At 37.9% G+C, this 65,866-nt stretch overlaps 3 protein-coding genes, 1 long non-coding RNA gene and 1 pseudogene across 4 annotated transcripts; 2 read left to right on the top strand and 3 right to left on the bottom strand.

The window, feature by feature from the left end:
• The first annotated feature begins 3,838 nt into the window (after window positions 1–3,838).
• Window positions 3,839–4,496, top strand: LOC130735201 (uncharacterized; annotated as a pseudogene).
• Window positions 4,497–5,212: 716 nt separating this feature from the next.
• Window positions 5,213–7,559, bottom strand: LOC130734634 (eukaryotic translation initiation factor 5A-5). The gene is made up of 5 exons (XM_057587144.1): window positions 7,337–7,559; window positions 6,837–6,959; window positions 6,649–6,705; window positions 5,715–5,789; window positions 5,213–5,495 (listed from the first exon to the last, which is right to left on the bottom strand). Exons 1-5 carry the CDS (start codon window positions 7,457–7,459, stop codon window positions 5,394–5,396), a joined length of 480 nt encoding a protein of 159 aa, XP_057443127.1. The 5' UTR covers window positions 7,460–7,559; the 3' UTR covers window positions 5,213–5,393.
• A 14,390-nt stretch (window positions 7,560–21,949) lies between these two features.
• On the bottom strand, window positions 21,950–23,712 carry LOC130731835 (uncharacterized). Its single transcript, XR_009016838.1, has 2 exons — window positions 23,636–23,712; window positions 21,950–22,200 (listed from the first exon to the last, which is right to left on the bottom strand). It is a non-coding gene; the product is annotated as an uncharacterized LOC130731835 (long non-coding RNA).
• Window positions 23,713–28,451: 4,739 nt separating this feature from the next.
• On the top strand, window positions 28,452–32,572 carry LOC130734633 (probable LRR receptor-like serine/threonine-protein kinase At1g74360). Its single transcript, XM_057587143.1, has 2 exons — window positions 28,452–28,733; window positions 29,057–32,572. Exons 1-2 carry the CDS (start codon window positions 28,454–28,456, stop codon window positions 32,248–32,250), a joined length of 3,474 nt encoding a protein of 1,157 aa, XP_057443126.1. The 5' UTR covers window positions 28,452–28,453; the 3' UTR covers window positions 32,251–32,572.
• Window positions 32,573–57,701: 25,129 nt separating this feature from the next.
• On the bottom strand, window positions 57,702–63,706 carry LOC130731834 (ninja-family protein AFP3-like). Its single transcript, XM_057584043.1, has 4 exons — window positions 63,672–63,706; window positions 63,389–63,457; window positions 63,055–63,307; window positions 57,702–58,125 (listed from the first exon to the last, which is right to left on the bottom strand). The coding sequence occupies exons 2-4, from the start codon at window positions 63,392–63,394 to the stop codon at window positions 57,734–57,736; spliced, it is 651 nt and encodes a 216-aa protein (XP_057440026.1). The 5' UTR covers window positions 63,395–63,457; window positions 63,672–63,706; the 3' UTR covers window positions 57,702–57,733.
• Between the last annotated feature and the right edge of the window lie 2,160 nt (window positions 63,707–65,866).

Raw genomic sequence — 65,866 nt, 5'->3', positions numbered from 1 at the left:
GCTTCTAGACCACCACCGTCACAAGGTAACATCCATCGCCGTTGCCCCTAGGTGAAATTGACCTCTACCACCACTGCTATTTGGCCCCTCCACAATCATGTCGGCGCCACCACTCACTATACCGTGAATTTACAAAACTGACAAATGCGGTGACTATTATGACTTTACAAAGTTGAGAATAGTTTTTTTTAAAACTGAAAACCACAAAAAACTAAAACTAGATTTATTAAACTAGAAACTAGTTTTTATTTTTAAAATTTTTAAAACGTAAAACTAAAAATCACCCCGAACGGGGGCCTAAGTAAGTTAGAAAAGAGTTTCCTTGGTTGATGATCGGGGATTAGTCTAGTATGACTATAGAACGGAAGATAATTCTTCCACATCATGTCAAGGATGAGATTATTCGGTCCATTAATCTCTAGTAGGTCGTATATGCAATTCCTAAACCAAAAGATAATATTTTATAGCAAAAATTTGACCCATCAATCATAAATGTCAACTTTTGTTCGTCCATGGGATGGGCCAGGGTTATACCCGTAATAAGCAACCATGAAACTTAAACTATAAAATGAGAAGCTTCATCAATCAACTAGTCAATATTTTGTAAAGGATATAAGTATTCTGTACAACATTTGTTCAGGTTTTTCCTTTTAACTTCATTTGTTCATATCAGTGAAATGTGCATATTCAAAATTTTCCATTTGACTTAGTCACCATGATCACGTTGGATATCCATGTTGGATAGTAAAGCTCCCCGGTGAATTTTACTTGCAAAAGATTTGAAGTTTCCTCCTATATGGCCTTTCTTTTCTCCCCTCCCGTCTTCCTCTCCCGTTGGGCGACCAGGTTAGGTTTTTGGGTCCATTACTATTATATGACATATAAAACTTGGATATATTCATAGTGTGTGGGTCATGAATAGGACGAAAGGTAATCCATCCACCCATCTAGGAGTTCTAACTTTAACCTCCTCGTTTGATAAACCAATAAGGGTTCCCCCAAATGGTCATAATCAGTTATCCTTGAGTCCTAACTTCTCAAATGCATCATAGTAAATGACATCCACTGAACTTCATAGGTCAATGAAGACATTTATGACTTGATAGTCAGGACTTCATGGCTTGACTGCCACAGGATCCTCCTTGTGAGGTAGGATGCCATCAATATCATCATCTAAAATAGATATCTTTGGACGACTAATTATATATATCGACTCACTGAATTCACTTGGTTGAAAGATATCGCATTAATGCTTTCGTGCTTAGCATAACACCTCCTCCAATAAATCCTCTGACTATGCAGTTGAGACATCCCTTGGGATAACCTAAGTTTAACTAGTTCGGTACATAGTTTTTTCCTTTCTCGCTCATCATCTCTCATATGTCGTTGTTCATGCCGATGATATCTCTATCTTATGCACACAAACTCCGACTTCTTAGCATCTACTTCTTTAGATAGTGTCCTTTAATTAAGTACTCAATTGGTATCTTCAACTTCCAACACTCATCAGTATGGTGTCCTGAAACACTATGAAACTCACACCATTTCGATTGATCAGTGTGTTCGAGATTATTCTTTAGTCGGAGGGGCGAACTTTAATAAATTAGAATTATAAATTTCTCTTAAATTTGATTGTTGATAAATCAGAGGGACTCAACTCAATCTCAAATTGTTCTTGAAAGCTCCCCACATAGATGGTCGTATTTGATTTTTCGCATGCATAGTAATATTAGTAAACCTAAATTAGTAATTTTGTATGGTTTCTCCTGGTTCTTGCCGAATATTGAAAAGGTTGGTGGAGGTAATTTGGACTGTCTTTTATGTTGAAAATTGTGTTAGAAATCTTTTTGAGAATTTTGAAAATTTTGCAATGTAATGCAATGCTGATTGTTTGAAGTTGAAGGGAAAAATTTGCACTTAAGCTGATGGGTCGTCCCATATGTATTGACAGGTGTGTAGCGTTGGTGTAAAGTTCTCCGAACCAATGCTCACGTAGCATCGGCCAACTTAATCGATACTATAGCAGTATTTTTTTAGCACATTAATATCTACCATGACGTCTGTTAGAACAGCAACGCGAATACAAAACAAATTAGAGAGAAACACACAAAAGCTTTGGCCACGCAGTTTGACCAAATTGCCTACGTCTGCGACTATAGAGCAACTATAGTTCCATTTATTAATTAGTTATGAATACAATAATTATGGTTTTAGTGTTACAAGCATATATAGAGATACTTGTGATCCTGATTACAATAATACATCTGAACCGTATCACGGGGGAAAGCCCCTCGCAGTCTCGCACCCTCCACACCCTAATCGCCCCCCCCCCCCCCCCCCAATAACAGTTGGGCCAAAACGCACCGGTAAGGGTTGCATGGGCCGCTACGCTAACCACGACCCTTTGTCTAGGACACTGCCTATGAGTCATACTCAACAACGTCAATACTAAGCTGACCCCAAATAGCATTTGTCGTAGGTTTTTTTCTCAGTGGTGTCGGCCAGCATCGACTTTTGGCTGACACTAATGGATTCTTGTAGTGTAGGTAGCTAAACTGTTTTTTGAATGACTATGAATACGTACCTATTATCTCAAATGAGCATGATTTTTGCTTATCTTGTGGATAAAAAATAAAGCATTAAGAGAACTTCGATTATAGATCTACTTATATATCTATCTATTTACAACTCAGGTTAATTGAAGTGCAATAATATAATTCGATCCACAGATGATCTCTCTCACACACACAAGACAAAGGAAAGCTAAGAAAAGCTCCAAGCTAGAGGCTGGAATTTTCTTGTTTATTTTGTTGCTGATGAGTTTGCTACCGCTTTACACGGAGCTCGCCGGGCATTATCCCTGCCATGCATGTTCATTGATTCTGCTACGCCATGCTTTTTCAATTACTTTCAACTTTCAAGTTTGGTATATAGCAATTCGTGTACTTTATTGCTCTACTGAATGATCTATTGTTTTTCTTTTCAAAATTTTATTTTGAAAGAACAAAGTAATGCCACGTATGTTATAAAGTTATCAAAATGGGAGTTATTAAATGTATTTCTATAGACTTCAGATATTGGACAAAGTTTTGGTGTGGGAATAAAGACAAAACCTATAGTAGCTATATAGCTAGTATGCGTCGTGGGTCTATGGTTCAATATATAGTGTGATATTGCAGCTCGAGAACAATGAGGAGAAACAATAGAGGAAGCGTGTCCTAATCAAGATTAATGAATAATCGAATTTATTAAAGTGACCCCTTGTTGAACAAATGTGAGTGGAAAACTTTGGAAATGAACTCTTTGTGATTAATTTTTAAATTATTTTATTTGATTCTTGGTAGAGAATGCATCTTCCTCTTCTCAAAACACCGAAACGACAACAACAAAAACCTATGAACACTAAAATGTAATTGAAAGGTATAATGATAGTAAATGAATCAAATGAAGAACAAAAGAAGGTGGGTGTGGTAGGTCAAAGCTTGGTCACATAATGTCATGACTATCCAACTAGTGGCCTAGCCTCACTTAACAAAAGTGGGATCGATGTCATGATTGGCTTCATATCTATGCATGGTGTAGTTGGTGCAAGCATTGACAAAGCCTCAATGGAGTTGGGGAGAGCTATATATACATATGAATGGTGAAACTCGAAACAGGAATCACACTAGAGACAGAGAGGCCATGTTAAAAATATAGCATATATATTTGCTATTGTTATGCAAGGTTGTCGAACTTACCTCATGAGGTTGGTTATTCAACCTAATCCTAGTAGAGAAATATGATTATTTATGAAAAAGAAATTCAAATTTTAAGAAATTTCTAACTCGGTTATTTTATTCTTGGTGCTCGAGGTGGTGCTTCTGAGCATGAGGCCACTAGAGCAATGATTATTGATTAACGAGTTCATGGCTGCGTGGGATGGATTAAGGTCAAAAGAAAACCAAAGAATACTCATCCTTGGTGCAACAAACCGGCTATTTGACCTTGATGATGCTGTTATTCGCCGCTTACCAAGAAGGATATATTTGGATTTACCAGACGCAGAAAATCAAATGAAGATTTTAAGAATAATTCTTAAACATGAAAATTTGGATCCTGATTTTCAGTTTGACAAACTTGCTAACTTGACTGATGGATACTCTGGCAGCGATTTGAAGAACCTCTTTTGACCAAAAAAAAAAAAAAAGAACCTCTGTATTGCTGCAGCATATCGACCTGTTCAAGACCTTTTAGAGGAAGAAAAGACGGGAGGCAATATAGGTAAAAGTTTTGCATTAAGGCCTCTTACCTTGGATGATTTTCTTCAATCGAAATCCAAGGTGGGTCCATCAGTTGCCTATGATGCACTTAGCCTGAATGAGTTAAGAAAGTGGAACGAAATGTACGGTGAAGGTGGTACTACTAGGACAAAATCATCAATTGGATTTGGGAGCTAGCTGATTTTGATGCTTCTTTCTACCACTAACTTAACTAGCAAAGGAAGGTGAAGGAAGGTGGTATTAGGACAAAATCATCAATTGGATTTGGGAGCTTGCTTATTTTGATACTTCTTTCTACCACTAACTTATCTAGCAAAGGAAATGAAGTGTTTTTTGAGTTGTTTGGATTGAGAGAAAAAGAAGAGAGAATGAAAGGAAAAGTGATAGTAAACTATGTGACAGATAATTTATATATTATCCTTCACATGTAAATCTGTATATATAATTCATGTCTCAAAAAAAAATATTATTGGTTCATCTATGATAGGGTTAAACAACCCCATGAAATAAGTTAGAACCCTTTATTTTGTGTTAGTGTTTTATATAAACTATGTCATGTTGTTATGTATAGGTCAATGAAACTTAATTATGCCAATGTGTTAGTTGGTCTCGTGACAAGCCGAAGATGCTAGCATGTAAATGGCAAGGGACCCGAAGCCCGTGAAGAACCACCTAGGATTTTTTCGAATTAAGGTATACACAGTCACTAACGATTGACAGTAATGTTGATTCTTCTTAGTTAAGCAAGTGTTTACTTGGGTTTCTTGGTAAACAAATATCCCACGAGCAATCTGGGGACTGGAGGTCCTCTAGAACTCTTTTAGTGAAAATGTTTTAAGGATCAAAGTTAATTTAAAAGAATTAAGATTTAAACTGAATGTGATATAAGAAAACAGCAACAATTTTACAACTTTTTGTGTTTGGAAAATAATCCTTGGCAATAAATAGGATTTTCCATCTGAAAACAGGGTTGTTGTATTTTATAAGAAAATCTGGGGAGAACATGGAAAGCAAAAAATGTCAGAGTTTCTGTCACATCCATAAACATTGTTGGCAAGACTAGTCTGACTAGAGTCCAGTTTAACAAGATACAAAAATATCATTTTCTTAAATAAGAGACAGCAAACTGCCTTACTTTGGCCCAATATCCTTCAGGGCACAAATCTGCTCCTCACCCATTGCAGACATAACGCTCAAAACAAGGTCCTTACCCTCAGCAAACCCATCCTTTATCTGCATTGGACATTATAAATGGGAGACAACCAGTTAGAGGAATAAAAACAATCAATAAACAGATGAATATAATAGAGGAATTACAGGGATATCTCACTATCTCAATTCAAAAGAATCAAGGGATACAATACAAGGAATTATCGGAAATATTTTCTAAAATGCATGTAAGCTTTAGCAGACTCTGAATCCATCAAGACAAAACAGTAGATTTACACAAACCTGAGAAAGTAGAGCCTCATCAGTAGGGAGCTTGAGGTCATCCTTGGTGTTCCCATTTTCAGTAAGCAGGCTCAGCTATAAAATGACATCATTCAAGTAAAGATTTAGACAACAGTAACAACAGTGGGTGAATCAAAGGAATGTCAACTAAAAACGATTTACAGTAAAGGGAAAAAAAAAGAATTTGACTAATACACTGAGGAGTAATTTAGATGGCAGAACCATTGATCAAGAAATCAGTCATTGGGATCATGTATTTTTACACATGTATAACATATTATGATGTTCGTAAAATCTGAACAATTAATTTCTCAATTAACCATTAGTTTCTAATAGCTAAGTACCTGGTTGGATGCAAACTAAATAGCACTTATCGGAGCTTATTTAGGTTGCGTTCGGTAAAACAGCTTATTTAAGCGCTTATCTCACATGTACTTATTCATAAGCTAATTTGAAAACTATTTGAAATAAGCTGAAAATAAGTTATAGATACGCATAAGCAAGTTTTTCATAAGCTAATATGAACAACTTAAGAAAATAAGCTCAAAATAACTTATAGGTAGGCCATGAGCTATTTACATAGGAAAATGCTAAATGTCCAGATACCGAAACGCAATAGTACAGGTGGCCTCCCCTGATTAGTTTTAATTTTACTTTTGTACAAATAATCTACCTATGATTTCTGACAATGAAATACTTTGATTGGCTACGTCAAAAACAATTTCGTACTATATAGCAATGCTGATTTACATAAGCTCCCCCAAGCACTTGCATATGCACTAATGCTATAAGATAAAGCTCAAATAAGCTCTTTCAAATAGGGCTCAAGTACATTTTCTAGTACTTAAGCTCCAACAAGCCTATACCCAAATGATCTCTAAGTCCAACTAGAAAAAGAAAAGCAAAACAAAAAAAAGTACAAATAGCAACTCACAAATCCATCCTCAGCAATATCAATCAACTGGTAGTCAGTACGATTCACATGAGGAACCTGAAAAAATTAAAAAAAAAATACAAAAAGAGATTATGTATCTAGCAAAAGTTCCATTAAACTGTCATCATCATCTGCGAAAGAATTCACGAGAACAAAAAAAAAACACGAAACATGAGAAGGTGTCATACATCACAATTGTGGGAAGAGGGAACAATATCCTCAAGCTTTTTGGCAGTGAAAATATCAATTGCAACAAAGTGGCACTTAGCATGACCATGCTTACCAGTCTTGGAGGTTGAAACCTCAACAACCTATCCATCCACAAACAAACAAACAACAAATCCATCATCAGTATACATACAGAAAATCAAACCCATGCCCAAAACACCACACATACCAATCAAATATCAATTGAATGCAAAAATCAAAACACCCATCATTATTAACAACAACAACAATACATGAGAGTTAAAATTAAACCACTTTGGAACCCAGATTTCAATTTTCAACAGAAATTAAAACCTATTTACAATAGATCTCAAAGGGCAAATCATCAAAAAAAAAAAACATCCCAAAACCTAAAAATTATAATGAATTGAAACAAAAATGAATGAAAATCAAAATGAAATTGATGAAACGATGAAGAAAACAATGAATCGCAATAATGAGATTGAAATCTGAATTTCACCTTGCAGGGACGACCCTTGATGACGATGTAACCGCTTTTGCGGATGGTGCCGGCTTGCTGAGGATAGGTCTTGGAGGCTCCGGCGTCGGCCTTTGACTCGAAGTGGTGCTCCTCGTCCGACATGACTCGACTCGACTCGACTCAGGTAAACTCACCGATTCGACTCAGAGATTGCGAAACGAGATGAAGAGGAGATTGGGGGCGGAGAAAACCAAGTCCAAATCGATTTATATACATCAAATCGAATATTTTTTTTTTATATTTTCCTTACATTTTTGAATCAAGTCTAATCTTAATTTTCTTTTTCTGTTTGTTTTTATTTTATTTTTTATATTCCTCTAAGCAAACTACTAGGGGGCGTTTGTTACATGGGTATATAAAGCATTCCCGGGAATGATGGGTGTGGGAATGAAGATTCCTTTGTTTGGTAGAAGATTAGGAAAAAAGATACCCAGGCATGAGATATTCTCGGGGAAAAGATTTTAGTTCATTTCAGCAACTCTGCATTCCTGGCTTCAAGGGTGGGTATGCAAGATTCCTGGGAAAGTTGCTAAAGTGGGTGAGTAAATTTAGGATTGAAATTTCATATTTACCCTTCTATTAACCCACGTTCCGTCAACCCACGTTCCCTCAATTTTTGCTGGTTCTTGTTGCAGAATGGGTCGCACACTTTGGCACCATTTATACTTCCAATTTACATTTTCTTCTCTGCGTGTGGCAGCTTGTTACACAACCAGTTTATTATATTTTCTAGCACTGTGGTGATACTAATTTTTTTACTGGTTTTTTAGTTACGTGCAAAGTCATGAATAACCAATGTTTTTTTACTACGAAACCAATGTATGAATAATGTTTGTATAAATGATATCTATAAAAATACATTTATTTCATAATATAAGCATAATAATCACGTTATTTTTATTTTTATTCAATTTTTAATAAGTCCATTTAAAATATGTATATAATTTACAGTAAGGATAACTTGGTAATTTCATTACCTATTCCTGGGAATATGCATTTCTAACCAAACGTGTTTTATAATTATGCCCAGGAATATAAAAAGAGATTCCCGGGAATTAAATTTGTTAACCAAACACATTTTTTAATGATTCCCAGGCATAACATTCCTATCTTAATATTCCTGGGAATCCTCTTACCCGGGTATCATTTTTCATAACTTGTAACAAACGCCCCCCTAGGGTTTTGGTTCCCATTCTTGCTGTGCATATCTCTAGAGAATCAAGTTGTGGGCCCACTCTCTCATTCTACGGTTCCAGCTTTCCATTCGATTCTTTTCACTAAGAAAGATATTCACAATCGGTAGTCGTGAGACTAATTTCTCACTTCATACAGGAGATTCGTTCAAAAGTGTTTTCTATTTCAAGAGTAGAGTGAGGATTCGAACTATCAACTACTTGTTTAGGGGATGGGTAACTCACATGGTTGAACTAATAGTAATTGTAGGTGAAGCGTCAGAATTCAAATTCCAAGCAAGGATAATTTGTATTAATTTTTTTTGTGGTTACAAATTTGTATTAATTACTAACAACTAACATTTATTCTTTAGTTAGTTTTCTTTGTCTTTGTTAAATTTCCGGTGTATCAAAAAAAAAAATTTATCTATAGTTAAAAAAAAACATTTAGCTCAGATTAAAAAAAACATTTAGCTGTAAAAAAAACTACTTGTTTAAGGAAAAAAGGGTTGAATCGCTGGGCCATAAATTGAATTAATTTCTTTATTTTTGAACAAAGAGAAAAGAATATGCATCTTCTTGTCATGAGTAGTACCAATCAAATCTTTTATGTCCTCGTCAACTATATAGTCTCATACCTATACATTCTCGGAATACCTCTTGTTCGCGTGTGATATCGGTTCATTCATGTGTCGCTCCGCTTAGAAGCCTCCCAGGAGCCGCTCCTTGTCTGTGCCTCACAACACCTGCAACCACTCTCTTCCCTCGTCGACCCCAGATGTCACATCGTACCTATAGGTGAACATAATCTTCAATAGCCACATTATTCTTCCATATACGAGCAATCTCGTGGCAACAAGGAATACCCCATAAGTCCCATCTTCTGTATGCACATGTTTTTTCTTCCAAATTGACAACATATTTATCAGACCCCTTTGACACATCAAACAAAGAATACTTCGCATATCCTCGCCACATAGGTATCCACCCATCTTACTACTTCTTTATGGCTTTAACCTTCTGCTGGATCATAGGGAAAATTACACCTATATACCTTAACATTAGGTTTCTTTGCTTCACAATCCTTCTAGTGATATAAAACTTGAGTTATTCAATTAGTTAATAATAAGCTTATTTCTGTATTCAAGAATTTCCCTGTTGAATGCTTCACACATATTGTTGACCTGCAGGTTACACAAGGGGTAGGTATTAAATACTGCCCAACTCCACATCTTTGCTGGTATCACCATATTATCTCTCCATGCTTCTTCATTTAATATCTTCATGTTTACCATTGCCTTCTCAAATTTTGGCATTGTACTTGCTCGAGTTGCAACCCATAGTTCCTCTTTCATGTCCTCACCAAGGTACTTTTTTCTCTAATTCCAATATAAATGCTTGACACATAGCCTATGATCCACATTTACATCTACTTCCTGCAATGTGGGGACCAAACCTTGGAATCAACTTCAAGTGAAATATTTAAGTACAAATAACACAACTTAAAGTAAGTATAGTAAGTAAATAATCTCAAGTATTTTCCGTTGATCTGAAATTGATGACCATTAATTAGGTTGAACACTGTTCAAGTCAACCATCAGTAGTTCAACAAACTAAGCCCATGATTCATTACTTTCTGCCTCCATAATTGAAAATGCTGAAGTTGGTTAGAGTAGCACAAGAAAAAGGGGGTTTGAATTGTGTCATCTAAAACTTGGGTTTCCAAACGATAGAATGAAATGTTCTCTTGGTCGATACCGTTTGGTGTTGTGGAAGTAAAGGAGTAGGAAAGTAGACGATGCACACCAACAAATTTTATACTGGTTCACCCCAGAACGATAGGGCTACAACCAGTCCCACACAGCACCGGGATTTCACTATGCAAGTATCAAGGAATTCTCCTTACAAGTATTACCCAGGACTTCTCCCAATGAGTATTCGACAGGACTCCTCCAAGTATTATTTCACTGCCTCTTCAGGCATTGAGTATTATCCAGGACTCCTCCAAGTATACTTTCATTGCCTCTTCAGGAGCTGAGTCTTAGACAAGACTCCTCCAAGTATTCTTTCACAGCCTCTTCAGGCATTGAGTATTAGACAAGACTCCTCCAACTAAGTATTCGAAGGACTCCTCCTTTACAAGTATTAAACATGACTTCTCCCAAACGATCTTTTCAAAACCATTTCATCTACAAATAATATATTCTAATAAGAGTGATGGTAGACACATTTAAGTTCATGAATCATAATTATGTAAAAGAATCTTTAGGAGATTTTCAACTATGAACTTATGCTTTATGTTCGATTACATGATAGAGATGTAAAAGAATTTAACTCTAATGAATATCTACTCTACATGTTGAAGCAGACAATGATGAATGATATGATTATGAAGTACATCATCGATGTCTGAGGTTGAGCACTGTGACTTCTTTTCACGCTTAAGTGATTTGAGCATAAAGCTCAATCCATGTGAGCATAAGCGCTACCTCCTCCAGTCTTCACTTCTTCCCTTTATACTTCTGAATCTTCTATGAGTAAAAAGTAGTCGTTGCGGCCCGTTTGAGCGTGGAGTTCACAAAGCTTCTAGCCGTTAGATCAAACATCACAAATGTAATATCGTCAGAGCGTGGACCCTATGCCGTAAAGATGTAATCTGTCATGTAGTAGGTAGCAAAGGTATGTGTTTCTATCCGTTGGTGTAGAGATATGAAAAATGATAGTGAAACCACATATCTTTTCTTCACCATAGCATTGTGTCAGATATTTGATTTTCAACTTGAATCTTCTGCACAAAGCTTTCTTAGGCTTTATCTTCATGGGAAAGTTTTACTTGATTTGACTTTGTAGTTCGCTGGAGTGAGACTTAGACTTCTTAGACGATCTTTTGCTTCTTTCGTCTTCAGACAATCATTCTTCTGTTCTTTAGACGATGAGTGTGATTCTTCTTTGGCTCAGACGTTCTAGCACATTAACTCATGTATTCCTTTCTGATGCAGAAATCTTCAAATGATAATGGACGTTGAATGTCTCTGAAGTTCTGCTTACCATACTTTCCTCAGCCTATGCCCTTTCTTTAGCCAATCTTCCTTTAAAAGATTTATCAGCTTGGCGCATGCTTCATTTCTTTCGTCCGTTGGTCATTCAATATAGGATGCTTTTAGCTTTGACCAAATTCTTCATTCTTCTTCAGAAATGGATTGTCTAGAATGCATGAGTTGAATAAATGAGAGTAGGCGTAGACAATAAGCTTTGCTCCATTTCTTCATCCTTTTGATGAGAGAGAAAGAGAAAACTTTGATGTAGACATGTTTCTCTAGTTTCCTTGGTCAGCGTGCTTTGTAGAGTATCACGTGATATCCTCCCACTTGGCTTTCTCCTCAATAGTGTCAGAGATATTTCCATTTGAATATGTCACTCTTTTCTTTAGACACTATTTTCTTTAATCAGTCTTGAGATAGACGTTGCGCTCTAGACGTTCCATGCAGTCTTCTAAGATGATCCAATGCCTTGGCTTGTTCTTGCATAGTTTGTTCTTGAAGTTCTTGATCTTCTTCTTCTGTAGATGTGCTTTGAAGCTTTGGTTGAACTTGCATAGTTTCTCCTCAAGCTTGATTGCTCTTGTAGATATATGCTTGAAGCTTGAGCTTTTCCTTGTGAAGATGATCTATGTTGTTCCTATTTTTTTTGTTTTCTACATTTTAGCTAAGATGTTTTATCTGTCAAGATGGGGGACATGATGCTGGAGCATCTGGTGCAACATTTTCCCCTGCGTAGCTTTTGTGTGTTGTGTGTGTTTTCTAGAAACTTTGGATTGATTGACGTGATCAACAAGCTAGGGTTGTTGAAGAAGCTTTTGCGTGTATATCTGAAAATATATCAAGTGTAATCAAATCTGCTGAACAAGATTTGATTTGGTTTAAATTGTAGAAGATTATATCCTTGTTCCAGATTTGTTTTATGGACTCAGTATTCATTCAAGCCCATTAAAGATCAAGGCCTGCAGAAGAACAACTATTTAAGGAGTGTTAACCCTAGCTGCTGGGTGTGCGTTGGGCATCATATAATTGTGATTTTAGGGTTGTGCTTTGTGAGTCCTTATTGTTATTTGTACACCACTCTACTACCTCCATTGAAAATAATTAGGAATGGAGTTGGTTTGTTTAGTTGAGTTGTAATTTTTTTATCTTTATCTTGTTGTTTATTGTTTCAATCACTATGGCGGTGAATTTGAGAGACAGTGAGAGATGTCTCATACTTAGGGGGAGGGACTAAGTATACGTCACTAGGTAGTATTAGGTAGGAACGCTTTGAACAAGGGGCTTGTTCATCTAATATCGGGTGTACCAATATTACTAATAGTGGATTTTCTTTCTCGGGTGAAAACCCCCCAAAATGTAGGTGATGTTGCACCGAACTGGGTTACCAATTCTCTGTGTTCTTTGTTATTGTTTTTCTGTTTTTACTGTGTTGCTATTGCTGCTGTAATTTATCATGTGCCATATGTTGTACGCGTTGTGCTGGACATTGTGTTCGACATTTATCCTGAGCGTGAACCAGAATTTCAATCTAGACGATTTGCCTTTTCATGTCTCTTGATCCCTTCTTCTCCTTCTTCATCAACTTGCTTTCTTCAGATAGACGATCTAGCGAATATGGCTTTCCTTTGCTAGCGTTGTTTCGTTGAAGCTTTGATCATTCTTCTCCTTCTTCATGATGTGCATTGAAGCTTTGATCTTTTCATCTAATTCTTCTGGCTAAGCTGTTCAACATTCCTTCTTTGCCTTGCAGCTTTGAACTTTGACCAATTTGTTCTTTGTTGATGCTCAGATGATCTGTGGATATGACTTCCTTTGTCTGCGTCGTCTGCTTTGTCCTTGCTTGTACTTTGACTGGGTTGAACGTTAATTTGTCTTTTCCTCTTCATGTTGACTTTTCTCCTTGTTGGTGAGATGTCTTCTTGTCATCTTTAAGCGACAGTTCTTCAAATGATCTTTCCTGAAGGGTATGAGAGTAATTTCCTGAAATGCAATTCATATAATACGTTTAGTCAGTTCATTTGCACTCTTGAACGTTTCGCTCTTGAAAAATTGTTTTCAATCAAAATAAGATAGACGATGCATTCAGTGTTTTGAACTTAACAAATGTTATAGGGCGTATTTGATTATTGTCGTCCTTCATAACTGTTGACAATAACTGATCACCAAACAACCCCTTCAAGTAACAACCATCCAAAACCTATCAGAGGTTTACAACTTGTTGCAAAAGCTTTTTTGCATGCAACAAAGCATATGTAAATTCTCTCAAAGACCGAACCTCCAACTCCCACAATACTCTTGATAAAACAGTACTTCCTGGATTACTTCTTAAAGAATCTTGAACATTACTCCTAAGATGCCTATATTGCTAAGAAACAACACCTTGAATCATCTCAAGTGCATCTGACTATAACCCTATTTGAGTCATTTTTATCAAGATAAACATTCTTTTTGTTCTGTAAAGCATAGTCCTTCACTGAAGAACAATAGTCTTCACCTTGTGGAGTCTATAAGTTTGAAGAATCTCTGTCTTCATTTTCAAAGTCTTCACCTTGTGTTTATTTAAGGCAACCACAAAAGTCACAACTTGACTATCACCAGCAGAAGAAAATTTTGGTAGAACATATGCTCAATGTAACACCCCGATTTCGGTGGCGTCACTTTAGTAACCAAAATAAACTTAATGCGGAAAAACGTGAATATTTTTTTTTTCCGATAATAACTAAGACAAGACTGAATTAAATAAAACCCAACAATAACAATAATCAGAACTAATATACAATATATAAACAGCCCCCGCTGTAGTAGTAACCTCGTCACGAGTAAACCTCCAGTGACGGAAAGAAAAGTGTAACGCCCGAAGGCAAACGGTACAATCCACAAGAAAGGTCAAGTGTCCGCAACACCATCCCTCAAAACTGAGAATAAGCTGGCCCATCGGCCTGAAGCAAGACCTCCTAAATCCAACCAACTCTCTGTGATTCTCGTAAAGAACCACACAAAAAGCTATAGGTGGGAAACTACCCTGTCCCCAAAGAAACAAATGATGTTCAGAGCTAAGACTCTACTCCTACCCTAATCCCATCTCGAGGAGCTCACACCAGCACTAAAACCTACATGCTAGCATGATCGTCGCCCGAATCTGAATCCAGAACGATCTAGTCTATGTACACCATCCGTCCTCCTCTCGCTACCGCGATAGGCTCCAGTTCCCGCATCTCAACCCTAGTTCCTCCCGAAGGATGAACCATCATGAATCAGCCCGCCAAAGACATCTGACAAAGGGCGTTTGTTCGCCAAAGCACACACAGAAGACGCGAGGGTCAACTCCAAAGAATTATGTAAATAATAGCACCAATAAATATAAATAAGATAATAGCCACTTAGGCTTATAACTAGGGATAACATCCTAGGGTTGCATATTTCCACAAAGAATATAACGACTGTAAATCACAGTTAACATGCATCAAGTAGAACTAACAAGTATCAAACACACTCATCAACTATGTCAGTATGCATGTTGCATGAAATGATATGCAGGTTAACCCAGTCAACCAATATGCAATCCGGAACGGATGGACATCAACGGATCAGCCCTTCACCAGCCACCGTGGTGCCATTTCGGCCCGCGTGCCTCTTACACCACACAAAGGTAGTCAGATCAGCCGTAACCCGTAGGTCTGCCATTTCGGTCTGCTACAAGAGACGTTTACAAACGCTCTTTCACGGAAATCCGGGTCTTATGACCATTTTGGAATCCGACGAGGTCCAGAGTACGTCCTGTGTTAATACCCCATTAATGTTGCATGAATGCAGGATGATTAGTCAACCAACGTCTCTGATCTCACTCGACACGTCGCCACGTGTTCTAGGTAAATTAAAGTTTCTAAAAGCTTACCCTAAGGTAAAGTCGATTCTGCGACAAAATACAATAATCATAAAATGAGTGCAACCACTCACGATGACTCTTCGGGTCATCAATACTCTCACGAAGTCTCACGCTTCAGTGAAGTTTCATGCTCTCACAAGGTCTCACGCCTCAGTGGAGTTCCATGCTTTCCACAAGGTCTCACGCCTCAGTGGAGTATCCCGCATTCACAAGGTCTCACGCCTCAGTGAAGCTTCATGCTGTTCACGAGGTCTCACGCCTCAGTGAAGGTCCATGCTTTCCACAAGGTCTCACGCCTCAGTGGAGTATCACGCATTCACAAGGTCTCACGCCTCAGTGAAGCTTCTCGGCTCATCCCTTGGATGGCTAACAAACTGCTCAACGAGCGAAGGAGTACCAACATACTCAGAACTTACCAAACTCCTCAACACTTGGATCCGATGACACTCCTCGTTTTTCCAAAACTATGATTTGACTTCCAATGCCTTCCTTCGAGGTTGTTATCATTACTTAAAGATTTTGAGGTTATTTAAGGTCTTATGAATTTTCTTTATAAAATAGATTCCATTTTGTCTTATCGCAAGTCTTATACATTTGCAGGGTCTCCCAATCCCAAGTCGCTTCCAGAGGATGTCTCGATCCACTAAACAAAATTAAGGCCCGAACCTCGTTCGTCCTATCAAACTTTCTCAAAACTCTCAAAATAAAATCGGCATGACCTGCCCGCTATTCTCACCATTCAGAATCTCAGATTCCAGTACAGAGCATATTTAAATCATCACAATCAACAACATGTCATATATCAATAAATCGCATCATAAGCACTTAGCACTTAGCATATAAAGCATGCACCACACATCCTAGATTACCCACATAGCACATAGCATGTAAGACAATCTCAAAAACATTCAGTAGATGAATCATCTACATTGTCAGCCGAAGCCTCAGAAAACATTTTCCAATCACACACAATTCCAGTGCATAAACAGTAAACAATGTCGAAACATCGACCCTAAGCATTAACTAGAGATTCAGTGAGAAGCCCTCACCTGCAGATTCTCCAGGATTATCTTCTAACTCTTCCTCACAAGCAAAGCATTGCTCCTCAGGAAATTCCTCAAAAGTTCCTTTAAAGCAAAGTCACAGAAATACTATCAGAATCTATCGAGAACTAAGCTATCGATACTTACTAAGGTTACACGAAGTAATCTATACTCTAAGGTACGATAATCTAGCGCGAAAGACAAGTTTTCGGAAAAGGAAATTTTCCTCCTCCCCCTTAATAGGTCTCGGCCACTTTAGGTAATTATGGGGCTCGATTTTTCTTCGATCAAACTTGGTTCCTATGCTTTCATAAGCCGTAACTAAGGGTATTCTGAACTCGGAAAAATTATCGGATCGAAAACTGTCGCAGGGGTATTTTGGTCATGATTTTTAACTTAGAAATTTCAAAACTGAAATCCCAAAAACCAAATTTTGCAGGGACGTTACTAACGACGTTTATGACAACTAATCCTACTAACACTAAGCTAAGGCGATAGTTTTTAGCCTAAAGGTTGAAGCTTTACCTCAAAAACTCCAAAAATGGGTATTTAAGGCTAAAATTGATTCCGGCGGAATTCCGGCGACATAACGGAAAATCTAATCAGGCAGAAGTGATCTTGGGCACATATAGAAGAGGTTTAGAATCAGAAATGAAAGATTCAGGATAGTTTTGCAAAAACCCATAAACTATCCACTCAGAAAACTCTACAGAAAAGCTATGGAAAAAGCGATCGGAGGTAAGGATTAGCGACTATACCTCGAAGCCTTGAAGCAGCAACTGATTGATCGACGATCAAGCAAGAAATGAAGAAAATCTCTCCTCCTCCTCTCCTATGCAAACTCGCGGCCTTGAATGGGTTGAAAATGGTGGAGTTTTGTGATTTCTTCTCACTTGCTTGCTATATATAGAAGATGGAAATTCGCGGCGAAATGAAAGTTTCGCGAATCTGATTTTTCCGGCGTCATTCTTCATGAATTCTAAGATATGTTTTGGCGAAAGAATTCCAAAACTAAAATGAGGTCTCCTTATATTTTTGGCAACAAATGCATAGTCGGTGTAAAACTATTTTACCCGATAAGTTGCTTTTTGCATCGAATGTCGGAATAGAAAACTTCCTTCTGAAGAAAGATGGAAATCATCAAGAGAAATGGGTGTACGCGTGTAGAATATTCTTTTGAAGCTCTGAATAGATAAAGTCTTCATTGTCGAGAAATTCTAGGGTTTTGAAATACCAGGGATTCGTTTTCGGCAAACTTCCGATGATTGGAATCGGACGTTCGTAGATCCTAGAGTTTCGCCTCGAAATGATTGTGATATACGGAAAAAAGAGAAGTTCTAACATTTCTCTGAAGATTTTTGGAATTAACTTCCGTCGTGCCTAAAAGTGAAAATTAGCTATATACTAGGGTTTCTGACCTAGGTTTAAGCGTAAAACGTTCGTGCTATAACTTTTATCGATCATAATGAAATCCTTGAACTTTTCCTGAACTTTCTCCTTCATAAATATATTTCATTTGGTAAACTCTAGTTCAGGTTTCCTTTCACAATACATCAACCCTAATCGTAAATGGAAATCTCTTCCACTGATCCTAAGCTTAAAATCTTGGGTCTTACACAATCCCACCTCTCATCATAGTCATCATCATCTAGGCTAACATCATCAAAATCATCTTCATGAGTTTCACCCTCATAGTGTCCACTAAGCTATCATAATCTGAGACACTAACATCATCAACCAATTGCTCCTTTTGAAGGCCACCAACCCCAACCTCCTTTGCTTGTACCTAATCCACAGGTTCCTGAATGTCCTTTTCTTGTACTTGATCCACAGGTTGCTTGGCTGGATCAGGCTCTCTTGATACACTGGCAATCTTATTCTTAGACTCAGTTGTCATTGGTAAACTCACAATCTCAGCCTCTGTATGTGGTCCATCAATAATTACAAAAATATCTCGCTACCCCCTGTCATTTGCTTCCTCAACCTGAAACCCCTCTTGAAAAACTTTGGCTTCGGTCCAATGCTCAAAAAAGAAGTCCACTTCATCATGACACTTAACATAACTCAGAAAAACATGAATGTCTTCATCATCCCTAGTTTGCGGCCATTGAACAAACCTATAGCAAGGGCTCTATACCACAATCATTTGGACAACCAAATGATTTTACTAACTTGCCCAAATCAATTGAATTTATCTCATATGCATCCCACCTTTCCATAGTTTCACACACACACACCATCAACATATTCAAATTTAGGTTCGTACACAAAATACCTTTTATGCCAAAGATGGGTTGTGAGTAAATTCACACAAGTAAGCCTAGAAACAAATAATGCAACTTTTCAACAAACCAATTAAATATAAAATGAACTCCCTACCCAAAAAAACACCCAGTATTCTAAAAAAGCACGTAGTATTCCAAAATGACCCAAATAAATGGAAATGAAAGTTAGGGTCAGCAATACGTAATTTGATGGAAGCTTCTCTCCTCCGAACAATACGTATGGGTCAGCAAGAGTGTGACCACATGTGCTTCGGTTAGGGACCACATGCTCTTTTCCCTTGCTATCTGTCGGATTCCTTCCTCTTAGTCGTCCTCTACGTCCACGCATTGGAGCACCTGCCATTGATGGGGATCTCGATCACGAATCATTCAATGGAAACATGATGAATAGATTGATTGGGTGAGACAATTCTTCGAGGGTTGTTCTCGCACAAGAGGAAAACGATGGTGTTCCTATGTTAAGGTAGATTTCAGAAGTGTGAGGATTGGGGTAAACTAGGGTCCAAATGGGTTTTTCAATTTCATTGTTTATTTAATTTATGTTTTCATTGATTTTATTTTTTATGTGTAAGAAAAATGGGTGCAAATAGCAATTTCAAGTCAAAGGGAAAGGGGTGCTAATAACAACGCCACAAAAGCAATCTTTGTCAATTGTTGGATGAGAGGCTAACGACTAAGCCCAATTTTCATAAATTGAAAGATGAGGGGCATATTCACCCATTTAAAACATAGGGGAGCCTAATCGCACATTCATAATAGATTAAGGCCACAAGTGTAACACTCCATTTTCTGTTATTAGGTTATTTATTATTTTATTTTAATTAGTATTATGGTATATGGTAATTAAGTGATTTTATTAGATAATTAAGTGATTATGTGATATAGATATATAAGGTTTTAGGGTTTAGTGTGAGTAATTGAGAGTGGGGCCCATTGTATGGCTATTTAAGGGTTAGGAGTGAAATAGAAAGAAAGAAAAGAAAAAAAAAATAAGGATTAGAAGAGAAGCAGAACAAGAAACACGTGAAAGCAGAGAAGGAGAGGAGAAAAGAGGAGAAAACTTAGAACTGATCTACAAGAGGTAAGGGTTTGAATTCATGTTTTATGGATTGGTATGATAGTGGATAATGATAGAAAGCATGATTTAGGAACCCTAGGTTGCAAAAATTCCCAAATTGAAATAGTTAGGGTTTGGCTTTTAGATGATTTTGGGGGTAGATGATAGGCTTGCATGATGCGCAGAAATTTACGTTCTCTTGTACCCTTTTTCGTGCTATGTTAATGGCCGAATTTGAAGAAGTAGTCTTCATAAAAGTTGTAGGTTTTTCTGTTACGAAAATTTTGCCACTGGTTTCACGTCATTCCAACGTCTGTAGCTCGAGTTATGTGTATTTTAGTGAGTATAGGTTAAGCTGTCCAGTTTCTTACGAACTGCGGTTAGTGTACGATTTTTCCTGATTTTTGTACTTCGAATTGTGACTTGAAAATTTATAGAGGTTTACAAAACGTGTATACGGAACCATGATAAAAATATTAGATTTTTCTGAGTATATTTGATAATTTACATCTGTTTAATAGTTCATTAGATGTGTGGTGCGCGCACATGGCGAGTTGCGCAGGAAGATGTCGCAAGATGTCGCGGCATGGCGAGTTGCGTAGGGAGATGTCGTGAGATGTCGTGACATGGCGAGTTATTCAGCGACATGGCGAGTTGCGTAGGGAGATGTCGTGAGATGTCGCGACATGGCGAGTTGTGCAGTGAGATGTCGCGAGATGGCGAGCATGAGCATGTCGCGAGTTTTTGGGAAAATTTAGAGAGAAATCCAGTCTTTAGGAAATAGTTGCAGAACCCGTTATATATGAATTATATTTAATTTACATCTATTTTTAATAATCATTATATGATGTTGTTTCTGAATTGATGTTATGTTTGAGATGCTAAGTTGTTGTGATTGCAAGTTGTATAATTGATAACATGTAATATGTGTTTTGTGCAACTGGTGATGAATATGCTAAAATAATTAGGACTTGGAGATGGTCTGAATATGCATATGTTAGTTGAGTTTTGCACAATACACTGCATAGTTGTCAAGAGGCAATGTTTGCTAGTTCTCGTGGAGGCTAGTGACTTGTCCCAAAACTGGAGTGGTTTTGAAGCCTAGAGCGAGGACTTTATTGGTGGTTATCTGTCTGGAGTGGACGCGGTGATACCGCTAAGGATAACAACTTTGGTACCAAAGGCATTTGCACGAGTCTCACTTGAGTCATATGTGTTATGGTGATATTTTTGGAGAGATTTGATGTGGTGGTAATTAGAGACTATTATATATGTTCTAATTGAGCTATAATTTATGGAGTATTTGCCATAACTGTGAACTTGATTAATTATGTTAAAATTACATAATTTATTATTTGTTAGTGAATGTGAGTAATTTATGTGGAGCATAGATAAGCTTTTACATTATTTATTATTATACTTATCCATATGATATGAGTTCTCACCCTTCTGTTGGAATGATGTTCTATGTGACATCGCTCAGGTACCGAAGATAGTGGAGCTTCTCGCGAGGGTTAGTTGGAGGAGCTAGTCTTTCATTTACGGTTTAGTTAGGGGAGTCATGCTCTGTTATGTAACACCGGGAAACGTTTAGTTTTGTACCTTGATGTTAAGAGTTACCTATGAACTCTCTTTATGTTAAATTTTGGAGTTGAAATAAATCCGCTGTGCTATGCATATGATGTTGCGACATTAAAGTTGGAAAATTTATATATTTATTATGAGCATGACAGGTGTTTTGATTTATGTTTCTGGAGAATAAGTGTGACACCCTCTGTGTTATGCATTTTACTCTGATTTATGATATATTATTATGCGGGGTTTAGAGGGTGTTACATTAGCCTAATGTAACACCCCCTTTTTCCCATTGTTTTATTTAAAAACGTTTATCAGAGTTTAAAAACATATCAAGGGAGTATTACACTTCTTCACGAAAACTCATTAAAATTAACACTGATTGTGTTTGAAAATTTATAAGTTCATATGCTTTTCAAAGAATGAATTATTCCTGCCAATGAAATTTCTAAACCAGTCAGATAATCCTAAGATGCATAAAATCACTTATTTAAATAGGTTTATCTTCCATGATATTCCAATAAAATTCATCATACTCAGAACTGAATTTCATAAGCACTTCGGCCGTCAACAGTACGACATCGCCATCATTTAGAAAATTATTCAACAACTTCCATAAGAAGAGATTATAAAATCCTCTCAACATAAATGTAAAAGTAACGTAAAATATCTAACCAGTGTTACATTACAGAGCAAGACACTTATTTTATAATAATAATAATAATAACATAAGCTAAGACTCTCCGAAGCTACTCCTCATGAGCCACATCTCTACCTCCTGTACCTGAGCGATGTCGCATAGAACATCATTCCAACAGAAGGGTAAGAACTTACATTGTATAAAATATAACATAACAAAGAGCAAGTAAACAATTCAGATCCTGCTTTATAAACTCTTCACCTTTACTTTAAAATCTGAGTGATTATAATATTTTCTCTCAAGACAGTTTCACAATTCTTATTAATGTTTCGAAAAATTATAAGCTTAAAGAAGAATAATAATTCGACTTTACCACAACAGCAAAACAATTCACCAACAAATCACCAAACACATAAAACCACTGAAAACGTGAAACTTAGTGTGTGAGACTCTAATGTATGCATGTGGTACCAATTGTTAACCTTAGCGGTATCACCGCGTCCACTCCAGACAGTTAACCACCAATGAAGTCCACTCCAGACTTCCAGAACCACGCCAGTTCTGGGACAAACCTCAGTTTTCCGATGAAAACCGACACGTTGCCTCTTGACTAAATGAAGTGTATTTCGTGCAAAAACTCATAAATTAAAACATGCAATTTTGAGACCACTCCAGCCCCAAATATATAACATATTTTCTCACCAAATTCCATAACGGAAATCACACCAAAATTGCACAAAATAACACTTCAATACAATTATCAAATCATTCACTATTCCACTGACAAAATAGCAACACAAAATCATCAAATGTCTCATATCAATTACTAGAATCAGTTTCAGAATCAATCTCAGAAATAAGCAGAAACATAGCAAACTTGCATATAATCCTGGTACTAAATGAGCAGTCCAAAAATTATGAAAATTTTACCAAACATAGCCTTATACGTTAGCTTTCATATAAAATTGGTTTCACCCTTGGAATTCTGTAGAGAGAGTTATGGTCTCTACAGCACAGGCTGTTAGGGTTTCTGCGAGCAGAAACAAAGTGAACTTGCAGATAATTCTGGTATTGAACCAGCAATCTAAAAATTATGATAATATTACCCAATATAGCCCTATGAGTTAGCTTTCATACAAAATTGGTTTCACTCAATTCGGAATTCTGTAGAGAGAGTTATGCTCTCTATAACACAGGCTGCTAGGGTGTCTGCGGGCAGAAACAGAATAAACTTGCAAATGATTCTGGTATTGAACCAGCAATCGAAAAATTATGAAAATATTACCCAACATAGCCCTATGAGTTAGCTTTCATACAAAATTGGTTTCACTCAATTTGGAATTCTGTAGAGAGAGTTATGCTCTCTACAACACAGACTGTTAGGGTATCTGCGGGCAAAACATAACAGAACCCAATTTTCCCCGGAACCTCAATTTCGCTCAAAATCAATTTTTCTCACCACATGTTAACACTCAACACAGTCTCTCAGTTCTGAATTTTCAAAAAAGATGAGGGTTCCTTCATGTTAAACTCAATCTCTGTTATTCTACAATTATACAAGATAAATTCAAACCCTTACCTCTTGAAGATCAAATTCTAGGTTTTTTCTTCTCTTTTCTCCCCTTCTCTCTTTCACGCTTCTTTTCTTCTCCTCTGCTAACTACTCCAATTCTCAAATTCTGATTTTTCTCTTTCTAATTCACTCATATCCCTTAAATAGTCATACTAATGGGCCCCACTCTCAATTACTCACACAAAAACCTAACAAACTTATTTATCTAAATCTTATTCTATATCACATGAGATTTTAAATTATAATCACATAATTCATCAAATTACCATATAGCATAATAATAATTAAGATAAAATAATAAATAACCTAATAACGAAAAGTGGGGTGTTACAACAAGTGCAATCAAGCCTCAAATAAATAATCATATTATTCTAAACTAGTGTTTCTTTATCCGTGCGTTGCACGGGGAATATGTGTATTGTACGTATTTGATACATCAATTAATACCTTGATTATTAAAAATATATGAAACAACATATGAAATAGAAGCGTCTGAAATCGTAAGCAAAGTGGACAAAAAGACTTCTCTTCTGAGCCTGATTGAGATCAACAGAAACTCGTTTGATCTCGAGAAATGAATTTGGACTACACCTTAATCTAAATTCATTCCTCGGTTTCTGTGTTTTCTTTCCTCCCACTTTCCCCTCTCCAACCGAACAAACCATCAGTGTACTCATCGTTGCTGAGGGCACCAACTTCACAAATAAAGTCTATTGATGGACTATCGGGTTGTATATTTTCCATGTTCTGGTTTTCCCTATGCTCTCTGTTGCGCTTCAAAATCGGCTTACTATTCGCTCGAGCTTGTGCAAATTTTCTTTGTTTATCTGATGGTTGGCTCGACATATTTTTCAAGGGATTTTGGACATTTTCGTCTTCTATTACAAACGACCTAACATAAATATTAATTGAAGATTTGACTGAAGATATTTTCTGTTTCATAATGGATTTTCTTTTCAGCCGTGCTTCGGTCGAGCTATTTGGAGTACTATGATCCGAAGTGAGGTTAGATGGAGGACTTGTAAATAACTGGGAACCAACGGGACTATTTGGGAAGGTTGGTTGACTAATCTTAAATCTGGAAAATCCTAGATTGAGCACGACATCTTTTATTTTTATATTGTAGATCATGAGAAAAAATAAAATGAGAAATCAAGGGATTCCTGTAAATATGTAGTAAATTAGGCTTGAGACTTTTCTTAATTTGAAGAGATGATGAAGAAAACGATTTCAAGATTTAAAAATATCAAATTAGCCAAGATTGTCTCTGGCTCTGCAATAAAAGTCGGGTCAATTTAGTAAGGAGTAATCTCGGTAAATCTTAGATAATTAGGGATAATCTTTTAAAATTTTAATGTTAAAAGTTTCTCAAATTTAAAAATTTTAAATTTGTCAAGATTGTCTCTGCAATAAAAGTCAGGTCAATTTAGTAAGGAGTAATCTAGGTAAATCTAAGATAATTAGGGATAATCTTTAAAAATTTTAATGTTAAAAGTTTCTCTAATTTAAAATTTTCAAATTAGCCAAGATTGCCTCTGCAATAAAAGTCTGAAAATTTTAGTAAAGAGTAATCTAGGTAAATCTTAGATAATTAGGGCAAAGTTTTTCCACAGGATTCGATGCTATTCTTAAATAAATAGAAAATCTTGTTGCTTACAACTTTATAGAAGAACATGTAAACTTATAAACATCTAACCAAAATTTACATTCACATAATTCACATAACAGAAGTTTAATGAACCCATTGCAAATAATACTTGATAAACATCCATTGTTAATTGTCTCACTACATTTTTAATTAAAATTTGCATGACAGAATTAGAAATATAAATCATGATTTATCTAATAATATACCCAATAATAACAATGAAACCAATTGTCAAAAGAAAAAACAATGAAATCAAGAGTTTGTTAGCATCAAACCCTTTACTCCTTGAGAAACAAAAATATATCTTGCACACAAATAGGACTACCATTCTAGTCTATTAACTAAATATGAATACAAAAATGGACCTAAGCAAAAGTAGAACGGAATAGTTGTTTTCATCAAGCCCTTTACACCTTGAGAAACAAACATATATCTAGCACACAAATAAGACGGATCCATTCTAGTATATTAACTAATTAACCTTGTCTTGACACATGGAAATTAATTAAAAAACCGAAAATTCAATAAAAATACCATAAAATTTAATTAATACTCTAAAAATAAATAATCAGATAAATTAAGATAAAAATCATGAAATAAACAACCTAAATCCTAATCAAATCTAAAATTTTAAAAGGTACTAAATAAATATAGATAAAATCTATCAAAATCTAGCAAATCACAATAAAAACTCATAAAATTCTGAATTAATTAAAAATCCGAAAATTCAATAAAAATACCATAAAAATTAATTAATACTATAAAAATAAATCAAAAATAAATTAAGATAAAATCAAGAAATAAACAACCTAAATCCTAATCAAATCTAAAATTTTACCCTCTAACAAATTGACACGTGGAATAATTTTTATGAGAATTAATCTGGTGCTGACACGTCACTAACAATTAATCTGGTGCTGACACGTCACTATGAAATTTCTTCTTTTCTAATATATATTGATATTGATATTGATTGATTGATTAATTATTATAATAAAAATATAATATTATAATAGAAATAATAATATAAAATATATTTTTTATATTTTTTAAATATGCTGATTGGATAGATTCAAGAACGTTTTTTGAATCATAATATTTTTGGTTAAATGATTTTAAGAAAATCTTGATTTTTTTTATCCAAATATATGAACGTAGTGGTAAGCTAGACCATAAAAAACTTTTGTGAGTGGTGTGACCTATCCTCACCTCTATTCAACATGTTTTTTGTCTCACATTTAGCGCACTAAGTGATTGAAGTTGATTAATGAGTTTATTTTATTTAGGAGAGTTGAATTTCAAATTCTTAACTAAATAGACGAAGTTTTATTAAAAAGAAGATGAAGTTTCAATTCACTACACCATATCAAGTAAATTGGTTAACTAATGATCGGTTTAGTAGTTAATAAATGTAATTGATGATTGCATATCTAGATTCTACCAAGAAAATAAAATTGAAGAAAATTGAATCCCTAAATATATATTCTCCCTTAAATTGGTCAATAAATGTAGATTGAATAAATAATAAGTTGCGTGAGGCGAACATCAATGATGTATGTGTCATGAACAGTGGAACCTTAATTTAGGATTGAGATCTACATTTCGTTTTTGTTTTGAGGTTGGTCTATACTTTTAACTTATAAGGCAAGTGAACAAATACAACTATACAACAGAAAGAACCTTCGATTGGACCAATATAATTCTGTAGCTTTAAAGAAATAAATGACAATGCGATTTTTTTTTTGTTACAATCTGAAAATCATGACCATGTGAATTTGAATGAATTTGATAAATGGGGAGAAGAATAAAAATTAAAATGCTTATGTGGATGATTGAGATACTTTGACAAGTATAACTTTAAAATATATACTCACTTTTCTCAAGGTTTCTCAAAATAATACTCCATTTTACTTTTTTAAACTTTTACAACAGTATCAAAATCACCACAAAATCTAAATAATAGGACAAAATTAGTGAAAGATTTTATAGAGCATCGTTTTTCGCCACAAAAGTTGTCAACTATTTTAACGACAAATTATAATTTCATCTCTAAAATTCGTTGATAATTTAAAATAATTGTTGAACTTTGCACGCATCGGTGACAAATATTTTAGATGATAAAAGATTTTGTCGCTAAAATAATAAAATGGACAAATTAATGACGAGTTTTGCAACGAATTTTTTTTTTCACTAATTTTGTTTCTATTATTTATTATTCAAGTACATTGTGACGAATTCTGCTATTCCGTTACAAAATTTATTACGGCTGAGATTAGTGTGTATTTTAGAAAATAATGAGGTAAATGTCATTTTGACAAACCTTAAGAGATGAATGTATTTTAGTAGGGATGACAACATAACCCAAACCCGTGGGGCCTGCCCGAACCCGACCCGATTTTACGGGCAAAATCCAATATGATTAAGTTTGGGTTTGATATTAGTGAAACCCGCACCCGAACCTGAACAATATATATAAAATTACAAAATTACTCTTATATATACCATGTTAACAACTTGATTTGATAACAATTTGATTATATTTGAATAATAAGATACTATATTTGTTTTCAAAGAAGATATAAAAGGTTTTTTCATAACAAAATCATATAAGATACGATTTATTTTGTAAAAACTCTATGCATCAAGTTAGGTTAGGACATGAGTTTGAGGCTATAACGGGTTTGGGTTTGGGTTTGCTATGAGAGTTTGTTTGGAAAAGGTAAAACCCGAGCCCGAGCCCGAGCCCGACCCATTACCATCCCTATATTTTAGTATTTTACTCTAAAATTTACCTTTGTCACTATATTTAATATCCCTCCCAAAAAAATACATGTATCCATGTCCATATTCTTCTTAGAGTGCAAGGGTCAAACCCGTGCAAGCCAATTTTCATCGAACCGGTCAGCAATGGCGGCTGGACCGGCCCCTTGCCTCATCAAATTCAAAAGTGTCCTATGACTATTGAGCTTCTTTGTCCCGTGTGACTCTGAAATATTCAACAACAAAAAAACAAAGGAAGCTCCTCAAGTAGAGAAACCAACAAATAATCATGAAACAACAACAACAACATCATCTATCACACTTTTTTAACAAATAAGTTAACAACACAAACAACAATTGTTCATTCATTAAAATAATTTTCTCATTCTCAGCATGATATCACAAACAAAATTAAAATGATAAAAAAAAAACAAGATCAAAGACACGACCATTCTTGTTCAAAGTTCAATTTTTCTTGTCCCCCACCACAACCTGATGACAGGCCACTCCAACAAAACAAACACCTCAATGTCTTCAACTTGAATTTCCTCATAGTTTCTATTCTACCACTTTATAGATTCACTCAAGCACAAGATCAGTTTTATTTGCTCATAGAAGAAAACACCAATCACACAAGAGAACGATCATTGATGTCAGAGCACTTCCTGTTACTCTGTTTTTTCATTCTTTTCTCAGGTACCACCATCTAAAAAATCTCTCCTTTTTGGTTATTCATAATACCCAGATGCTTAAATAACAATTGTTTCATTCATGATGAGTGAATCTTATATTTTTCTGCCTATTTTACCTGGTGGGGTGTTGTTAGATTCTCTCAACAGCTTTTGAATAATTATATTTATGTATCAAAAAACAGCTTTTGAATAATTATATATATATATATATATATATATTTGTGTGTGTGTGTAATTAGTTTTAGTTTTTCAAGGTTGATGCTGTGATGTAAATTGTTGTCTTTTCAATTTTCACATTTACTGAGCAAAATTCTTGTTGTTTTATAGGTAAACTGGTTGCTGGTGATTATTCATTGGACACAGACAAACAAGTTCTGCTGAGTCTGAAATCCTACTTGGAAAATCAAACAGTTGCAAACAAAGGAGGGTACATAAACTGGAACAAGAACAGTTCAAATCCTTGTGAGTGGTCAGGAATCTCTTGCAGCCTCTTCAATGGTACAACTTGGAGGGTTGTGAGAGTGGAAATCTCAGCTAGTGAGATAGCAGGTACGATATTCCAGAACTTCTCTCACCTCACTGAGCTTACACACCTTGATCTCTCTTGGAATTCACTCTCTGGGGTCATTCCTGAGGATTTGAACCGGTGCCAGAAGCTTGTGTTTCTCAATCTATCGCGTAATATCCTCGAGGGGGAGCTGAATTTGAGTGGCTTGAAGCGCTTGCAAACACTGGATTTGTCTGTGAATAGAATTCATGGTTGGATTGGGTTGAGTTTCCCTGACATGTGTGATAGTTTGGTCACTTTGAATGTTTCACAGAATCACTTCACAGGAAGGATTGATGAATGCTTTGAAGAGTGCTTGAAATTGCAGTACTTGGATTTGAGCAGCAATAATCTGAGTGGGGGTTTGTGGAGTGGAATTTCAAGGCTGAAGGAGTTTTCAGTTTCAGAGAACAATCTCAGAGGGGTTGTTGCTGTTCCTTCTTTTCCAGGGAATTGTAGCCTTGTAAAATTGGATCTTTCAGTTAATGGGTTTGTTGGTGAAGCCCCAAAGGAGGTTGCTAACTGCAAGAATTTAGAGATTCTCAATCTTTCTAACAACATTTTTACCGGAGATGTTCCCGAAGAAATCGGTTCCATTTCGGGTCTTCTTTCGTTGTTCTTGCAGAATAACAGTTTCTCAAGAGAAATTCCGGAGACCCTTTTGAGCTTGACCAATTTATTTATCTTGGATTTAAGCAGGAACAAGTTTGGTGGTGAGATACAAGAGATTTTTGGGAAATTCAAGCAAGTGAAGTTTCTTCTGCTGCACTCAAATTCTTACACTGGAGGATTGAACACATCAGGGATTTTCTCATTGACAAACCTTAGCCGCTTAGACCTAAGCTTCAACAACTTTTCAGGTCCATTACCAGCTGAAATCTCTCAAATGTCAAGTCTCACGTTCTTAACTTTAACCTACAATCAGTTCAGTGGACCTATTCCTTCTGAATTGGGAAAATTGACTCACTTGCTAGCACTTGATCTTGCCAACAACAGTTTCAGTGGACCAATCCCACCAAGCCTTGGAAACTTGAGCTCTCTCTTGTGGCTAATGCTTGCAAACAATTCACTAACAGGAGAAATCCCACCAGAGTTGGGAAACTGCTCAAGCATGCTATGGTTGAACCTGGCAAACAACAAACTCTCAGGAAAATTTCCTTCTGAATTAACCAAAATTGGAAGAAATTCTCTTGCCACATTCGAATCTAATCGTAGACGTATCGGTCGAGTTTCGGGTAATAGTGAATGTTTATCAATGAGGAGATGGATACCTGCTGATTACCCTCCATTCAGCTTTGTGTATTCAATCCTTACAAGGAGGAATTGTAGAGCCATTTGGGACAGATTGCTCAAAGGTTATGGTGTTTTCCCTGTGTGCACATCTGAATACTCTTCTAGATCATCTCATATATCTGGTTATGTTCAGCTAAGGGGGAACCAGCTGAGTGGTGAAATTCCACCAGAAATTGGGACCATGATGAACTTCAGTATATTGGATTTGGGGGATAACATGTTCTCTGGGAAGTTTCCTCAAGAGATGGTGAGTTTGCCACTTGTTGTATTGAACATGACCAGAAACAATTTTTCTGGTGAAATTCCAATGAAAATTGGCAACATGAAGTGCTTGCAGAATTTGGATCTGTCTTGGAACAATTTCTCAGGGACATTTCCTTCAAGTTTGGTTAACTTGGATGAGCTTAGCAGGTTCAACATCTCATACAATCCCTTCATATCTGGTGTGGTTCCACCATCTGGACACTTGCTTACATTTGATTCATATTTGGGTAACCCCCTCTTAAACCTCCCAACTTTCATTGATAACACCCCAGATGAAAGAAATAGGACTTTTCACAAACACCTGAAAAATAAATCCACAACAGGTCCTTTCTGTGTGGCTCTGACACTTTCTATCCTGTTCTTTGGACTTCTTCTCACAACAGTTTGTTTCTTATTAAAAAGAAAATCTGCCGAACCCGGATTCGACAAAAGCCAGGGTCATGAGGATTCAAGTAGCACAGGAGGAACAGGATCATCGCCATGGATGTCTGATACTGTTAAGATATTCCACTTAAACAACACAATTTTCACACATGCGGACATCTTGGAAGCAACAGGAAACTTCACAGAGAAGAGGATCATAGGAAAAGGTGGGTTTGGAACAGTGTACAGAGGGATTTTCCCTGATGGGAGAGAAGTGGCTGTGAAGAAGCTCCAAAGAGAAGGAATAGAAGGTGAGAAAGAATTCAGAGCTGAAATGCAGGTTCTCAGTGGTCATGGATTTTCATGGCCCCATCCAAACCTTGTCACACTCCATGGTTGGTGTCTCTATGGTTCACAGAAGATACTGGTCTATGAGTACATAGGAGGTGGAAGCTTGGAGGATGTTGTGACTGACACAGCTAAGTTTACATGGAGGAGGAGAATAGAAGTGGCAATTGATGTGGCTAGAGCACTAGTGTACTTACACCATGAGTGCTACCCTTCTATTGTGCACAGAGATGTGAAGGCTAGTAATGTTTTATTAGAGAAAGATGGTAAAGCCAAAGTCACAGATTTTGGACTTGCTAGAGTTGTTGATGCTGGAGATAGTCATGTGAGCACTATGGTGGCTGGCACAGTGGGGTATGTTGCACCAGAATATGGACAGACATGGCAAGCTACTACAAAAGGGGATGTTTACAGTTTTGGGGTGTTGGCTATGGAGCTTGCAACAGGGAGAAGAGCAGTGGATGGAGGAGAAGAATGTTTGGTGGAACGGGTTCGGCGTGTTACAGGTTCTGGAAGACATGGGTTGAACTTGAGTCCCTCTAGGCTAGTTGGGGGAGCAAAGGAGATGGGGAAGCTGCTACAAGTTGGGTTGAAGTGCACACATGACACACCACAGGCTAGGTCTAACATGAAGGAGGTTCTAGCTATGCTGATTAAGATATACAACAACCACAATGGAGACTCAAATTATGAGCACCTAGTTTAGTCTTGTGACTAAACAAGGTGCTCATTTAGCATGCAAGCAAACCAAAGAGTACTTATTGGAGCTAATTTAGTGTATTTTATAGTAGATAAGCTCTAATAAGCTCCAATAAGCCCGTATTCAAACGGGCTCTAGGAAACTAAACACCAGTTGTATTTTGTTTTTTAAATGTGCACAGTGTAGATTGCAATACAGTATAGATAGAGAATACATATCATACACAGTTGATTCTTCCATTGTGTAAAGAAAGTTCATCATTCTTGTCATTGTAACTTCAGTGTAACACCTTCAATTTGATTAATGATTAGCTTCTCTGTTCACTTTATCCTGATGGCAGGTTAATGAATTTTCTTTCATCAATGAGTCCAGAAGAAATATATCTTATTCTTTAAACAATGAGAACTAAAATTGTGAATGACACCCTGAACTCAGAGACAGCAGGTAGTGAATCCTATTAAAGAATTCAGGTTTATTGACCTAAGGTTAACCTTCATAATCACATTAAATTATCATCTTAGAATAAAGATTTTAACAAATACAATCGTACTTATATTAGGGATACATTTGGAGAAAACTAACATGAAATGTACATTGAATAAAGCAATGTACATTGTTATTAATATATTCAAAGTCAACTGAGTTGTATTATTTAAATAAATGAGAAAATTTGAGTTAATGACTTTGTAGCCAATGCCAATCTGAACTCTATGAAATGGTTGGTGCTGTGATCCCAATAAATCTGTTCTCACCTCTTGATTAGCAGACCATGGTCAATCTTTTCTGGTCATATGTATATTGATATTTTATTTCTAGAATTAAAAAAAAAAATCACCATATCCAGATAAAAATGGCAATAAAATTTAAGGGAAGCATGGAGCAGAGTCAAGGTGAAACTCAATGCAAAAAAGGTGTGGTGCTTGACCTCATTACTGAATATATTACTATTCTTGGGATGTGCTTTTACTTGAGCTAGATTTGCTATATAAATCTAAGGCTGGTTGCACATAGCCTACAACAACCTATACAATTCCTTCCTCATCACTCAATCTCTACATATAGACATAACAGAAATCTAAAGCTAAAAGCTCACACCAAGGCATCTACCAGATAAAACAGAAATCACTTTCTTTAGCCGATTACCACTACCACATTTCCAACAGTTCTACTTTACCAGATTCCTCATCATCCCCTTATTTCTCTTCCAAATACCCTATATCCTTCTTTCTAATCAATAATCACCTACGCTCTGACAAAAACAATTATTCATTGTTCTTCTGTTCTGCAACAGGCCCGAAGTGATCACTGTGAGGCTTTTATTACTAATTTCTTCTTTTCATGGTTGGCATCTTATTCAAATGGCTGTAAACAACACTTTGCATGGTGATTTTAAGGAAGATGTTAGCGTGGTAATTCCACCAGGTCTTCCTTCACCTAGGCCCATCAAAATCTTTAAAATCCAAAAAAACTCCGCTATGGACACAAATAAGCCAGCAGAAAGTGGTCTGAGATATTATCCACCGTGTTGCTTGATTGCAGATTCTTAAGGCTTAATCTGGTAAGGCTAAATATCGTACTGGACAAACCAAAGGATTCACGACCGAGTGAATACTGTGCAACAATACAAAATGATTGATCGTTTAATTATATAAGCAATACTCATTTTTCTCATTGAATATTCTTCTAAGACTTTGACTCTCTGAGTTTGTGTCTGACGTTGACTTGAGCGTTGAATACCTTTTGAAGGTACATCCCCGCTGTACTCCGCCATGATACTCCTAACTCCACCATGCACTCAACCTTCATCCACCACCAATGTCGGAGGCACTTTGAACTCTATTTCCTGAAGATAACAACACCCTTACCAAAAGGGAGTTATGTAGTTTTAGCAGTAGCGCTCATTTTAGCTTATGTACACACATCTTCACTTTATATAAATCGTGAAACTCTTGTATTTTCATTAAGTTGAATCATATCATGTTTGATTTATCGCTTCCACTGGACCACTCTCATTTGTTAGTTAGTTTTCTACTCGGAGAAAAAAAAAGGTGTGGAATTGTGTTTTCAGCCCAGGATCAACTAATACTAAGTTTTGATATGCATTATCACACTCATACAAAAGGTACTAATTCCTTAGCCACATCTATCATGCAAATGAATGAAAAATGCATACTTTATCCACAAATGAAGTTCCTTTTAAATTATTCTTATACAAATTTTCAAGAAGTTAACTTTTTTGGAAATGAATTATTTTAGGCTTAAATATGTTTTTTATTCCCTACAATATAGGTGTCCTTTTATTTTTATTTTAGACGCTACATTTCAAAACGTGACAATTGACTTTCTAAAATAGTGACTTCAAACCTTGCCATCAGTCTCCATTTCAAAGAAGGTGACGTAGAGACAGAGCTCCACATAAGTGTTTGACAATCATCAAGAGGTGATGTATCAGCTGTGGGATTTTCTTTTTTTAGTCAAACATAAAAAAAAGTAATTAATGGAGACCACTTTTTGGTTTCTAGCGGCCTAACACCTCCACTAACTAGGCGAAAACAGATTACCAATCTGATAGATAGTGGTGGTTTAAAACCGTTAGAATTTGCAAACTACACAAATTACTAATTTAAGCACTTTCTGACCAAATCAAGATAGCAAAAGTGAGTAATAAAAGAAGATTAGATGGACACAAAGCAAAACTTTAATAAACTTTCATAGAGGATATAAATCCAGAAAATCACATGAATAAATTTCATTATTTGCTTTTTCAACTACACACATGAACAAAATTCATAGGCATTTTTCTTCAAAACTCTGAGAGACATACCCGTAATTTTTTTTTCCCAAATATCAAATTATCTAATTACATGGTAAGCTTAACACATAAGGAGAGAATTAAAGTAGTGAGAGTAAAAATGGAGGCTCGTGTATAATGACCAGGGATGTCAATAGTGCGCTATATCGTTATAGCAATGCGTAGCTACCCTTGGTCGCTCCTAGTTGTTGCATAGCGGAGCAGTTAAGTGTTGCGGCCGCCAAAGCAGAGGAAATAGCAGCCATAGTGACGTAGTTTGACCGCTATTTGGTGGAATGGATAAAAACTCAAAACAACCCACAAACAAGTTCATGTTAGGGCATTTTGGAGGAGGTATTTTAGGGTTTTTTCTTTGGAAACATACTAAAATTGGTCTAGTTTGAGGAGGATGAGGAGGAAGTGATATAGAGCTTTCATGCTTTCAGGCAATTTAGTTTAGGGAATAGAGACCTAAACCTCTTGGCTACCATGACTTTTGTTGGTGCTTGTAAGTTTTGTTCAAGACACCTATGACCTTTTACTGTCAATTATGATGATTGCCATGAATTTTGAGTATTTTTTATCCTTTATATGATGTAGTTATATTATATAAACTATACGAAAAATTCAGCATAACAGCCAGCCTGTTATGCGATGTAGTGCAATAGCATTTTTGTGGCCGGTCGCTACGAGCCGCAATCCGAGATTCACAACATTGGTATAATCAAAACTGCATTCAACTTTTTAACCGGATAGAGTTCTAACTCCATACAAAAGTATCACCAGATACATCTAATAAGTGGAAGATGAATTTGGGACGTGAAAAGTTAAACCGATACTACCATGTAAGAAAAGGTGATTGCTACCATACCACAAGATTTTTTTGGACCAATAGGATATAAGAGGTGTAGTTTAATTTTTGATTTTTAGGTTTATTGATTTTTACTATAAAAGTAATTTGTTTTTATTGGGTTAACCATGGGTTAACCAACCCTAGTCAAAATTCATTAATTGATTGAATTCCCAAGACTTTGAAAATCACTCTTTTCCATTCTTCTTCTACACTCTTCTAAAACTGCCGTTACATTCTTCTTCCTTCCTCTGCATCTGCAATTCCGTCACCATCTACCGTTTTTGTTCCGGTCAATCTTTTCCTCCGGCGGTGCCTTTGCAAGTTGCAACACTATAAGTCGTGTCTCCGTGCAATCTCGTCCTCCTTTTCCGTTCTCGAAAGCTTCTGTTTTTGATGGCTATTTTGATGTTTCGTCTTCCGTTCGTGATTGAAAGCCTGTGTTTCGTCTTTGTAATAATCCCGAAGCAATATGGTATTAGCAATAACAAGCATTGAGAGCCCATCAACATTTTAACTCAAGGATATTATGTTCTTATTGTAGATTTGTAATGTTTTGAATGACATAAATAAATGTCAACAATACAAGTTTTTAGAAGTGAATAAATGATTTTTTTTTCCGCACATCTCCTACATGTTTGTAAGCTTAAGTAAAATATTCAGTGCTTAGGCATATCACTAAATAGAACATCTAAGTAAATAATTCTCCAACCATCTTTGTAACAGCTGATAATTAATATCTATATTTCGATCATATATATTACACTACTAAAAAACACGATTTAGCGAGGGACAAAAATCCCTCACTGATAGCGACGGAATGTGACGAAATAATGAAGGATTCATGTTTTTGGAATTAAAAATACTGTTTCAAAATTTAGCGACGGAATTTGCGACAGCTTTGTAACCTCGTTGTTGTTCCGTCACTAATTCCCTCGCTAATGTTATTTTAATAATTTATCTTGGAATTTAGCGACGGATAATGACCGTCGCTGACGTCCTCCCATCGCAAAATCCCTCGCTAAATCTAGTAAGATGTTAGCGACGCGTGAAGATCTGTTTGTGTGGCCGCACCTTCCCTCCTCTCATTGAGCGGAACCCTAACAACAACCTCCCGAAACCCAAACTCTCAAGGCACTTCTTCTTCGATTCACGCCACTCTACTCCCTTTAGCAGGTACTTCTTCTTCTTCCCTTCACAATTCACATCGCTCTCCCATTACTTTTATAATTAGTTTGGAAATATTATATAATTTTATTTGTGTATCTCAATTTAGTTAAAGGCAAAATAAAAAAAAGAACCCTCCAACAGACGCCAATTCATGTATGAAACCTCCTACAATCTGAACTCTTTGTTAAGTTCAAACGTGTTACAACGTGTTTCAATCTTATTTTGATCCTAACAATTTTTATAAATACTTCTCTATACTAAAATCTAATTCCAGATGTTAATGACATTTTTCAGGAAATATATATTATAAGGTCACATGCTTCAACGAATATGTCTAAGCCTTATAAGGAAAAAGAAGTTTACGCAAGATATGACCGCATCGTCCAGTAAACGAGGAAGACACTTATTCTGGATCGTTTCATGCCACGTCATACCTCAGAATTTCAGAAGAAGCCTTTGAGCGGGAAAGTCAAAATTATATCTCAACTATTTGTCCCATGCTTTAGTCAGAAGGAAACTAATCCGGTCACGTGCAAACTGATTTACCTTTGAAGAGAGAAGTCTCGGTGACCAATGAAAAGGAAAAAGGACAACACGTCAACATCACATTTCCAAATGTCTCTCTTCTGCAAAGTAGCCCAAAGCTATCGCCACCTACTAGCTGACAAAGTACACCTTTTTGGCTAAAGGATAGCTTTGTACAGCAGCATGCATTTAATGAAGCTACCAACCGGAGATTTGAATCAACGGTTAGATGACACTCACAACGGCTACAAACAACGGCCAGATTTTGTGTCTCAACGGCTACACAACTAGCAAGATCATATATAAAGGACATATATGAAGATTGAAAAAAGGAGAGAAGAGAAAAATTTATTGCAAGCAAAGAAAGAACTCAGAGCAGTTACTCCAAACATTCTTCAAAGCATTAAAAGCTCACAGCAGATTTCCTAAGAGTCAAATCCGATCTCATACCTTTGCTAAATCAAGAGAGAATACCAAACCTTAAAAGAGTCAAACCTCTTCATTTATTTCTCTCTTAGATTACGAACTCTTGTGTGTTCCAACGTCCTTTCAGAACCCAAAACACTTGAGAGTTCCAGTGCCATAAATTGTCTACACTAACTCTTTTGAGAAGAGATTTCTTGTAGAGCCAAACAATCTTGTAGATTGTAGGAGGAGTCCTGTACAATACTTGGAGAAGTCCGTGATAATACTGGGAGGAGTCCTGTACAATACTTGGAGAAGTCCTGTCTAATACTTGTATTGGAGATGTCCTTGATACTTGCTAGTGAAAATCTTGGTGGTGGCCAAGTACTGGACGTAGCCCAATCGTTTAGGGTGAACCAGTATAAATTCCTGTGTGCTGATCGTTCTGCTTTATTTACTTACTTCCGCTGCACTAAACGGTTTTTGGAAAGTCACCAGAACAGTTTTCTTAAGAACTTATATTCTTTTCATAAACTAAAGTTTTAACAAGTAATTTTTAAGGACACAATTCAAACCCCCCCTTTCTTGTGTTACTTATTTACATATCACTCTTGAGACACTTCCCTGTTAAGAGTCCAATCCAGATCATAAGGAGATGAAAAGGAGAAAAAGTGGATATTCATTAACAAACAGGAACGATGCATCAAATTGAACCTCTTATTATGAAAAAAATGCATTTTTACTCAAATTTTCTTCACCTGAAATCCACCCTCATACATATGTAGCCAATTTCACCATTCCAAAAATCCCACCTTTGATATATCACTTAAAGAGAACACATGCTCGTAAAACAAAACACCTCAAGATAGAAACAAAATATAACTGTACATGGCACATAAGCCAAAACATCAGCATCCACAAGCGGAATAATCCCAGCTGGCATGTCCTCAATCCAGACAGACCTCTGAAAGGAGGATGCATGCGTAGCAAGGTAATCTGCAACTTTGTTCCCACCCCGACGAACAAAAACAACTGAAACCAAATTAAAATGACTAACTAAATTGCGACAATCCACTAAAACAGAATACAAATAAGAAACACCCTGAGAGAGGCCCCTCCAAGCATGGTACAACTGCAAACTATCAGTCTCGAAGCAAACTGTCCAGAATCCAAGCTCCCAGGCCATGACCATGGACCACGAGAGCCTTGAGCTTCTGCTAACACTGCTGAAAGTGCATGGGCTGGTTGTGAAACCGCAGTCGTGAGCACCTCACCTCTGAAATTGCGAGCTACCATGCCAAAATCCGCACCACCTCCTTCCCGATACAAAGCGTCCACATTCACCTTCACCATGCCTTTCCGCGGTCTACTCTAGGCTGAAGGAAAACTCAGTGGCTAACGCATCACTTGGGCTGACGCATCTTCCGACAACTCTGTCAAGGCACCAAAACGTGATAACAAGGTCTCCATGGATACCTGATTGCTGTCAAGGATGACAACATTTCTTGCTTCCCAAAGCACATAAATCCAAGCTTGGAACGTTGCCACAACCGACTCCTCAGCAGAAGACAACACCGCCACCACTAACTCATGGAGGGAAGTAAATGAAGCCACACACAGAGTCAACAGGGACGCAAACCAGAGGGGTTGCACTGCTGCACATCTCAGAACTACATGATTAGTAGTCTCCTCTTCAACACCACAAAATGGACAAAGAACATCTACATCCACCCCGCTAACACGCAAACTAACATGCACCGACAACACACCCTTAACCGCACGCCAAGATAATTACTTACACCGAGACAAGCCTAGAGACTTCCAGAATTTCTTTCAAAGCCTCAGATTCAAGTTCGCACCCCACGAAGAAGAGGAAGATCCCTCTTGGTTCAACTGGTAACCGAACTTGCTTGTCTAGCAGCCGTCCATGGTAAAGTGCCAAAACAAAGCATCCTCCACCCGAAACAAAGGCATTGGAACATCAAAAATACGTTGCACAGTAGCTGGTGCAAAGATCATCTCAACAAGTATGAGACCCAATTCATACCCCATTGTTGTACCAAATCTTCCCTAAACAACAATGGTGGACCATCAGCTAGCCACCTATCTCTTCATATTTGGACCTTCTTTCCATCACCAATTATCCACCTCCCACCCTTCTCAAAAATCCACTTACAGCGCATAATACTTGTCCATGCCTAACTCGGTCGATAGCCTCGTTTTATGTCCCAAATATTTCCTCAAGGGAAGTACACCGCTTTAAAAACTTGAGCAATAAAAGACCCCGGTTGGGAATAAATCCTCCACCAATTTTTGGCCACCAAAGATAAATTAAACACCTTAAAATCACGAAAGCCAAGCCCACCATCAAATTTGTGTCGGTACATAGTGCTCCACTTCACCCAATGGAGACCTTTGTGGGAAGCGTCACCACCCCAAAAGAACCTTGCTATCATTCCATCAATCTCTGCATAAAAATTATCAAGCAGAATAAAACAAGACATAACATAAGATGAAATAGCTTGAGCTACATATTTGATTAGAACCACTCGCCCTGCACGGGAGAGGAAATTCTCTTTCCATCCCTTCAGCTTTTTCCAAACTTTTTCTTTAACAAAACTAAATATTTAGGATTTAGACTTACCAACAGTGGCGGATCCAGGACCCGAAGTCAGGGGGTTCAAAATTTTCAAATAAACACATCGATGAAAATATAATTAAAAACAACTTTAATATGTTTATACATAAAAAATTATACAAGTAGATCGACGACGCCTTGAAGATTGACGCCGTGGAGCGTGATGGGCGAGCGGCGGAGTACGGCGCCCGGTGGGCTGGTGTTGGTGAATCACACCTTATTCATGGAAGTATCTACCTCCTGAGGAAGATCTAGCAGATTATCAATCAATGAATTAATGCTAGTGAAAGAAATAGTGATTTTTATTATCTGTATGATCAAAGTCGTCTAGTCCTTAAATCTCTATGAAACTATCAATTCAAGAAACCAAAAAAAGGGAAAAACAATCGTCAATAATTTTCAATCGGTTTGAAAATGCTCAAATTCCAATTGGATTCTAGGGTTGAAAATATTCCAAACGAAATTGTATCATTTTTTTGTTTTCTAATTACATTATATAAACAAACATTGCAGAATCGAGAAAGTGATAGAGAAAATAAACCTGATTCAGCTTCTACTACACGTAGAAAATGAAATGCGAGTGGTTTTCAAGGTTTTCGAAATTGAAATGCGGTTTGAAAAACGAAGAAGAAGAGAAGGTTTTTGAGAGAAAAGGGACTTGGTGGCTTGGTGGGTGCTTCAGTGGGACTTAGGGTAAACATGAGAAAAGCTGAGAAAGAGAGTGATTGAGTTAGATTTTTCACTTTTGTCCCTCACTAACTTATGTTTTTCAGTTTTTCCCTGACCAATTTTTTTCCTGACCCAATAACTAGCTCCTAGCCTAGAGTTTTTTTGTTACAAATAGGTGCAAAACTTGGTCTACTAGTATAATTTAAAATTTTTAGGGGGTTCAATATATATATATATATTATATAAGGGGGTAAGTGCAATTGTTTTTTGAGGGGGTTCATATGAACCCCTCAACATAAGCCAGGTCTGCCGCTGCTTACCAATTATAGTTGGAAGACCCAAATACTTATCAAAGCTCTCAACTGCCTTTACTCCCAAAAGTTGTTTAAGCTCATTGAAACTGTTTTCATGCACATTTCGGCTAACCAAGAGCATTGATTTGTCAAGATTAATAGCTTGTCTAGAAGCCTTTTCATAAGTTCACAGAATGCTAGAAACACATTCTGCTTCCTCACTCGTGGCTCTAGCAAACAAAATACTATCGTCTGCAAAAAGAAAATGAGAAATAACAGGGGCCCTTTGGGCAATCTTAATACCATGTAGGGAACTAGTCACAGTTTCTTTCTGAATCAGAGCAGAAAAAACTTAACCACAAAGGATGAACAAGTAAGGAGAGAGAGGATCACCTTGGCGTAACCCTCTATGAGACTCAAAAGACGAATGAGGATTACCATTGAGCATAGTTGAAAAATTAATAGTTGAGACACAACTCATAATCAAATTAACCCAAGAATCTGGGAAACCCATGCTCTAAAGAACGGAACTCAGAAAAGACCATTCAACTTGGTCATAGGCTTTTGACATATCAAGTTTCAAAGCCACCATGCCATTCCAAGCAGTAATTCTCTTTTTTATACAGTGAAAGCACTCAAAGGCTATAAGGGCATTGTTTGTGATCAGACAACTTGGAAAAAAATCACTTTGAGTATTGCAAATTAAATCCGGCTGGACTGGGCGAGCCCCTAGAGGGGCGACGCCCAGGGTTCGGCCCGCCCAAGGGCGAGAGCCTGGCCTTAAGTTGGGCCTCAACTTCAGAGGCCCAATTGGCCCAATAGGTAGTGCCCAAGCTCTATAAATAGGAGGTAGATACCAATTGTAAGGGACTTTTGGCTCATTTTATAAAATAGCACATGAAATTCAGCACTCTCTCTCTCATTCTCTTTCTCTCTCTAGCACATTCTTCCACTCTCTAGGTACTATCCCTTCCTTCAATGTTCATTCCCAGAACATTTGGCGCCGTCTGTGGGGACGATAAACTTTCTATTCCCATTCACGTGGACTGATTGTGCAAGAGGCGATCTCTAGTTACGATTCGGCGATTCTAAAGTTTTTCTTGGTTTGATTCTGTGATCGGTGCTTGTTTTTCGATCGAGTTTGTGTCATTCCTGGTTTAGATGGAGACTCGACGCAGGAAGCAGCATCATTCGCCGGTGCGACGACGAACCCCGCCGCCTTGGCGGCCTCAGCGAGTTGTCTTGGATTCTCCGATGCGAACAACGGGAGTACAAGCTACACGCACTTCTTTGCCGCCTTCTCCTCCTCCATCACCACCACCTCCTCCATCGCCTTCGCAGATCGGATCTCCGGAGCGCTCACCGGAGAATTCACCTACTCCGGAGCGACAACCGGCAGTGACGCAGGAGGAATGGCGCCATATGATGCGCAACATTGGCGACATCCTGCAGCGGAATGAGCATTTACAAGCTCAGTTGGATTTCTACCGCTGCGAGCAACAAGATGATGGAGGCAGAGAAGCGGATTCCGTAGCTGAGTTCCGTCCGTTCTCGGAGGACGTTGAGAATGTGGCGATTCCAGATAATATGAAAACGTTGGTTCTGGATTCTTACAGCGGGGATTCTGATCCGAAGGATCATCTTCTGTATTTCAACACGAAGATGGTGATAATCGCGGCATCAGATGCGGTGAAATGCAGGATGTTTCCATCGACTTTCAAATCGACGGCGATGGCATGGTTCACAACTTTGCCGCGCGGATCGATTTCGAATTTCAGAGACTTCTCATCCAAGTTTCTAGTGCAATTCTCGGCGAATAAGAATCAGCAGGTGACGATCAATGATCTATACAACATTCGCCAACAAGAAGGAGAGTCACTGAAGAAGTACATGGCAAGGTACAGCGCTGCATCGGTCAAGGTAGAGGATGAGGAGCCTCGAGCCTGTGCTCTAGCATTCAAGAATGGTTTGTTACCGGGTAGGTTGAACAGCAAGTTGACACGCAAGCCTGCACGTTCGATGGAAGAGATGCGTGCTCGCGCTAGCACTTATACTCTTGACGAGGAGGACGATGCTTTCAAAAGAAAGCGCGCGAAACTGGAAAAAGGCGACACGTCACCCAGGCGTGCGAAAAAAGATAAGTATGGCGAAGACAAGGGGGATGGCAAGCGGCAAAGAGAAGATAAGCGGCGAAGATAAGCGTGCTATTTTTCTCCGAAAGGAGTTTTTTAACGAGGCGCTCCATCAATAAAACGAAAATTCATGAAATTCATGTCCAAAGATTCCAGGGATTCCCTGACGATCGGAATTGCCGATCGATGTAAAGAATTACGGCGATCACTAGGTGGGACAAGCTTGATCCCCAAAGGGGCTTGCTGGAACCCTGAAGGTGGCGGCGATTCCACAAATGGCCTTTGACGCCTGGGAATCTCCCCCCGGAAAGTCTGATGTGATCGCCGGTCCCGTAAACGATGTGCTGGGTAAGTCTCGCCAGAATACGACGAGCGCCATTAACTAGGCAAAAGTCTTGGGACCCCCAAATGGCCATTGGGACCCAAGCATTGTAAGCCCCGAGCGGGCAAAGCCCCGGGCGAAGCCCTCAAGAATGGAGGCCATTTATCCCTTTGTGGAAAATGTTTAAAGTCTTGACGGAGAAATGCCAAGCAACAAGCCCTAGTTAAAATTAACGCACGAAATCGTTAGGCGTAATTCAATTACATGACGCGTGAAAAATAGCGCAAGATATAAGGTCGGCGAATGAATAAGGTGGAAGGCGAGTGCTGGGTCACTCAGGATGTTGAGTATTTTATTACTCCGGTGCGTCGGGGCGTTTAACTATGAAACTCGTTCTTAAATTTTTTAACAATAAGAATGCGGCGATTTGCGAAGGGGCGACCAAAAGGATTTACGGCGAGAGCAATCATTCAACAATCGCCTAAACCTAACAATCATTCAATGAGATTTACAAAGTATACAAAGGCGATGTGAAAGCAATGGCGAAAAGGTTACTTATATATATGAAAATAACAGGAAAGTGCATTACAAAGGGCGGTAAAGGCTAGGTAAAAATTAAAATTACACTATTCATTATTTCTTTCTTCTTCTCCTGTTTCTTCTTCTTCTTCTTCTTCAGTTGCGGTCCAGAGGTGTTGGTCAATCAAAGGAGGATCATCAGGACCAACCAGTCCTTCAGCAGTGATTTCTTTCATTATTCCCATGGCGCTAAAGTCAAAGTCAGGGAACAAGTGTTGAGCCTGGTCCTTGGCGAGGTAAAAGCCACGCTCACGATTGTCATAGGCAATGTCAGCGGCTTGCTCCCTCGCCTCAACGGCTTTGGCTCTCTCCACCGCCAGCTCGCCCTCTAGCTCTTTGATCTTCGCAAGATGGGAAGTAATTTCGGCATCTTTCGCAGCGAGGGCTGCCCCATGAGCCTCGTCCGCCTTCTTGATCTCCTCAGAAGTAGCTCGCATCACCGCCTCCAGATCCGCCTTCGCCGAAGCCAAAGACTTTGCAGACTTTTCCTCCTGCTCCGCCAACGCCTTTTTCACTGACTCCAGTTCAGCGCGCAACACTTTGAGCTCTGACTCCTTAGCAGCCAGCGCCTCGCCTCTGGCGGCCAAGTCCTTCTCAGCTTGGTCTTTTTCCTTTTTGCAAGCTTGGAGACTTGCATCGAGGCCATCCGCTTCTTCCCTCATCAGCTTCAGATGATCCTCCAGTTCGCCGATTTTAATCCCCGCCGTACCAATCAACTTGTCGGCCTGGACTTTTTCTTTGCCTGCTTGGTCCAACAGTTTATCGAAGCACTTCTTCCAAGCGGCGGCGTCCTCTTGGTGCTTGGCATTCTCAGCCCTCAACCGTTCAGTTTCAGCAGCGGCGGCGTTGAAATTGTCAAACGCGTGGGCGAAGATGCACCCAGCGCGTAGAAGACAAGCAAGGGTCTCCTCCTTGGTCTCATTAATACCCCGGCTCAAAACTTCTTTTTCTATGGCGTCACGGTTGAGGCCGGTAAGTAAGAACTCTGAAGGTTCAATGGCGTTAGGAAGCATATTGTAGTAGCTAGAAGAGCCGCCCTCGTTGCCAGGAGCTTGCTCGATCTGGGCTGCTTCAAAGGTAGTGGCGGCATCAGGAGAGGGTCTTTCTTCTTGATGAGGCGGGGGAGACATGGAACGCCCATCATTCGTTGGAGGCGGGCTAGGAGGTGCGACTTGGCGAGGGGGAGACTTGGGGGTTTCTTTTTCTTTTTCTCTTTCTTTCTCCCCGGCGGGAGCATTGGAAGACGCAGCAGCGGTTGTGGCGTTGATGGCGGCAAGCTTCTCAACAACTAAGGGTTGAGAAGTGGTGGTGGTTGTGCCAGCAGTTGATGACTGGTCAGCAATTGCGGTTGTGGCGCCTACAGTAGTGGACTTGGCGGCTGCAACGGTGGCTGTATCATCGGTAGCGGAATTGGGAGCTGTGACAGTGGCAGACTCGGTGGCCGTGGCGGCGGAAGCTTTGGCGGAGGCTTTGGCAACATTCTTGCCTTTGGATTCAGTTTCAGCAGCGGCGGCGTTGAAATTGTCAAACGCGTGGGCGAAGATGCACCCAGCGCGTAGAAGACAAGCAAGGGTCTCCTCCTTGGTCTCATTAATACCCCGGCTCAAAACTTCTTTTTCTATGGCGTCACGGTTGAGGCCGGTAAGTAAGAACTCTGAAGGTTCAATGGCGTTAGGAAGCATATTGTAGTAGCTAGAAGAGCCGCCCTCGTTGCCAGGAGCTTGCTCGATCTGGGCTGCTTCAAAGGTAGTGGCGGCATCAGGAGAGGGTTTAGGGTTTAGGGTTTAGGGTTTAGGGTTTAGGGTTTAGGGTTTGGAGGAGCCGGCGACTGCAGATCCCGGGGCGACAGAGGAGACTTTAACTAATTTCCTCCTCTTGGGGGCTTGGGCGCCCTCGGTTTGGTTCTCAGCACCGCCCCGTTTTTTCCCATCGCCCTCAGTGTTGAACTTTGGAGAGAAATGGGCCATTTTCCTCTCGCGGGCTTTCAGGAGCTCGGCGTTGGTGAAGTTCATATCTTCTGCAACAATAAATGAAAAAAAGGTCAGTAGCAACATAAGGGGTAAGAAAGAAAATGATGATGATGAAAAAACGAGAGAGAAATGGCGATGATAAAAATAAACTATAAGTGACCTAAGTATTTGGGTGTCCTTGAGAGGCGAGCGCCCTCAAGGACTGTTGAGCAGTCAAGGATAGGAAGTGGGGCGAGGAGATTCAAAAAGGCTTTGTTGTTGACAGACAAAGATTCTTCTGAAGGATCGGTAATCCCATTGGGCTTCTCCGTCCAGTAGAGGGGAAAAAGGGCAGTCCCGTCCCTAAGGGTGAAGGCCTCAGGATAGACGGAGTGAACCGCCACGCGGAAGTATCTCCGGGAAAAGGAGGACTTTGCGTTACTCTTATGAGGGTTCAATCTCTTATGGCCGGCTCGGGCCTTTAAAGAGATCCATCCTCTATTTTTGATGGACTTGGAGTCAACATCGTAGAGGTAGAAGAAGCTGGTGGGAGATGGGGCGGTGCCAACAGCGGCGCACAAGATTTCAAAGCACCGGATGAAGGCCCAGGCGTTGGGGTGGAGTTGACAAGGAGCCGCGTTGATATCACGGAGAACGGCTTGAACGAAGGGCGAAAAGGGAAGCCTAACTCCATGCTCGCCAAACATATACTCATATGCAAAGAAAAAATGAGATCTCTTCACGTCGCCATCGATCCTATGAAGCCAGGGGCGGTCCTCAGCGCTGCAGGGCCAAATCCTGAGTTTGTCGTTTATTTCATCATCGTCAGACAAACCGCCAAGGTTACTCACGAGTTCCACGATAAGCTCCCTATCCTGGAAAACGGAGGGTTGGTCTATAGCTTCGTGGGAGGGTGCTCTATGGACGGGAAGGGGCAGGGTCTCGAAAGTTCTCAATCGGTAATGGGGAATCTCCGGGACCTCTAAACGGAGGCCGCCGGCTGCGGTAGAGTCAGGGTCGCTCCCAGAAGAAGAAGAGGTGTGATTAGGGGAGTTAGGGTTTGAGGCCATCTTTGACAATTAAAAGAGGAAAAGGAAAAGACGAGTAGAGATAAGATGCAGAGATAAGGGAACGAGGACTCACCGGGTAAGGATGTGAAGAGTGGGTAGCGGAAGGGGTGAAAGACGACGGCGCCAGAGCGGAAGTTGGAAGAGGGAGCTTGGTAAGCGATAAGAGAATTAAAGAGAGGTCTCGGAAAGGGATGATTGTAGGGAAGAAGGGTTTTTATAGGCAAAGGGGTGAAGTTGGAAGGGTGACGCGTGTCGGACGCGTGTGGAAGGTTGGAAGTCATTATGGCTTTTGGTAAGTGGGACGCGTGTGATGAGGAGTTACTGCGCATGATTGGACAGTTATGAGGAGTGAGGTGACGGTTGCGGAGAAAGGGGGAAACTGACGTAACTGACGTATCACATGGAGCAGTTAGAGATTTGAAAGGTTTTTGAAACAAGGGAAAGCGCGAAAGGCCTCGCCACCATGAAGACTAAATGCCATCGCCTAACAAATGGTGTCGCCAATGAAGTTTAGCCGCCCGCCAAAGGGCATCGCCAGCCAACACTTGGATGATCAGTACATGACTAACACCTGTCACCTAGCTCGCCGACGAAAGACGCTCGCCTACTCCAACTAATCGTCAGTACAAAGCCATCGTTCCCGCCGCCTGTGGACTTGTGGACTTGCCGGTTTGGGTTGCTCGCCAAGACCAGTGGACTGGGCGACTAAAGATGCTTGTTTCCTTTCGCTTACGCCATGTTGGCGACGTAGTTCTCTTTTTTTTTCCTCAAGCCATGTTGGCGGCTTAGATTCCAGCACACCATAGGATGCATGTAAAAGCATTTAAAAGACACACTTTGCTCTCATACTTCGAGCTCGGTGTCTTGTGGACTAGTGGACTGGGCGAGCCCCTAGAGAGGCGACGCCCAGGGTTCGGCCCGCCCAAGGGCGAGAGCCTGGCCTTAAGTTGGGCCTCAACTTCAGAGGCCCAATTGGCCCAATAGGTAGTGCCCAAGCTCTATAAATAGGAGGTAGATACCAATTGTAAGGGACTTTTGGCTCATTTTATAAAATAGCACATGAAATTCAGCACTCTCTCTCTCATTCTCTTTCTCTCTCTAGCACATTCTTCCACTTTCTAGGTACTATCCCTTCCTTCAATGTTCATTCCCAGAACATCGGCAAAATAGTTTTTAGCCTATTCGCAATGGTTTTCTTAATAATTTAAAATAACACATTGGACAAGCTAATTGGCCTGAAATGCGTAGCATGATCAGGCTTCTTAACTTTAGGGATTAAAACCAAAAGAGTACTATTAATGTTACCTGGAGAAATGGTTCCATGCAGAACCTGGAGACAAAAGTCAGTCACATCATCCCCAATAATACTCCAATGTCTCTGATAAAAGAGCGCAGGAAACCATCCAACCCCGGTGCTTTCATCGGGTGCATATGAAACAAGGCCGCCTCTACTTCCTATTTTGTGAAAGGCTCAGAAAGCACCTCCAAGTGATCACCTGATACTCAACCCGCCACTAACGTCGTTGCCTCCTGAATACCCGTGGGGGACGAACTAGAGAACAGCTCGGTGAAATAATTTCCCAGAGTTCGACCAGTCCTTGGATCATCTACAAATTCCCTGCCTCCATCGTCCCTTATATTTTCAGTCATATTCCTGTTCCTTCGCTGAGTAGCCTTCTGATAAAAGAACATGGTATTTCTATTCCCATACTTTAGCCAATTTGCTCTAGATCTCTAACACCACCAAATTTCCTGCTGCTGCAGTAAGCCATCAAGCGTGCCTTCCTCTTCTCTAATCTCTTTTAGTACATGTTCATTCTGATCCATTCTCTGAAGCTGTTGAAGGATAACCTTTAGTGTCTGAAATCTTCTTTGGAATACCTCCAAACTTTTCCCTCCCGCAACATTCAGCCTCGAATGTAAATTTGCACCTCTACTCCATGCCTCTGTCACAACCTCTAAGCACTCCTCATCTTTTAACCACAACTCCTCAAATCGAAACATCCTCGTTCTTCTCAACTCATGCATGCCATGAGAGCCACAACAAATAATTAATGGGTTAGGATCTGAGCGATACCTTGGCAAATGGGTGACCGATGTGATTGGCCAAAGGGCTTCGAAAACGTCATTAACCAACGCATAATCTAACCTCTTCTGGACCGTATCGGGCTCCGTCCTCATATTGGACCAAGTAAACCTGTACCCAGAGAAACCAACCTCATGAAGCCCACAATCACTACAAGTTGATAATCCTACCTAAAGATGAGATACATTTGGAGAGTCTCCTCCCAATTTATCCATCGGGGACACAATATCATTAAAGTCACCAAAGCACATCCATGGAACCTCCGTCTCAGGTGGCCGATGCGATTGAATCAACCTCCAAGTGTAAATTTGTTTCTGTCCTCTGGGAAGCCATATACCGCAAGCATGCTCATCGGGATGTCATGATCCGGATGAATTACTCTAAAAGCAATATGATTCAAATCTCCATCTCCACCTCTGAATTCCACATTAGGAATAAGCCACCAACTCGTGACTTTCCTGAACCTGCATACTAGACAGGAAAACCATTCGATAAACCACACATACCACCCTTACTTAACAGCTTAGACGTATACAATCTAGTCTCCATGGAGAAGACTATGTCGGGAGCTTTGGAGTGGATTATCCCTTTAAGAGGTAGCAATTCTCGTGAGTTCCCAAGCCCACGAAAGTTCCACGCTAAGATCTTCATTGAGGAGGGCGGGGCTGCACCGCAGCCTCCGCCGAGCCCAATCCATTATCAGATAAAAGTTTCTTTAGCGGAGGTGATGCCCCCGTGCCCCGCCACCCCCGAGGAAGATGAAGAGCTTGGCCCTCGAGAAGCACCACCTCGAACCAAACGAGAAGCACCACCTCGACCACACCTTTCCTTCCCCCACCCCGCTGACCACCATATGAAGGACTAGAAAAATTAAATCCTTCCTTTCTACTCCCCTGACTTGAACCAGCTCTTCCCCCACTCTCACACACCCTCAAACCCGAGCTACTCCCTTTTCCCAAAGCCTCACTCCCACCATCATCCCTCTTCTCCCTCCCCTTAATCCTCTCCGAAGTCACCATCACCTCCTCATGTTCCTTCCCCTGCCCCACAGAATTATCTCCCACCGAAGCATCCCCTCCCACAACTTCCTTCTCACTCCCATCATGGTCCTCTACACTACCCTCCTGTCGTTGTTCCTGATTCCTACCCCGTCCTCGCCACCTGAGCACAAAATAACGATCGATGTCAGCTCGCAACCATGGGCCATACAAAGAACCACTAGCAGCCTCCTCCTCCACATATTCCTTCTGAACGTGATCCAACTTCCCACAACGATAGCAAAAGTTGATGAGCTTTTCATACTTGAATTTATTTGATAGGCTCATCTTTATCTAGTGAAATCATCTGGCCCCACCTTAGTGGAGCATCAACCCTTACCTAGGCACAAATTCAGAAGAACGAACCATACCTGCTTGACTACAACTTGTCCTAATCCAGAAAACCAGCAAAGGCGTTCCCAATTGACCTCGTAATAGCTTCTGTAACGTCCCGTATTTCCACCGATTTAAAAGATGTGCACGTCAAGTGCATACTTAGGTAATCGACGAACGAATGAGCCAAATCGATAGGAAAAGGACTCGATACGAACAAAATGCTTTATTCTTCGATCACTTAAATTGATCTTAAGTGATCCAATATCATTTGTTCACCTCATTTATTCATGTGACCAGCCATTTAATTACCTCTATGACGTATAAATGGCATCCAAAGACCATGAAATTACCATCAACTCCATAAGTACACTCTTGGAACTTGGTATCACATGTGCATGATAATACACCATGGAACCATCCAAGCTTTTCCTGTTCAGCTTTGTTCCACGTACATCAGCTCTAAGGCATCATCATCATCATCATCATCATCATCACTAATTCCTCTTCACATCATCATTACCTTCTCAAGCCAATAAAATATGACATTTCCACATCCATGAATTATGATGCATAGTACATGTCCATACATAAAAACCATTGAATCCTTCTTCTGAAACTGAATACTACATAGAGCTCATCCTCACCATCTGAAATCATCATTCCACAACATTTAATTCCCCACATCATTCCCTCCACAAAGCAACAAAATAGTCATCATGACAAATAGGAATGAATAGTAAAAGAACTATTCACTATCATCATTATTCCCAAGTAAAAGCAAAATATTTCTGCAGCTTACTCATTACATAGCCAGCTCATAAATGAGTTTTAGAACATCCTAGAAGCTGAATGCTAATCACCTTGCATGAAACTCCATTGGTGAGGCAACATGCTTAAGGAGATAATCTTGATTTCTTCCCTAATCACTTCCAGCTCTATAATTACGTGAAACCTGAAGCTATTAAGGTCTTAGGACATTAAACTTAGGTTCAGAAACGTTAGAGACAGAGGGAAAAGCTCTTAGCTCCCTCTAATTCAAGATTGAAGCTCCAAAACTTCATATCTTTGAATCTTCATTTTCTCTCATCAAAATCACTCCAAATCTGTCCCATTGTCTTTCTGGAAGTCCACAGTGTAATTCTGGGCGGAAATTAAGAGGTTCTGGGCAAGAAGTCGCGAGGAAGAAGAAGATTCAAACTCTCCGGTGAATCTGCCCAGATTCCGGCGAGAGTAAGTGACCTGCAATCGCCCGTTTCTTCCAGCTCCAATCGACCCACACCTCAAGACCACCACCATTCTCTTCCTGGAAGCGAGACGCACCTACCCTTGGTCCTATATTCCTCAAAAACCTAGAAAGATGCAGCTCCGGTCATCTTCTCCGGCGAGCCTTCTCGCCGGGAAAATCGTGAAAATGTTTTCTGGTTCGTTCTGACCTTTCCAAACGTATTTTTAAGCTCTGTTTTAGCATTTAGGACATGAAAGACATATTTTTAGGCTCTGGGCATATCATTTTTGAACTGAACTAGGAAACTAACATACATGACACTCTAGGAGTAGCACTATAACATCATAAATCGTTGCAGAATGAATGGTTGTACGAGAACTTAATCAAAGAGATCGTCACTAGGCATCATGAAGGAAATGACTCCAAGACGAGGAATCTCCAAACTTATATTGAATTGCATTGGATATCTAGGTCAGCGGAGGACTGAGTTTACCTTCTTTATAAGGGCTTGAGTGTGGCTTTAGTGCTTACTTTGGTTATGTGTTTGGTTGAATTATGTGTTGATTGAATTGATTGTCTGATATATGCATGACTTGAATGAATGATTGCTATGATTTTTTGAATAACATGCTTATTGAACGTATACCTGATATGCCATATGATTATTTCCTGCAAGTAATACTGATTGTGATAAGCATGAACAAAGAAATATATGACTTGTTTGGACTGGATATGCATGATTGTAATGTTGCACTGTTTAGAAAGGGATTATAAGTACACTATGGGATATAGTGGTACTTTAGGTGATAAAGCCTTGGCTTTGACCTTGGAAGAGATTGTGAAAGTGTGGCATAGTGATAACCTGAGCCGAGGGAATTATTATAGTTTGAGCTCACAAGAACGGACGCCTATGCAATCCAAAAAGGTTTCTCTGAAATAATAGTTATAGTCTTCAAGAGATTATCATTTGGAAAGTTAGGTAGATTTAATAAAACCCAGAAGATTAGATTTACTCCTTTTGGTTATCGTTTTTGGTTCAAAAAGGTTTCAATAGAGGTAAAAGTGGATGCATAGATGGACTCCCGAGGATAGTGCTCAGAGTTACCACGTCCCTGGGACTAGTTGTCGACATGAGTGGGGTGTGATGTGGAATGGGACGCATCATGGGTGGCAATAGAGCTGAGGACTAGCACCAAAAGGTGTGCCTTATGGGATTCATCTTAGTTATGAATATACTTGAATCATAAAAAAGAAATCAGGGGGCGTATGTATGTCATATGAAAACACAAGAAGCAATAAGGAGTAAGAAGGTTCTGGGCCAGAAATCGCGAGGAAGAATATGCTTGGGACTTACACGACAGTACACCTCTCTTGTCCGTTCCGGTAGGATCCCAGAGGTCGAGATTGGCATGAAGTTTAAGGCAAAGAGTTGCGTCGTGTATTTCTGTTGGAAAAGCTATTGAGCGATCATTGTCCGATAAAGAGTGGATTGTGAGGAATGTCCATGTTCCCGAGACGACCTTTCGAAGAGTGTGAAGCTAAAAGCTTCGGGCCCTAAAACACACATATGCAACCTAAATAACTTAAAAAGGTTAGGCGAGGGACCCTCTTATCCCACGAAGCAATGAGGGAGAAGTCTGACTGAAGGAAAGGAGTGACAAGGTGGTAAATACTCACGTTGCATCATATTGTATGTGTTTGATGATATGCTATGATGGTATTACGATATAATAATATTGATATACGAATTGTGTTTGGCCGACCGACAGGTGACTCGAGTCAGTGCTACTGATGCATTCAAGTTCTTATACTGTTGGTAGCTCACTCCCTCCAGTGGTTAACATTTTTAGGTGAAGATAGAGATGAGCTTAGATCGAGTTGGTTGCTGTTTGCCGAAGCTATTAAGCCATGGTAGCTGTGGGTGGTTAAAAGAATAAGACTCAGTGAAGAAGCAGAGTTAAATGTAAGGATGTAGAGTTAGGTTTCAGATTGTTTCAGGATAGACGTTGTCTACCTTGATTTTGAAGTTTGAGAAAGGATTATGATATTCCGCCTTAATCCCGAGAACAAGTTGAGTTGAGGTTTGATAGTTTGATGTACTTAAGGAAGTTAATTAGTTTGTCAAAAAAAAACATTGTGTCGTCTTGTTTCCACTATGTGAGTTGATGTCGCTCAACAAGGGGGAAGGGGGTGTCATAGCCTCCGTTCTCCCAACAATGGGCAAGTGGTGAATCTGTATCAAGAAGGGTACCAGCGTTAATGGAACCAAACTGGGATCATTCTTTCCATTATAAGCGTTTAAAGCCAACATGTGGCGATCGAAAACCACAGCCCGAACTTCAACACAAGATCCCTGTCTTTTGGAGCAGAGAACTTGAAGGTGAAGAAGTTCTGCCCGACACATCGAATATCAACACAGTTCCTTGATTGCCACAGACCACGCATCACAGCCTTGAAATTGGTAACGCTGACGAAGTGACTTGCCAGCACCTCCAACCGTCCACACATCCTCATCAAATTCAGGTAGGGTTTTGAAGCTTCCAACGTTCAAGATAATCTTCTCTTCCCCCTCGAGTTCGAAGTCTAGTTCCTCTGCCCATGAACCCATCTCTCAGTTCCAAAAATAGCAATCGAAAAGATCAAAACGAAGCGCACAAACTCGTGCAAATCTTACTTCACAATGTCAATTCCAACCACGCTTGCATGAAGGGGAGCCAACCACGAAGCATTCTAACCAAAATCACGTAATCATTCAAGAACTCAGATCAGCACGCGATCCAAGATGACACAGGTTTAGAAGTCAACGACGGCGCACCAATCGATGAGAAATTTCCCAAACACTAGCAGAGAGTCGGGAAACGTCATCACGTTGATAATGATTATCATAATGGGTTTTGTTTTCGGTGTCATCGCTATAGATATTCATGCCATCCCTTCCTGCACTTTCAAAGTGCGAATTGTATAATTTATGTTCCACACTTATAGGTACCATATTTAATTATGATATGCACTTATAAGTGCGGTAAAATGGTGACATGAAATATATATGAGCGTAACGTTAAAATCAATTCATAATAGATATAAATTTGTTTTATCAAGATGATACTACATTTTTAAGGCTTAATTGCACAATTGGTCCTCAATTTTACATTTCCCACGATTTTGGTCCATAATAGAATTTAATTGCATTTTAGTACCCTGATTGTTGTTCTCTGTTAGCAACTTTGGTCTTCCGTCCCAATTCCGTCCAATTTTTAACAGAATGCTGACGTTGATTTTTAAAATTAATATATTTAATGAAAAAAGAATTTTTTTAATCAAATAAAATTTCACTCGTTGCAATTTTGGTACCTCCACGCCTTCTCCCACCCTTATAACATTTTTAACATTATATAAAATTTTAATAATTTATATAAAGAAGTAAATATTAAAATATTTTTAATTATAAATAAAAATTAAATATAAGTTTTTGAGACATTTCAATAAATAGCTAGAGTTCTATTTATGTAATTAAATAATATTACTCATATGAGAAGGTTGTTCTCATATTTTGTTTCTATATAGTAAAGTTTTTCTTTCAAAAAAATAAAAAAACATAATACTACCGAAATTTAGTTAATAATTCTTATTTATTAATTACCAACAAATTAAAGTAGTTTTAAAAACTTAATAATTTATTTATGTAATTATATTAAAATTCATTAAGTGAATTTGACATATTTGAAATAAAATAATGAGTTTTTAATATTGTCAAAAACTTTATAGTAAAATATTTTTTATACTTTTTTTTTATGAAAAATAAAGTAATTTTAAGTTTTATAATAAGATAGAAGTTTCAATTTATTTAATATAGATTGATAATTAATACCTTACCTACCGTCTTATATTTAATTTAGCTGGTTTATCTTATTTAGATGCTATTGTTCGGGATTGTCGTACATTGATTCTTGCTTTTAGTTTTCTTGATTTGATTTTTGTAAGACGCTCTGTCAATTATGTTCCAGACTTTTTAGCGAGGAACGCTTCTAATTTTCCCAACTCTGTTTGGGTGGAAGAGGTTCATCATGCTGCTGAGCACTTGGTGATTAATGATGTATTGGCGTCATCACCGGCTTTGAGTTAATTTTATTTGCAGCCAATTTAAAAAAAAAACAGTTAGTCTTATTAATAATGCAAAAATCAAGAGAATTTTACGGTTAAAAATACACTTATTAATCTTTTTTTTTCTGAAACAAAAGTATTGTTGAAAAAATAGATCTTGAGAACATCTCTCTCAAGTAAGCTACAACAAAGGTTTAGACATAACCCAAACAATGTCTTGCCTACCACAACCTTGGTTGGCCCAAAAATCTGCCTGAACATTCCCTTCCCTTAAAACATGTTGAATGCCAACACAAGAGACCAAATGCCAAAGATAATCAATCTGATTAAAAACCTGCAAAAGTTTCCAAGGTCTCATATTTCCGTCCATAACCCATCCAATAGCCAGAGTTGAATCACTCTCAATGATTACATGGTTGCAATTAAAATGTTGACAAAATAAAAGAGCGTTTAGGGTAGCTTGCACCTCCGCCTCATAAGCCCAAAGGTGCCCAGTTGATTTTGAAAAGTTACGCATAATTTCTCCTCCAGAATTTCATAACACTCCACCTATACCACTTTGTCCTGGGTTCCCTTTTGAAGCTCCATCAACATTAAACTTTAATATACCCATTAGAGGAGCTTTCCATACTACTTCTGATCTATGGCTAACTGGGCTTTGCAATTTCACAAATTCATACCCAACCACAAATTGTTCCAAAGAGTATGCAAAATCATTGACATTCCCTCTAACCCACAAGTAAACATGCACAAGTATCAAATGTCAAACACTCTCCACACATAACACCTTCTATTTAAACACTATAGCATTTCTCTCTAGCCACCATGATCACATCACAGCATAGGGAATTACACGCCATACCTATTTATCGGATCTGATTCGCAAATCCTCCCAAACGTGGAGCAAGCCTGAAATTGTACCTGGCGCCACCCACATGCATCCTTCCCGCTGGACAAAACGGTTCCACACATGCTAAATTAACAGACTGTTATATATATATATATATATATATATATATAGTTTGGTATACTTAATATATTTTGTATTCTAACTTAATATTCAATACACTTATTAATCTTGTTACTAATGTAAAAATCTAGTGAATATTACAGTTATATATATATATACACACACACATTTATAGTTTGGTATACCTAATATATTTTGTATTCTAACTTAATCTTGCAGCTCAAATTTTTGAAGACTAGATAAGATAATTACGAAAACTAAATAATTAAAGAGAGTTTCATGCATTCCACTTATCTCCACATTATGAGATAGATTATTTATATAGTACTTCACATTGACCTCTAAAATGAGCTAAAATAAACAGTGATATGCTTCATGGGGTTAGCCACTTCTTTGCCTCCAGCATGCATGATGAACTCTGTTGGAGTGAGGAAGTAACCATGGCAGACGCATACAATAGTAACTTGACCAGACTTATAATTGTACAGAAGTCCTTCTTTTCTCTTCCCATTAGGGCCATCTCCAGTAGTAGTCACACTTGGAATTTGTCTCAGGATCTCCATTGCATCATCTTTAAGACTGCAGGAATTAGGAATCTTAAGCTTTTTGGTAGGATTCTCCTGTTTAGTTTTGAAAGACCTAGGTGAAATTTCCTTCACAATTGTTTTCCAGGAAACGATTGAATCATTTTCTTTCTTAAAGACAACTTCTCCTTCAGCTGAATGTCTTGGACCTGTACATGGAATGATTTATGAAAAAAATGTGAACGTATCTTTTCAGATCAAAACAAGCAAGAAAGTTTCAGCTTGATATAAAACAAATCAGATGATAAAATAGTTAAGGAACAATAACTGAGTTGTGTGTAATATCTACAACTATTAATGTATTAAATAATGAGAAGTTTTTCTTTTAAAGATAAAATTATATTGGATGTATTTAGAGAGATAATTTTCTTATACGAAAATAATTTAATCTTTAATTAATGTTCTGCACCAGTTGTTGTTGATGGATATATAACCAGTAAGAGAAACCATCAGTAAAAGCCATCTCAGCATTACTGCAAAATGATAAGTCACTTACTAGTTTAGTATTTACTTATAATCATGGAACAAGTTGTTCATGAGTGAAAAAATGACCAAGGCATAACCTTGATAACTAACAACATTTTTCTACATTTTCTGCAAAATGGTCTTCATGGAAAACATAAGTGATTGTATACAATTGTTATCATCCTATTACATTAAAAAGGTAGGCAAGATAAAGCTCTAAAATATCTAATGCATATACTACCAGGAAAGCTATGAAGAAAGCATGAACATCGAAAAAAAAAACTCAACATAAATTCATAGAACTAAAAGAAAATATCATCAATTTGACATGTAAATCTTTTGAGAGAACAACGATTCCAGCTTTATTTAATAGTTCGTAATTGAGCTTTGGTCAGTTATGCATAAACTAATTAGTTAGTATGCGGTTGGCAATTTTATCGTTGTTATGCTGGTAGCTTACTCATCAATTACTGACTGTAGTTATCTTACTAGAAAGGTAGTAGAGTATTTAATATTTAGTGAGAAGGTGAATTAGGATTTTTATTCTGGAAGAATTGTATTCAGTAGTGGAGAGATTTTGATAAAGTCCGAGATTGTATAATAAATATACTCTTCAATAAGGAAGTTTTATCCCATCCCTAATAGTTTATTAGTATGTATTGGGTAAGTAACTGAACAAAATCAAGAAGTAATGATCTTACTAATGATTCATAAAGTAAATAAAATGATATAAACATAGGTATAACCTAAACGAATGTACATCAGTAAACTAATATTTGTGTAATGTACCTAAGGATCTGAAGTATGATGTCTTGACATAGTGATGTATCACTTATTTCTAGCATATAAATATTGGAGCATTGCAACTATATATATTATCTACCAATGAAGAACAAATGTAATTGTTTTTGAAAGCAAAAGAAAGTATTATTTAAGGAGGAAAAACAACTCTAGGAAAGCAGATACAAATAGAAGGCAGAAAAAAAAAAAACTGAAAAAGCAAATTCCATAAACCAAACAAAATAATCACCTAATTACCGAAGAATCCAACCCCTATTAAAGAAAAAAAAAATCGGGGAAAAAAACTAACCAAAACACAAATAAAAAGCTACAAAAAAACCAAATCCAAGCAACCGAACCAATATATAAGCCCCACGAGCTTCAAACTGTTGCACATGAGTAAAGCAACCACATTTAGCTAACGAGCCCTAGTTAAACCCTACGAGAAAGATAACTTATTTGTTTTACAAGTCCTTGAACAAAAGTTTTCTCTAGACAATCAAAAGACCAAGCCAACAAATATCCCAGCAACTAAAGCACACCTAGGTCTAGCCATAATACCATCCGAGTATTGAGACTTTGGCACAATCAGAGGAGTATTATGAATATTTATACAAAGATTAACCAAGACTTTGATACAAGACTAACTTGGTTGTGATATCACTGCTCAACTATATAAATATGGAATGATATTAAAAGAAATTTTAAATGGTTTCTGTTAACTTTTTCCTATAAGCACATTTTAAGAAAACTTAAATACATTTTTTTCTCTTTTCAATAAACTATGTCGTGTTAGAAGTATTTATTAGTTTACCGTATAAATCAATTGATGTTACTATATAGCGCATGTGGACACATGGATCTTTTCTTTGCTAAGTTTTCTTGTCTGCATCATTTTTTTTCTTTTATGAGTGAATCCATTCAAGAAAGTATGGTGCCAGTTTTATCTAAGTAACGCCTCCATCTAGTGGAAAAAGAGTAATGTATGTTGTTGGTGGGTGAAACAATGTCTTAGTTTAATTATTATTCTCTAAAGTTTGTAGATTTTCTACCACCCAGAAATAACATGCTATCCTGTATAGAGAAAATATCTATAAATATGATGTGTTGTAACATCAAAAGCAGAAAAAATACAACTTCTGTTTCAGACTCATGATTTGAAGTTTGAATGACCTCACGACATCCCTTATTTAGCAACAAAGTTTAAACATGTTGTGACTATAAAACTAATTCAATGAGCCCTTTATTTACGATGACATCTAAGAAGGAAAAGATGATAAAAGGTGGCCTAATAAGGAATAAGGAATAGGTAAGAAAATTGTGTTTAATAGCTCAATACCATTTATGGCAACAATATTTGATTATGGTTGGTATAAAAAATTCTGCAGGCAATGAAGGACATTATCATCAACATGGTTTTCATGCATAAAATGTACATCATTAATGTTCCAAGTATCTAGAATGGAACTTGCCTATAAGGAAGCCTGCCATTTTTTCCAGTTCCTCTTTCTTCATCACTACTGAACTCCCAACCCCTATATTTCCTAAAATACATCTGTTCAATTATTCTACTAATCTCAAAAGATGGTTATAAATTTTCATATAAAATAAGTTTCATGTTTAATAAAATTTTTTTTATTACCAATCATAAATATATATACAAAGAGTTATGATTTCTTTAAATGGCTATAATTTAGAATTAAATTTCAGAATCTCTTGTGTTATCTATGATATGAACCATTACCATTGTTTTATTTGTCTATTGTCATGTACTGTAATATTATGATCTCTAATTCTTTGTATTAAATTCATATAACATTTTCTTTTAGTATTAATCGGCTTGGTATTATAGGTATCATCTTTAATGATAACTCTGCGGGGCTGTTTTGTTAACCCTTATGCGTAGCCTCGTCTTTAGAGAAAGGAAGGTTGTTATGGCTTTGCCCTTCGACATCCGGGTTCCTTTGTATTTTCAGAGATCTTCCCATGATGTCTTCCTGATGGATTCCTTTCTTGGTCGTCGTCTCTTTGATTTTCTACATCTTCGATCTCTTCTACCTCCAGTTGAGACGGTTGATGTGGGAAGCTACGGGTTTGACCCATTTCATCCTAGTGTTTCTGATGATGGGCTTCATTTTCTTCCTCCTAGGCTTGAATGTCTGGGTTGAAGATGGTGGGGTAGCTCAACATCAGCTCGTTGATATAGCAGTTGGTTTGAATGTGTCGTCTTCGGATGTTCTTTCCCATAGGCGAGGGCGTCCAAAAAAATTCAAGAGAGGTCGGATGCTCTATCTGGTGCCTATGACGACTTGTGTGGATTCCGTTGCGGTAGATGTAGGAGGTCCCTCCTCGAGTGCTATCATGCCCTTAGTTCGTTATGCTCTATTGGATTCAGGGAACGCTCCTGGTGGTCGTTATTGGACGCGAGCTAAGAAGATGTGGACGGTTGGCAAGCTTGTGGGGTGTACTTTTGACGGTGGGGACGAGGCTGCTATCCGCGGCTTGACACAGGAAATGGAGGACTGGTGGCCTCCTTGAGTGTTGATACTACTCTTGGTTTTGTCTTTGGTTCTGGTTTAGGTCTTCGGTTTTCTTTTGGTTTGCTCTTATGTTCAGGGAGTGTCTTGTTGTTTATACCTTTTAGGGTGGTTAAGTGGTTGTGTATATCTGTGGATGATTGAGGATTTTTGCTTAGCCTCTTCCATTTTTATTATGTTTAATATATATTTGGATTTCCAACAAAAATTTCATATAACATTTTTTGCTATTGATTTACTATAACTTTCTTCATTACATTGTCAGACATAGTTTCTTCACATGTAATACATAGCAGAATTCAAGTACAGTTTATAAGGATACTTGTGATTGTCATGTTCAGATTTTCAATTATAAAGATATCTTATTCTTCATTTCAATGCTTCCACTCATTTTAACCATAACATGTTAGGGAAATCAGATACACGAGTCTAGAAAGGGGGGATACAAGCGAGAGCAAGAGTAACAAGGAGTGAGGCACAAGAAGTAATACCACACAACAAATGATGGACTTTGAAGTATTACAAACATATAAACGCATCTCCCCTAATTCGATTGTAGTCTTCAAAGTTGTCAACATGAATGATACATTCTAAACGAATTTTACTCTTTGAAGTTGCCAACGAGAATGGAATTCTTTAAAAAAAAAAACAACAAGGAGTGACGCAACAAATGATGGTTCTTGAAGTGTTACAAACATTTTCGTAATTCAAAACTTCGGAAATGGGCTATTGTAGGTAAAAACATGGGAGAACCACCACCCTTTACAAGGAAACACCTAAGAATCTGCCAACATTCTCTTCAAGTTTTTTGTATTTTAAATGCTTAATGTTTCATTTGTGTTTGATGTAAAATTAGAAACGATTTTAAGAATTCTTCTCTCATCCTATAGATTTCTGACTTACACAAGCTTGGACTAATCACTAATAACTCTAGGACAGAACTGAATAGAACAACAACATAAAAACTAAATTGATGTAAAATATTTAGAACATCGATGGAGGGTGAACATTGTGAAGCCAAAATCACGGTGGGCAATCACTTAAGCTAGGGGAGGTTGCTTGTTTCTACTGTGATTTTGACTCACCGTGGTTTTCTACTGTGTATCCAAAAAATAAAGATGAACACTATTGTTTTCTAGTTGTTAACTGAAATCACCTAAAGGAGGACAGATCAAGGATGTACGACCATATGAGAATAGTCATCAAATAACATAAAGGAACTAATGTCAAATTTAACAAAGCCTGTAACAACTCAAGGTAACAAAAACAGGACATAAATGAAAAGAAACATGTTACCCTCATGCTTTTGATAACGAGTAGGATTTGTGAGGAACTTGAATTTATCATATTCTGGAAGAGAGCAAGATCTCTCCAAAGATGGCACACTGATCTTCTTTACTCTCTCTCCAGCCCCTAATGATGATGACCTTGTCAGCCCCCTCTCTTTTGTATTTTCACCACAAGGGAAAACCTTAAGATTAAGTTCTATTTTGCTGGAGTTTGTGGGTAACCTGGTGTTGTAGTTGTACTGTTTCTCACCACAAAACATCTGCAAAAAAGGGGGGACAATTACATAGAAATCATGAATTGTGACATGATTGAAAAAAAACAACTTAATTTTTCTTCTTACCTCCATTGAAACAAGATAGAAAATGAGAAAAATCCTTCAGCAGAACAAAAACCTGAATTAGGTTTCTCCCTAAGGGAAAAAGTGCAATAAACAAGTTATGCACACAATTACAATGTGGTTAGGCAGTTATCTTAAAAGAGTGTAAGAGATGATGCAAAAAGATACAAAATAAAATTAAAAAGTAAATTGCACTAGAATCAGAATGCAAGTTTAAAACCCAAACCAGGAATTATGAGAAAATAGTCAATGAAAGAGAAGAAAAACAATGGGGGCAGGGGCTTACAATGCTATGATGGAGAAACAAAAAGAAAAGAAAAAGAGTTGAAGAGAGTGAGAACAAGAAAGAAGGGTTATAGAGAAAAGAGGAAGACATAGAGCGAGCTTTACTTTTTGTCATACTGCTGCGTTGTTCATGAAATGTTATGACAAAACATTTGAGAATTTCCACGTGGTAATCAGAGGAGCAAATGGTAAGCTAGTTTGCTACACTTGTGCTTCATTTCACTACTGTCTGCAAAATGTAGCACCTGCTATCCGACACGGCACCTTTGGCAACGCCATGTGTTATGTAATTCAGTAGTTTTCAAGGGATATCAGATGGTCAAATCTTTTGAGTGCATTGTCAAGAGTTTTTTTAGAGATTTTAAAGAAATATAAGATTAATTGTGTTGTTATACTAATTAAAACTTTTTTTTGAGATATAAAATTATATTTATGTTTTCTCGCATTTATAATAATAAATTATCTTTGTAAAACATGTTGAAATAACAACTTTAACAAAAAATAAATTATCTCAAGACGTATTTTTTTCTTTCTCATTCTCATATTTTGTTTAACAATAAATCAAACAAACTTTTATCATCTTAATATCTGTAATTAATATTAGATTTTCTAATCAATAAATATATATCTATGTATATATATATATATCTATCTATCTATATATATATACAAATTAGTACGGTTGACTTGAAATTATTAATGATAAAATTATATATGACAAAGATTAAAAGAGTTTAAATTTTTTAATGATACATTTTATATTATAAATTAATATTAATGTGTAAATTTAAAATTTTTAATAGTAACATGAGTAAAATTTTTTATTATATTTTATATTACTAAATATGATTTATAGATTAATAAGTAAAGTGAAAATTATTAATATCAGCAGGAATAAAAAATTGTTAAATAATGTATATTAATAAGAATAACTTAATTACCTTTTAAAAAAGAATAACTTAATTACAATAATCATAATTTATTACTTGATTTTATAATTTTCAACTGCAATAAATGTTATATTGTATTACTAATTATACATTGGCTATTAAATTATTAAATATTTTATATGGGTTAAATATGTTTTTGGTCTTGTGACTTATACACTCGAATGTTATAGTCCATAAAAAAACCTCTTTTTTAATCTTGACAATTCTTGTTTGATAGAAAAGTCTATGTGAAGTAATAATGCTTATTCGGGATTATAATTAATTAAACAACATCCTTCGTGTATATTAGTCATCATATGTGGCCAATTTTTGTTTGGAGACATCCTACATGGTTTATTTACTAATCAGTCAAAATGAGGTCAACCCTAACTTTTCCCTATCTCAAAACACTTACCTTCTTCTTCTTCTTCTTCTTCTTCTTCTTCTTCTTCTTCTTCTTCTTCTTCTTCTTCTTCTTCTTCTTCTTCTTCTTCTTCTTCTTCTTCTTCTCCTTCTCCTTCTCCTTCTACTTCTCCTCCTCCTCCTCCTCCTTCTATTTCTTCCTCCTCCTCCTCCTCCTCTTCCTCCTCTTCTCCTTCTTCTCCTCCTTCTCCTCCTTCTCCTTCTCCTCCAGCTCCTTCCTTATCCTTATCCTTCTCCTTCTCCTTATCTTTCTCCTCCTCCCTCTTCCTCTCTCCTCCTTCCTTCTTTCTCTCCTTTTCTATCTCCTTCTTTTTCTTCCTTCTTCCTTCTTCTTCTTCTCTCACCTCCTCCTCCTCCTCGTTCTTCTTCTCCTATTCCTCTTCTTCCTCCTCCTCCTCATTCTTCTTCTTTAATGAGCATTTAGTTAAAGGACTAGTGAGATGGCTCCTTCGTCCGGTGCTCCTCTATGCCACTCAACGATCCAACACAATCCTCCACTACTGGTATAAAATTCCATAAATCACCCTCAGGGTCAAGATCCACAAAGGTGCGCGTTAGATCTACATGACCGGTCCGCAACAAAGTTCTCTCAACAATCGTGAGGTGAAGAAGAAGGTAATGCGCCTGTGAGGAGGGGGCATAGTAAGGATCCTCCTTCGCTGAAGGCAGTAAAGCAATGAGTTTATGTCGGATTAAACTTAGTACTCAGCTCCGTCGTTGCACTCATAATTGAGGGGGTCGCGTCCATATCTGAAGGTATGAAAAACGGTAGAAAGGGGGGGTTTGAATAACGTTTTCAAGATAAACTTCCACCTTAAAGATTTTCACAAATCTTTCGAGAACT

This window comes from Lotus japonicus, chromosome 1, assembly GCF_012489685.1.
Source record: "Lotus japonicus ecotype B-129 chromosome 1, LjGifu_v1.2".
Lineage (NCBI taxonomy): Eukaryota > Viridiplantae > Streptophyta > Magnoliopsida > Fabales > Fabaceae > Lotus > Lotus japonicus.
Note: the sequence above shows the minus strand (reverse complement) of the source record. Positions and strands in the feature narration are given on the sequence as shown.

Bases quoted from the DNA above. Each gene is read 5' to 3' on its own strand.
- LOC130734634 (XM_057587144.1), bottom strand. From the start codon at position 7,459: ATGTCGGACGAGGAGCACCACTTCGAGTCAAAGGCCGACGCCGGAGCC. The intron at 6,960-7,336 runs GTGAAATTCAGA...GTGGATGGATAG, and splicing joins TCAAGGGTCGTCCCTGCAAG to GTTGTTGAGGTTTCAACCTC. The intron at 5,790-6,648 runs GTGAGTTGCTAT...GTCATTTTATAG, and splicing joins ATATTGCTGAGGATGGATTT to CTGAGCCTGCTTACTGAAAA.
- LOC130734633 (XM_057587143.1), top strand. From the start codon at position 28,454: ATGATAAAAAAAAAACAAGATCAAAGACACGACCATTCTTGTTCAAAG. The intron at 28,734-29,056 runs GTACCACCATCT...GTTGTTTTATAG, and splicing joins TTTTTTCATTCTTTTCTCAG to GTAAACTGGTTGCTGGTGAT.
- LOC130731834 (XM_057584043.1), bottom strand. The intron at 58,126-63,054 runs GTAACATGTTTC...TTCCATGTACAG, and splicing joins TCGTTATCAAAAGCATGAGG to GTCCAAGACATTCAGCTGAA.